Genomic DNA, 72,089 nt, shown 5'->3' on the forward strand with positions numbered 1-72,089 from the left:
TAATTTTGGAATTAGGCCAGGAAATTTAATCAAGGATCAGCCCCTCATCTTCCCTCTAAGCACCTTGCAGACCCAGGACTCAATATTGATTCAAAGATATCAGTAACCAGCCCTACTGTTTCTATCAGAAATGACCAGTTTTGATGAGAGATCATTAATCTGTAATATTGAATATGCATTTTTTTCTCTACTGATGTTACCTATCTTACAAGTATTTCCATTTCAATTTTTCAGCTACTGCAGTGTTTCACATCTTTCCGTTCCAGCATTGGCTTCTTTCTGTCTCCTCTCTTCTTGTTCATCTTCTTTGATGTACATCTCCACCAGCTGTGACTAACAGGCTGTAATGTGAAAGGTCATGGATGTCATGTGACACCACTGAGTACTGGTCGAAAGTGACACCACTGTCAATCAGGGTCTAGACCCACCCAGCCATTTAGCAGCACATTCTAACCATTGGTCTCTGTGCACACCTCTCATACCTGGCCACGACCTACTGGACTTGTGAATTACCTGAGCTAGCTCCATCCAGCTCTCAGCACAGTAAAGGATGCCACATGTGTGTGGGCCCTCTCTTGATTTCTGCTGGGGTCGAAACCACGTCGAGGGACCACTGGTAAGAGTGTTGTGTGTCCACAGGGGTTTAGGGGTATTTTTAAGTAGATTCCCTGTAAGCTAGACCTGTTGCTCCTCCCAGAGGCAAGGAGGGGTTCAGGCACTGCATTGTGTTTTTCCCTGACCATTTGTAACTAGCTTATTGGTGTGTACACTTCACCTCCATTGCGACTCCCCTCTTGTTCGCAATTACCTGAGTGTGTGCGTTTGCATCTGTTCCCGACATTCTGTTCCTGTGTTTGTCTTTGTAATAAATTCTTTTTAAAATGCAAGACTGTGTCCAGATACCTCTGCTTTTGAGACCCGAAAGAACCTTTTCCCACAGCACAGGCCTTTACCATTTTCTCTTAATTGGCATCATATCACTGGTATTATTCCATCTCTCTTGGTCACTAAGAGACATTTCCTTTGTTCCCTCCATCTGCTCAAAACCCCTCAATGTAACTTAAAACATTTTTGACTTCCAGTTTATCCTCTAAGTAGAGTCTATGTCATATGCACAAGTACATGTCTGCACAGGTGCAATGAAAAACTTACTTGCAGCAGCATCACAGCACATAGTTTCAGACAGGCAACATTCCTTGTTCTGATGAAAGGGCAACAACTCAGAACATTAACTCTTTCTGTCCACAGACACTGACTACTGAGTAGTTCAGCATTTTCTAGTTTTCTTTCCTCACACACATTGAGATGTATAGAAAATTGCAAGACTGAATTCACACATATGAACTATAACAGTTAAATGATTGACCTGTTTCTCCTGGGCAGATTGGTCTCCTGGCTCTTGCTAATACTTGTTAAAACCTGGGTAGGCAGGCTGGAGATGTCTTGGTTCCTATTCCACATATTTGCATTGTAATCTCAAGCATGCCTCAACCCACCCATTTTTGGTTATTTGGTTCAAGATTTGCAGTTTGCATCTTTTACCTCCTGCCTCCCTCTCCCATGGTATGACTTTTTTTTGCACGTACATTGTTTTATATATTTTGCATTCTTTATGTAACCAGCCCAATAACTAGTAAGCTCTCAAAGATTTCTTTAGCAAAAAATGAAAATAAGTTGAAGTATAGATAACAACATAGTTAGTTTTAACTAATGGCAATTCAATATCAGTGCAACTTCCATCCCCTTTTATTCTTCCCAGTTATCTTCTGATAACATCAAACATTTTTAAATATTCAAAGGTTAGAGCAGTTATGTGGATATTGCTCCTGTTGCTGAACTGTTGGCCACCATCTTCAGTCTATTCTGTGTTAAATGGAATACATAATTTGCAAAGAAGGTTGCTTGCTGGATGATCAACTGAGACATCTATCATATGCCAGATGTTAAATTCTTCCCACTATGTTTTAAAATTGATGGGGCTTTGATTTTAAATAATTTAATATCAACTAAATTTAGCAGAAGAGCAAAGGTCAGGGATCAGTTTTCTTTTATGTTGTAATGATGAGTTTTTAAAAATCATTTTTGGTGATTACACCCTCTCACATAAATAAAAAATCCATTTATGACATATTACCTAATTCATGCAAATAAAATGCAAATTGAATGCAGTAATGTGCTCATTACTCTATCACCAGTTATTTGTACTTGTTAGAGGTGAAATGACTATTCAATTAATCAAACAATTAGAACATTTATGACACTTTTGTCAAGAACATAGGAATTGGAATTTTCCACTGGTGTTTTAATTTACTTCTCATTTGCTCAAATCATATTGTCAAAACAAAACCAATGGCCAAGAAGAGTTCCTGTAATTATTTATTTGGTTTTGTCATCGATAAAGTAGGAAACAAAACTGATAGTCCTCCAAATTTAGCCACCCTGCGGCTGTCTCTCCATTTGGATAAAATCAATTGCCCATGTACAATGTGCTAAGGACCAAAAGTTGAGAAGTAACAATAATATTTTTGATAGTATGGACATGATGGACTGAATGGCATCTTCCTCTGCCAAAAAGTTCTATGTTTCTAAGATTGAATGTCTGTGTCTTTTCATTTTCTTTTCATACTTTCCTCAAATCATTCCATCAAATAATTACTCCTCCTGCATTCAAAATTGATGCCTACTCTTTCCATTGCTAACTTGTTTTTCAGGCAGTCCTTTGGCATCAGGCTGACTTGCTTCCATTCATTCCAGTGTTGTGGTTCTGAAGAGGCTGCTGAGGCAAAGGATGGAACTGCAAACTCTTCTACAGACAGGATAGAAGGGGTGAGCAAGTGGATGATGAGAGCATCTGAGTGCTTCTACTGCATAACTTCAGTGTTCTTAGTTCTATCCTGAATGCTCCGAGCCCCCCTTTGAGCAATCATGGACCAAGATCCCCCACAGTCATTGAGGATGTTACACTTCTCCAGGGAAACTTTGACAACATTCTTGAACAAATTTCCTCTGTCGACTGATATTTCCTCTGTCATGATAGAGGTTGGAATAGACTGTCAGTTTGGGAGTCTGCTACTAGGCATTAGGGACACAGGCCTGTTTAATGCAGCCAATTGATATCTAAGGCCTCAGTGTTGGGGATGATGGCTTGGGAAAGGATGCTGATGTTATTTACTTCTCCTTCTTGTGAATTTAGATGATTTTGAAGAGACAGCATTGGTGGCATTTTTCCACTGCTTTGAGATACCTGCTGATAGTCTGGGATCTCAGAAGCAGATTGGAATAGCAGAGATCACTTTCATGAGCTTTATTCCAAGTGTGAATTCTTGATGATCAAATGTTCTTTCCCTCATAGAGCAAATGTTTGTGCTGGCATATTGGCACATGGTAATAAATTGAAGTCTGCCTTCACCTAGATAGATTGCTTAAGATATGGGAAGTGGTTCAGTTTCCAGGGTCTTGCTGTGAACCTTTTTTGTTGGAAAACACTGTGGTGTAATGAGGGGAGGTTAGTAGAAGTAATTTTTTTTGCAGATGTTAAGTTTAAGGCCCATCCTCGAACAAGTTAATAATATCCTGGAGCTTGGCTTCTGAGCCTACGTTGCATGTTACAGCTTGACTATTGAGGTTTGGGTAACCTTGGTTATGGAAGTTGAACAGTTTTCCATTAGTTGTGAAGACTTGTTCCACTCCACAATACGTTTGTTGGATGTGAAGTGCAAACATTGCAATGAGAAAGATCAAGAAACTAATGGTGCAATGACACAGCCTTGCTTGACCATGGTCTTCACTGGGAATGGTGTATCATGGCTTGCATGTCATTGTGGAGCAAATGTAAGATGGAGATAAATTCATATGGGCAGCCAAATTTAAGGAAGGTATTCCATGGTCTCACCCAACTGACAGAGTCAAAGGTTTAAGTGAAGTTGAAGATCCCTATTCTTATGGCTGCATGCTGCTCTCTGCATTTTTCCTGGCATGTCACACAGTGAATATCATATTCATCGTCCCTCTAGATGGATGGAATCCACACTGTGATACAGGAGCAGCTCTTGACTAGAAGGAGATGGTGAAGAGGGATCTATTGATGAAATTTCCTTGAAAGCAGTCAGACACTCTTTTCTTGGAGATGGTCATGATTATGGCATCTGAGGTCCCTTGGTATATCCTCATATTCCCAGATGTGGAAGATCAGATTTGTGGATTTGTGACTGAAACTCTTCCCCACCGAATATCAGGATTTCAGCATAGATTGCCATCTGCTCCTGAGGTCTTGCTACTTTTGAGTTGCGAATATGGCTTTCTCAACTTCTCATAAGTCTGGAGTGGCAACATGGCTGATCTGAATAGACTGTGGTGAGGTGGAGACCAGGGTGCTCATATCAAGGACAGAGGCACAGATGAGTGGTTCTTCAAAGTGTTCCTTCCAGTGGCATTGACTGCCTTGCTCTCCCTGATGATTTCACCTCCATTCCAGGCTCGCAGTGTGGTGTAGCCTTGGGTGTCTGCACTGTGGACAGCTTTTACAACACTGTAGAATCTATACATGTCATGGCTGTCAGCAAGCTGCTCATTCTCCTGCACTCCCTCCATCCACCATTTGTTATTTAGATATTGGGTTTTCTTTGGGACCTGTCTTCAGTTGCCTGAAAGCTGTTTCATTTTCCTTGATTACACGTAGAACTTCCAATCCAGAAATGATATGTTAGTGATTGATTAGCTCGTCCTTCTTCTCGTCATTCTCATCAAAACAGACCCCAATTCTTCTTTGTAGAAAAACAAGCTGTATAGGTGATACCTATGTTAGACATTAGGGCAGCCCATAAGCTGTGAACACCCTGTGGCCCCCTGTGATGAGCTATCTGAGAAGAGCTATCTTTTGTGGAGTCCTTGAGAACTTCAATATTGATCTCCTTGTGGCAACACTTCTGCTGATGTTATTGGTTGATGCAGATAATGGAATGGATTAGGTGTTGGTCGGTCTTGACCCTAGTGATGTGACCATCTCTGCTGCCCCTTGCTTGGATGATGATGTAATCTAATAGTTGCAAGTGCATGGACTAGGGATTTTGCCAGGATGTCCTGTTCCTCTGAAGAAACAGGGTATTCATTACAACAAGGCCATACTCCAATCAACTTGTCAAAAGGACCCCATTGGAGATAATCTTCTCTACTTCCTTACTGACCAAGCCTTGCCAGAGCTGCTTCCCTTCCCACCATGGTGGTGTTTGCTCAGGAGGACCCCTCGTGATCTGCATCCCAAAGTGGAACAAATCATTGTTATTACTTTATCTTGGGACATCTTTCTTGAAAAGATTACCCTTGTGTCTAAAATCCCAAGTGTCCTGCTGGCACTTACAGCACTGACCTCACTAGAGCACATGAAGTCAAGAAAAGGATGTTTAATTGGCTTGAGGCCAGCATGTTCTTGCATTATTACAAGAATATTGCAAATGCAAAAATGATCTGAGCCAAGCTCACATTTTGAATGCTATCAGAGTGATAGTGTCCATTATTGGTAAAATATTCAGCTCTCATAGTAAACATATTTTGTATGTATGGAGCAGAATTAATGTAAAAAGATTATCTCAAGACTAAAGCTGGCCTTAAGAAGATCTTGAGCAGCAAACAGAAGTAGAAAGGTAGAGAGTTAAGGAAATGAATTCCAGAACACCATGGTTAGATGGATTAAGCCCTCATTTCCAATGGTGAAGCCAGGAGGGTGATAACAAGAGGGCAGAGATGGAAGGGTTTGTAGCTTCAGGAACATTCTATGTCATAGAGATTTAAATAAGCCAATGATCATTTTAAATTGAAACATTGGGATATTAGGAGCTAATCTGTGTCACAAGGACAAGACTGACAAGTGAATGGGAATTGGCATTAATGCAGTTGGTGAATGCACAGTGAGATTTTGATTGTTGAAACTAGAAGGTTGAAAGCAACAAGAACATTGGAATAACATACTAGAGGTGATTAACACACTAATGGGGGTTTCACCATAAGATAAGAACATAAGAAAATAGGAGCAGGAGTAGGCCATCCTGGCCCGTCGAGCCTGCTCCACTATTCAATAAGATTATGGCTGAATCTGGCTGTGGACTCAACTCCCCAAAATAATTAATTACCCTACTGTGCAAACTCTGTCAAACTGTGTCTTAAATATATTTAATGAGGCAGCCTCTACTGCTTCCCTGGGCAGAGAATTCCACGGATTCAGTAGCCTTTGGGGAAAAACAGATCCTCCTCATCTCGGTCCTAAATCTACTCCCTCGAATCTAGTGGCTATGTTCTCTAGTTCTAGTCTCACCTACTGCTGGAAATAACTTTCCTGCCTCTATCTTATCTGTCCCTTTCATAATTTTATGTTTGGTGAAAAGTTGTAAATAAGATGTTCCGATGTAGGGTGTGTGGTTGCCATTGTATAGCGACGGAATTAGATAAGGTAAGATAAATATCTTCAATAGTCACATGTACATCGAAATGCATCTTTTGTGTAGAGTGTTCTGGGCACAGCCGCAAGTGTCGCCATGTTTCCGGCACCAACATAGCATGCCCACAACTTCCTAACCTGTATGTCTTTAGAATGCGGGAGGAAACCGGAGCACCCGGAGGAAACCCACACAGACACAGGGAGAACGTACAAACTCCTTACAGACAGTGGCCGGAATTGAACCCGGGTCACTGGTGCTGTAAAGCGTTATGCTAACTGTTACACTGCCATAGATGATTAAGTTAGAAAGAATATAGGATCAGTCTCAGTTTATGATTGGCCAGCACACCAAACTGATGAACTGCCTTCTGGGTAATGTTGGAAGAAATAACATTGTTGAGAACAATATGGGTCTGGGAACATCAGCACTGCAGGGAGTGAAAAAGAGAGTCACTGGTAAGGACTTTTAGAATCCAGTTGTAAAGGCAAGTCCAATTGTGGCTTGAGTCATGATGGAGAATGGTGTAGAATACTACGCTGAAGGGTATAGGAGTGTGGAAGAAAATAATCACTATTTCTGGTCATGTTGCACTTCAGTTGTGACTTTGGACACATTTTCATGTGGTGGGAGGACTGCTTAACTGGAGAAAACAGAAAAATTGGAGAAGAAAACATAACTGGTATTGGTTTATTATTGTCACTTGTACTGAGGTACAGTGAAAAACTTGTCTTGCATAATGATCGTACAGGTCAATTCATTACACAGTGCAGTTACATTGAGTCAGTACAGAGTGCATTGAGATAGTACAGGTAAAAACAATAACAGTACAGAGTAAAGTGTCACAGCTACAGAGGAAGTGCAGTGCAGGTAGACAATAAGGTGCAAGGTCACAACAAGGTAGATTGAGGTCAAGAGTCCTTCTCATCATATAAGGGAACCATTCAATAGTCTTATCACAGTGGGGTAGAAGCTGTTCTTGAGATTGGTGGTATGTGCCCTCAGGATCCTGTATCTTTCCCCTGATGAGAGAGGAGAAAAGAGGGGATGACCTGGGTGGGTGGCGTCTTTGATTATGCTGGCTGCTACACCAAGGTAGCGAGAGGTATAGACAGTCCATGGAGGGGAGGATGGTTTCTGTGACATGCTGGGCTGTGTCCACAACTCTCTGCAGTTTCTTGTGGTCCTGGGCAGAGCAGTTGCCATACCAAGCTGTGGATGCATCCAGATAGGATGCTTTCTATGGTGCATCAATAAAAGTTGTGAGAGTCACAGGGGACATACCAAATTTCTTTAGCCTCCTGAGGAAGTAGAGGTGCTGTTGAGCTTCCTTGGTTATTGTTGGTTTATTGGAAACAATAAGAAACGGAGGTCGTTTGAAGAGGTTACAAATTAGAACCTAATTTGTGAAAGAGGGTTGAAAATGGTGTTAAGAGCTAGTGGATGAATGACATTATTGAAGGGTAAATTAACTGGCTAAAGATCTGTTTAGAGTGCCAGCTATCAAGGAACAGAGGATCAGATGCTGAGTGGTTGGTAATTTAATATGAATTAGATTAAGAAAGCAGGAGATGAATTCCATGATAAATTGCCCCCATGAGTCTGCACCACCATTCAAACAGATGATGGCTGGTTTTCTGCTACAGTACCATTATCCTGTCCTATCCCCATATCCCCTAATGCAGAAATGGGGAGAACGTACAAACTCCTTACAGACAGTGGCCAGAATTGAACCCGGGTCGCTGGCACTGCAATAGCCCCGGGTTCAATTCTAGCCACTGTTTGTAAGGAGTTTGTACGTTCTCCCTGTGTCTGCATGGGTTTCCTCAGGGTGCTCTGGATTCCTCCAACATTCCAAAGACGTACACGTTAGGAAGTTGTGGGCATGTTATGTTGGTGCTGGAAGTGTGGTGACACTTGTAGGCTGCCCCAGAACACTCTACGCAAAATATGTATTTCGCTGTGTTTTGATGTACATGTGATTAATAAAGATATCTTATCTTAATATCAGAAAACCTCTTGCTATGGAATAGAGACATAGTCGGAGGGTACATGGTTAATATAGGAACAATAGATAAATCAGAGCCAGATTCAAACTAATTCCATTGGATTTCTACATTGTATCATAGAACCACAGTATTTTATTGACATAAGAGATCACCATTGTAATCACAAGGTGTAGCTGTGTAAACAAAGCACCTCTATTAGAACACCAGTTGAAATGTTTACACAGACTGCAACCACTTGACACAAGTTGTCCTGGAAACTAAACATGTTATTTATATAGACAATGATTGGTTCCTCAATGTGTACATGTATATTGATACATTTGCTCAGTACTGGGACAAAGCAAATGTGAGTTGGCCATAAGCCATTCTAGCAAAGTGTGCAGGGAACATAATGGACCACATGAAGATGGACAAAAAAAATGGCTGTATTGATAAACTCCTTGAAGCCTATCAAAACTCCAAGCCGTGACACACTGATGAAATCAGGCTAAGGGAAGTAACAGATGAATGTATTGTAAGTACATATAAAATGTAGTTGATGACTGAAAATGGCAGAGCGTTGGAAACAGACAAGATATGAATGAACTGAGCATTAGGGCCACTGTACATTTTAAAGTATTTGGCACCATTGAAGCATAAATACAAAGAGAACACCTTTCTCAAATTTATGCATAGTCATCTGAGGTCTTAGTTAACTATCTGGTAATCTAACTTCATCAGAACTGGTCAAGATCACATCTGATGTGCAGGCAATCACTTGTCATGTATCTGAATGGTAGAAAATTTGGTGTCTTTTGATTCTCAAGGAAGCTCTGCCATCTGACCTCCCTGCGTGTTTGCTCCTATTGAGATTGATTGAATAAATGCACATTATATCTACAGCTGCAGACTGCTAGTGGCTCTTCAACCACTACATTATTGATCTCTGTTTTGAATACAATCAATGACAGAGCCTCCACAACCCTCGTGTGCATTGTAAAACAAATACTGAGACAAAGACACTATAAAGTTGTGAAATGAGGATGAAAGATAACATTTTAAAAGATTTATCAAACATGATTTCCCTTCATAAATCCATGTTAACACTGCTTATTAATTCTTTGTGCCTTGATATCATATCTTTTATTGAAGATTCTAGCATTTTCTCACTTGAATAATACCAGGGCACAAAAAATAATATGTTTGAGCAAGGAGTAGGGTATAAATGAGAAAAAAATAATTCAGGGTTTGGTTGGAAAGATTGGGAGATGTTTAGCCTTTTAGACAAGGGTAAAGGAGTACTGCAACTAAATATTTTGTATCCTTATGACCAATAACCCATTGGCTCATTTGCACTCATTGTGGGAGTAAAGTGTATAGAGACCAAATGTGAGGGGATCCTTGGTAGAGAGGTTAAAAAAAAGGCAGAAGAGTGAGGATGCATTCTGCTCCCCGAGTCCAGCCAGAAATTGTGAAGGAATACTAAACCAGTTATGGACCAAGTAAACAATATGGTTCTGATTCTGTTCTATAACTGTGGTTATAGCTGAGGGATACAGAATATTTCAATAAGGCCTACTTACTGAATCAGAGTTAGCTCATATATTGCATAACATTGTAGAATTTCTAGAATATGGCTTCCTGCTGATCTCTTCATCCTTCTGTCACTCCAAGAAGGTTGGCTTCATCTGCAAGTTCTTTCTTATTATCTGTAAGTTTCTGCACTTTGAAATAAATAATAATCAAGTCATCCTTCTATATTGAAGTTTAAATTGAAGACAATATGCTTGAGGTAGTTGGTATGAATGTCAAAGATGCATTTATTGTGCAGTAGGATAGACGGGGGGTGGAAAGAAGGATATGCTTGATGAATTAAAATGGGCAGGTGCACATGTGGATCTTATAACACGGATGTGGATGTCTTAGGATGAATGCTCTTTCTATGCTGTAAATTCTCTTTTAAAAAAAAGAGTTAACATTCAGGGTTTCTATTACCCCAGCTACTTGCATACTTTGCATTGTTGAATATACATTTTACATCAGTATACTGCCTACATGAGAGAGATTGAGAGACAGAGAGCCATGGGAGAATTACTGCTGCCACAATGGTGAAGGTAAGTCATTGCTTGACAGCTTTGAAGCACAACCAGTTTATCTCCACCATGCAGGAATTGCCATGTGTACTCAGAATCTCCTTTCCTAATTGAAATGTTCTCAATGTGTTGTTCAGTACTTTGTTCATTGGATGGATATTGTACATTTCAGTTAATGAAGCAATTGAATGCAAGAGAAAAAACAATAAAGAACATAATTTTGCCAATCAAGAATAAGATTTACAAGTGAATTGTTGGGAAAATAGAAGGCAACACTCATTTGGATGTACGTTTAACAAAAAGAAGTGGTCCTATTAATGAATTATATCATGTTCCATTAATAGCCTCTTGATTTTAAGTATTATAGTGAACATTCTTCTTTAACTGGTATTGATTTCTGTCATTTCTGTAATGTAATGACTAAGAAAGTTAATGAGCTTCACAGTAACATCTAGTTCTTTTTCATTGGAAAAATGGTAGAATTATTCTGACTAATGAGTTGATTTGACAGTAATATGTAGATGCTTGCAATATTAATCAATAGTTTTTTCCTATTAACTGCAACTAAAACTTAGCAAAAACTTCACATACTCTCCTTTTCACTTGACATTTAATGGTGTCTTATGGAAGAATACTTAATTTAGATGCATTGGATTGGCTGATTTCTCCCGAGCAGGTTTTAATTGGCCAATCTTGTGAACACGCAGGTCAAATCCCTGGCAGTGTCTCACTGGGCTGTCTGGTTGCTTTTGAGAGCTATCTCCATCAGCAATCATCCAGCAGGCTGCTTTGCCAATACTCCAGCAGTACTTCACTTTCACAGGCTCCCAGGGCAACCCACCAGCTCCAGTCTTTCACAATGTTGAGTCACCCAGACTGATTCTTAATTGCAAAAAGGGAAATAGGAAGGGTGGAGCCCTATCTCTGGGTGTTGTTATTAGGGTTATTTCATTGTTATGTTATTTTATATTGCCTTGCACTTATAATGTCATAGAAAGAGGCCATTCAGCCAATCAGAATGTGACAGCTCCTGGCAAGCAATCACATTAGTCCCATACTCTCTGTCCTGTGACCTTACAATTTATTCTCACTTGCACATCCTTCTCTCATTGACTCACCTTTTGATTTTTTATGCTATAGCTTAACTACAGTATGGTATAATTTACATTAGCCAATTAACCTACCAAAATGTCTTTGAGATGTGGGAGTAAACCAGAGCAACCAGAGGTGACCCAAGTAAGCATGGAGAGAACACACAGCAAACACCCAAGATCAGGATCAAACCCAGGTCCCTAGCTGTAAAGTAGCAGCACTAAATGCTGCACTGTCATATCCCTCCAATGTTACTACATTTCCTTTTTAAGAAGATTGTGTGTATTTTCTCTCTAAAGCTTCCGCATCCTTCCTGTAATGAGGTGACCATAATGGAACACAATACTCCAAGTGTGGTCTAACCAGAGTTTTACAGAGCTGCAACATTATTTCGTGGCTCTTGAACTCAGTACCCTGACCAATGAAGGCCAACACACCATATGCCTTCTTAACAACCCTATCAACCTGTGCGACAACCTTGAGGGATCTATGGACGTGGACCCCAAGATCCCTCTATTCCTCCACACTGCTAAGAGTCCTTCTTAATTATACCTGAATGCAATACAGTTGCACTGAAAATACTGAGCTTTACTATTGATCTGAATATAAATGTGTGTTCTGAGCATATTTAGTAGCCCAGGTGCAACAATAAAGAAAGCAGCCATTGTGATGCTCCTCAGTGAGCCTGTAATAATTAATCGCAGATCAAAGACAAACAATTGCAAATTACACTGGCAATCTGAAAGACTGAGTAAATCAACTGTGGCTAATTTTGACTTTTGATATTTATGAGTACCATCCAAAGTATCAGGTTTTGATCCAATATGTAGAATTACCTGTGTCTCTTCTAATGAATCTAAATCTGGTCAAGATTAACCCATGCTGAAGATGTATATTCAGGTAAATAGTAAAGCTCAGTATTTTCAGTGCAACTATATTGCACTTAAGTATAATTAAGAAGGACTCTTAGCAGTGTGGAGGAACTAAGGGATCTTGGTGTCCACGTCCATCGATCCCTCAAGGTTGCTGCACAAGTTGATAGGGTTGTTAAGAAGGCATATGGTGTGTTGGCTTTCATGAGTCGGGGTACTGAGTTCAAGAGCTGCAAGATAATGTTGCAGCTCCTTAAGACTCTGGTTAGACCACACTTGGAGTATTGTGTTCAGTTCTGGTCACCTCATTATAGGAAGAGTGTGGGAGCTTTAGAGATGGTGCAGTGGAGATTTGCCAGGATACTGCCTGGATTGGAGAAGACATTTTATGAGGATAGGTTGAGTGAGCTAGGGCTTTTCCCTTTGGAGCAAAGGAGGATGAGATGTGACTTGATAGAGGTGTACAAGATGATAAGAGGCATAGTTTGAGTGGACAGTCAGAGACTTTTTCCCAGGGTGAAAATGGCAAACATGAGGGGGCATAATTTTAAAGTGATTGGAGGAAGGTATACGGAGGGTGTTAGAAGTAAGTTTTCTACAGTGGTGGGCGCATGGAATGTACTGCTGGGAGAGGTTCTGGGGGCAGATACATTCAGGACATTTAAGAGACTCTTAGCCACATGAATGAGAGAAATGGAGGGCTATGTGGGAGGGAAGGGTTTGATAGAACTTAGAGCAGGATAAAATGTCGGCACAACGTTGTGGGCCGAAGGGCCTGTATTGTGCTGTAATGTTCTATGTTCTAAGATGATGGTCAGGTCTAATGTTATTCCATCTGACATGCATTCTGAGGTTTGAATAGGAAAATTGCAGAATTTGAAATTACCAAATACATAAAGCACTCATCTTCTATGATGAAGAGTTAAAAGATATTTAAGACATATCATTGACAAATGATGGTTATTTGGGATCAAAACTGCATTATCTGCATATTTTATTTCTCAATAGAGTTTGAGACAATTGTTCTCCATCACACAAGATAAGAAACAAAAGAAATAAATGATCATCTTTACATATGTCTGAGGTAATGCTGCAAAATGATCTTGACTGAGGTTATTGAATGGTGCTTATCAAAGTAATGTTGATGAGAAGGCAGAGCAGGCTGCTTGACTTTGCAAGGTCATTGTGAACAGAATGAGAGGAAAACATGAACACCAGGGCAAAACTTTTCTTTTTCAATCTTTTTACTAGTTTTCAAATTGATACAGATAACATCAATGCTTGTACATGTAATACAAAGAGATCAGGAGAACAATCAAGGCATAGATAATCATAAAGAACAATAAAATATAAAAAAATCCATAGATCCCACAATCTCTTAGTAAATGTATATAAAAGAAAGGAAAGAAAAAGATTTATTTTATATATTTTTATATATATATATAAGAAAAGAGAAGAAAAAATCCCCAAATCAATAAGAAAAAGTATAAACAATATATCAACCTAAACTAAACAAAAATTTCAAAAAACAAAAGAAAAGAAAAAGACTAGACTGAAATTTCTCAGTAGAAACAGAGCAATATTATGTCGTCAACTCCGTTCCTCTAAATTGGAAAGTTATTGAAAGGGGATCTATATCATGTGAAAATATTGAATAAACGGACTCCAAATATCTTCAAATTTAAGTGAAGGATCAACAGTACCACTCCTAATTTTTTCCAAGTTTAAACATGATATAGTTTGAGAGAACCATTGAAAAGTAGTAGGGTGTGTTGGATCCTTCCATTTAATAAAAATGGATCGTTTGGCCATTAATGTAGCAAAGGCAATCATACAGTTAGTGGAAGCAGATAAATGGCCAGACTCTATCCTTGGTAATCCAAAAATTGCAGTGATAGGGTGAGGTTGTAAATCAATATTCAATACATTTGAAATATAAAAATGTCTTTCCAATATTTTTCCAGAAGAGGACAAGACCAAAACATATGTGTCAGAGAAGCCACATTTGATTTACATCTGTCACCTATAGGATTTATATGGTGATGGGGCAAAACCTTTCATTCACAACCAACAACAGAACTGTTGCCAGTATCAATAAAGTTATCAGAACTCAAAACAGTGCAATTTTTGTTATGGCAGCTATCCTCACAAAGTACAGTGACTTGCCAAGGGAAAATAGTGTAGGTCCAGTGGAAAACTCAACTATTTCACAAGAGTTTATTGTTCAATGTTGAAGTCAAGTTCATTGTCATATCCACAAGTACATATATGTGCAGGTTCAATGAAAACTTACTTGCAGCAGCATCACAGGCACATAGCATCAGATAAGCAGCATTCAGATAAGAGTGAATACGAGGAAAGCACCTGGCCCAGATGGTGTTCATGGCCATGTGCTCATATCTTGTGCTGATCAGCTGGCAAAAGCATTTGCAGACATTTAACCTCTCCTTGCTTCAATCTCAGGTTTCCACCTGTTTTAAGAAGACCACTATCATCCCAGTACTGAAGAAAAGCAAGGTAACATGCCTCAATGACTACTGACTAGTGGCTCTGACATCCACCATCATGAAGTGCTTTGAGAGGTTGGTCATGGCTCGCATCAACTCCAGCGTCTCAGACAACCTGGACCCATTGCAATTCGCCTATCGTCAGAACAGGTCTACAGCAGATGCCATCTCCCTGGCCCTACACTCAGCTCTGGAGCATCTGGACAGTAAAGACACCTACGTTAGACTATTGTTTATTGACTACAGTTCTGCCTTCAATACAATAATCCCAAGCAAGCTTGTCACCAAACTCTGAGACCTAGGACTCAACACCTCCCTCTGTAACTGGATCCTTGACTTTCTAACAAACAGACCGCAATCAGTGAGGATAGGCAGCAATACTTCTGGCACGATTATTCTCAACACTGGTGCCCCACAAGGCTGTGCCCTCAGCCCTCTACTCCAGTCCCTATACACTCATGACTGTGTGGCCAGATTCTGCTCTAACTCCATCTATAAGTTTGCAGATGATACCACCGTTGTAAGCTGTATCTCGAACAGTGATGAGTCAGAGCACCAGAAAAAGATAGAGCTTAGTGGAATGGTGTCATGAAAATAACCTTTCCCTCAATGTCAACAAAACAAAAGAGCTGGTCATTGCCTTCAGGAGAGGGGGCGGTGTACATGCACCTGTCTACATCAATGGTGTTGAAGTTGAGAGGGTTGAGAGCTTCAAGTTCCTGGGAGTGAACATCACCAACAGCCTGTTCTGGTCAAGTCACGTAGATGCCACGGCCAAGAAAGCTCACCAGCACCTCTACTTCCTCAGGAGGCTAAGGAAATTTGGTTTGTCCCCTTTGACTCTCACCAACTTTTACCAATGCACCATAGAAAGCATCCTATCTGGATGTATCACGGCTTGGTACAGCAACTGCTTTGCCCAGGACTGCAAGAAACTGCAGAGTTGTGGACACAGCCCAGCGTATCACAGACACCAGCCTCCCCTCCTTGGACTCTGTCTTTACCTCTCGTCATCTTGGTGAAGCAGCCAGCATAATCAAAGACCCCACCCACCCAGATCATTCTTTCTTCTCTTCTATCGGGTAGAAGATACAGTAGCCTGAGGGCACATGCCACCAGACTTGAGGACAGCTTCTACCCCACTGTGATAAGACTATTGAATGGTTCCCTTATGCAATGAATGGACTGTGACCTCACAATCTACCTTGTTGTGAGCTTTCACCTTAGTGCATTGCACTTTCTCTGTAGCTGTGACACTTTACTCTGTACTGTAATTGTTTTTACCTGTACTACATCTATGCACTCTGCACTAACTCAATGTAACTGCACTGTGTAATGAATTGACCTGTATGATCGGTTTGCAAGACAAGTTTTTCACTGTACCTCAGTACAAGTGACAATAATAAACCAATACCAATTAAACATAAATTACACACAACTTTTACAAGAAAGAACAATTTGAACAAAACAAAAATCCAGTTTAGTGCAAAGTGGTCATAGTGTTGCTAAACTGTAGTGATTAGGGTTTTGCTGGTTGGTTCAAGAACTGAATGGTTGAAGGGAATTAGCTGTTCTTGAACCTTGTGGCATGGGGCTTCAGGCTTCTATACCTCCTGCCTGATGGTAGTTGTGAGAAGATGCCATGGCCTGGATGGTGGGGCTCTTTGATGATAGATGTTAACTTCTTGAGGCTACACCTCATGTAGATACTATTGATGATGGGGAGGGATGAGCCTGTGATGTATTGGGCTGAGTCCACTACTCTATGCAGCTTCTTACATTCTTGCACATTTGAATTACTGTACAAGGCCATGATGCAACCAGTCAGGATCCTTTCAACGGTGCATCTGTGGAAGTTTGTTAGTGTGTTTGGTGACATGCCAAACCTCCTTAACCTTCTAACAAAGTAAAGATGCTGGCACGCCTTCCTTGAGATTGCATCTGTGTGCTGGGCCCAGGACAGGTCATCCAATATACTAACACACAGGAATTTAAAGCTGCTGACTCTCTCCACCACTGATTCCCCCCCCCCCCCCCCCAATGTAGACTGGAACATGTTTGCCCCCCTCCTCCTTTCTGAAATCAACAATCATCTCTTTAGTTTTACTGATGTTGAGGGAAAGGTTGTTGTTACAACACCACTCAATCAGGTGTCCTATCTTGATCCTGTACACTGACTCATCACCTGTGATTCATCCAACCACAGTGGCATCATCAACAAATTTGTATATGGCATTAGAACTGTGCTTAGCCATAAAGTCATGTGTGTATAAGGAGTAAAGCAGGGGGCTAAGCACGCAGCCTTGAGGTGCACCTGGTTATCTGGATTTCAGAAAACCCAGTGCACCTGATATCATGAAAGCATTTATCAAGCGCAACAACAACACTGCTGATGATCCTGAGAAGATACTTCTTATTTGTTGCACTCTAATGAGTACCTAGTCATAGATAGAAATGAATACTGGCTACTCTCAAATCAATATATTGGTGTTGTAAGCACATTTGCCAATATTGTTCTATTCTATGTGAGAAAATGCCAGGATATTTTCCTGCAGTAATACTACACCTTTGATAGATCTAGGATCTAGGTATGTTTTATAACAAATGACATTAATGTCGGTGATATGTCCAGCTATTCTATGGAATCTCATATGATGATGATCCTTTCTGAAGCTTGACACATACGCAGTGTCTCCAACCAACTCCATTAATCACAAAGACAAGGTCACAGACGAGCATAATGGTTATGTGAACATAAACAATGCATTAAAAGACGACACTGAGTGAAATCAAAGCTGAAATGAGGCAGGATGGTTCTCTGTCACTAAGTAAGTCAGCAACTAGTTGTGAAAAATGGAAACATGCCATAGAAATGGCCCCCAAATATATCGTAATATATTCAAGATTTACACAGGTCCCATGAAGAATGCATCCACACCTGATCTTTTGCTCTAAATTAATCACATTATCATCAATGGGACATGTTGTGGGTCTAGCCATCAGGGAAGTATAAAACCTAAGCATTTGCTGAAGAGAATGTATGGCTCTCTAGAATAGATCATTTAATTGAACACAAAATCATTAAATACCCAACTAATCAAGAAGCAAAAATATCAAATGACAAAAGCCAACTCAAATGTCAGAGTTACCAAAAAGACCGTGATTCTGCAGTTGTACACATGTAATTGCAAATGAATAGATTGGATTCCTTACCATAGAGCTGTCAGATCTACATCCTGTAAAAACTGACATTCCAAAGCCTGATCACATGTTTGCCTTGTTTGGTGTTCCATTAACAGTTGGAATGGATAACAGATTGCCATTTAACAATAATTTCAATGAGCTTGCAATTTAGGTTTGATATATTACAAAATTGCACAAGTCACTGGTGAAATGATTTATCCCAATGATAATCATCTGCCCTGTCCTTGTCAAAGAGTGCTCAGAAAATCAAAACTTCTACCTTTTCTTAAGAAACTACAATGAAATGTCAGAAATACTGACAGTCACACTCATTTTTGCACAACCCGTGCATACACATCTTTCAGAAACACCCTTGAGACAGATAGTCAACATTGATAGAGCATGAAAGAGTCAAGGGAAAACACATGAGTAAAAATCAAGTGTTAAAAAATGAAGTTCAGATCAGGGCTATTAAAGTTTACATAAGCAACTCCACATGATTAGTAAATATTTGAAGTGACTGACACAAAAGAATCCATGATCACAGCATTATATGATTTGCAAAGCATTACATGAAATGTTATCTTCAAAGTGTTCAAAGCACTTGTTGAGTCCAAAATGGATAACTTGAAGACTGAAGAATAGATTGAAAGATCCCAGTTGATGCTTTCGTTAAAAACCCTGTTAGTGGAAATCATTGAGTATTATCCAATGTGCTGGCAGAATCCTTCCACATGTCTGAAAGATTTTAATAAAATGAAATAAAGACTAGGAAAACCAAAACTCTTAAGTAAAAAGTGGAGGGTTGTGTTGTATTATGTTATTGTTCCTTTATGATTGTGTTTAGTTCTGAGCTCACCAGTATTCCAGATGCAGCAATAAAGAAAATAATTTGTTTCATATATGCTCAGCAATGAGTCTGCATATTAATCATTGGCTACATGGGTTAACTGTTGCAATTTATAGCTGCCAGTGGAACAGTGTCCGACATTGGTTTGGTGGAGCTGAGATAAATGTACTGCTCTCTCTGTAATGTCACAACGGAAGAGAAATTTCCCTTTGGTCTATCAACTAAGAACAAAAGAAAAATATCAATCAGAGTCCTTTGCAGACAATGGATCTTGGTTGGCAATTTAAATGAGCTTACTGCTCACAGCAGTCACAATCATGCAGGTAGCTTGACAGTAATTTCTTTTACCTCTCCCTACACCCTTACCCAACCCCTTCCCCACTCCCAACCTGCCACCAAAGTGACATATTGATATAACAATCCATGGGACCTTGATTACTTTGTCTTTTTAAATGATCATCCTTTTCTTCTACTACAGTAACTCTGCATGGTTCAGGATGACTCTTCAATACTTTGTCCTTTAGCAAGTCTAGTCTACATAATAAATACATTGCAGCCTTCTTTTAACAGCTTGTTATTAATTGCTGCCCACCGAGTAATTAACTTGTTATTATGAGATATTATTCAACTCAAACATGGAAAGTCATCAATTTATAGATCAAAAGGCATTTCAGGTTATTTTTTATAGCTGATAAAAGAAATTGATTCAATTAACTCTTGAACAAAGCATCCTAAATACCTCTTAAGAATGTTTGTAAATGTATTTGAAATTATGATAAATTATGCTAATTAACTTCAGTACTTCAACAAAAATGTTATAGCGACAGTAGAGAGATGTGTGGGAGAGGAGGGGTTCTATTATTTAAGACTTTTTTGATTGGATGTGGAGTGAATACTGGACCTTTTGATATCTTTGTTTAATCACTGGGCTTTATTAACACATAGGCCTCAATTTACTTCCTGAAATGGGCAGGAGGAGGCAGATGGTTCATTACCATCCAGTCAAGATCAGGTGGCTCAGAGATAAGCACGGATAGTTTGCAGCAGTAAATTCAGCTGGGGAATACATGTAGAAAGGAAACCTGGAACATCACTGACCTAAAACCTTTCTTACATACTTCTATTTTATTGTTCTAAACCCATACAAACCAATCCTCAGATTGGCATCCCATCTTGTATCTTCCATAAAATGCCTGTGCTTGTTTAGAAACCAAGCTGCCCCATCTGCACAGAAAATAAAATGTCCCATTTCCTTGGCGCAATCATTGATAACTCCCAGTCAACAATAGCTTGATTTTAAATAGTACTTCCTATTTTCAAATCCTATCAGCTTGTCACTAAATCTACAAACACAAAAATTCTACAACTTTCCAATATCACGGTGCTCCTCCAATTCTGCATCCCTTAAAAAGGATATTAATGCAAGTTAAGGTGGTTGTGATATGAAGGCTCGTATTTGAATCAGGCAGGTTTCTGGTCCACCTAAAATAAGTGGCCAATCAAGATGGGACCAAATGGAAATAATGCATCTGCAGAGCATGTGGAGGTAATTATTGTAGTACTGGTAGGATCTTTGGTATTGCTCTCACTGAAGCAAATAAAAGAGATAGAGCTACCAACAAAACATCCTGAATTGAAGGTGGCCAACTCAACTAACTAACCAACTCACCAACTAACAGCAGTGACTGGTACAACAGTGTATCAGAAGCAACCTGTACGTTTTATGGCCATTTATAATTCCAATGAGTAGGCTGGATTAAGATATTTTCCAATTAATGTACTCACAATGAAATAAATGTACAAACAAAGCCATAGATGTCGGAAATCTGAAATAAAAGCAGAGAATACCGGAAATGCTCAACAAGTCTCACATCGCCTTCGGCCCAAGTTCAATCCTGAACTCCAGTGATGCTTATGTGGAGTTTTCACGTTCACCCTGTGACTCAATGGGTTTCCTCCTGGTGTTCTGGTTTCCTCCCACATTCAAAAACATGTGGGTTGATAGGTTAATTGACCACTGTAGATTGCTTCTAGTGTGTAGGTGAGTGGTAGAATCTGAGGAGGAGGGACGTTGAATGGGGTATACGGAGGATAAAACAGGTTAGGGAAGAATTAGCGTAAAAATGGGCGCTTGATGGGTGGCATGGAATTGGTGGGCTGAAGGGCCTGTTTCCGTGCTATATTTCCCCATGTCTCAATGCCTCTAACTCAGGCAGTTTCTGTGGGGAAAAGAAATAAAATTACTGTCACAGGTTAATGGCCTTTCATCAGAACTGGCCAGTTCACATGCAAACTGGAAGACTGAATTCAACAATATCAAATAACCAATGTTGAGTTCGGAGGACTGTAATATATTCATTCAGAAGGTGTAATGCTGTTACTCAAGCTTCAATGGAAATATGTAAGAGGCCAAAGTTGGAGAAGTAAGAGTGGGTGCTTGGAAGAGAATTAAATGATAAGGACCATTGAAGACTGAAAGAAGATATTCTACAAAGTAGTTATCCAATCTACTTATGATTTCTTTTTCTCTGTTTGAGTCTCTTACTATCTCTATTTAATTTGTTTCCTTTCTCACTTATCCACCAATCTAGATTCTCCTTAGAAGTAACTACTTCTTTGCATCAACTACTTGAAGTAGCACACTCTTCATTCTAACATTTTCTTGTTGAATTCTCAATTGAATCTAATTTGCAATGATAGTTGTTGGTTTTAGATTGACTTTTAAAAAAAATTAAAAAATTAAACTAACCACAGCATTCATACAAACCCTTATTACTTATGTTGAAGTATATGTATATGGATATGAATATAGATATGCATTTGTTTAGTTTTGGGCAGAAAGCAAATGTGACATGGCCTAGGGCATTTTAGGATTTTTTGCCTAAGGTACACAGAACATAATAGGCCACATCGAGACAGATTAGCCAATGGGATAAAGTATCACAGTTACATGAAAAACACAATGATGCTAAAGGAACTCAGCAGGCCAGGTAGCATGTGAAGAAAAGCAGGCGGTCGACGTTTTGGGTCAGGACCCTTCTTTAGGACCCTTTCTCCACGGATGTTGCCTGGCCTGCCAAGTTCCTCCAGCATCATCGTGTTTTTTCATCTAGATTCCAGCATCTGCAGTCCTTTGTTTCTCATCCATGGTTACACCTTCAGAGGCATATTAAAACTCCAAGCAAGGATACACTCACTAGACAAGGATGAGGGGAACCAATGATGTGTCCTGTAACCAGGTGTGAAACATACTTTTTATCTCTTAAGCAGATCCTATGAATCAAGGATAACTTGCTTCCTCTTTGTTCTTTGAGTTCTGAGGTGGCTAATAAGGGCAGTGAGAGAACTTTTCACTCTTCCGCAGATGGGGTAGGAGTTGGCTGATGGATTGGGCGGTCGGTAGTTTATGAGGTGGTGTGCTTCTTCTATCACTAACTCATGGTCTCTGTATGTTACCAATTCATGTACTTGAAGTCTTCAGCTCCATCCTGAATGTCCTTCTTTCTTCACTTAGAGTGGTCTTGGTCTAAGGATTCCCAGATGTTAATAAGGATGTTACATCTCTTCTGGGCAGGAATAGTGGTGCAACAATTAAAGCTGCTGCTGTTGCATGGTTCTTATGAGCTAGATTCGATCCTATCTTCAGAGGCTGCAGATTGTGCACATTCTCCCAGTGACTGTGTTTCGGCTGGATGATTCAGGTTACTCCAATATCCCAGAGACATGCTGAATTGCCCCAAGTATAAATGATGGCAGGAGAATTAGGGAGCTGTTGCTGGACATGTGTAAGGGAATAGATCACAGGGAAATAAGTGGTGGAATGAATTGATGGGAAAGTCAACATAGATTCGATGGACTGTATGGCTTCTTTCAATATTGTAAAACAAAATGGAAAATCAGAGCTTTTGATCACATTCTTGAATTTTTTTCTTGTCTGCCTGATAATTTCTTCTCATGATAGAGCTCAAGGCCATGAAAACATAAACTACTTCCCATACCATGGGAGACACCTTTTGGTGAAGTCAGACATCAATGACGAAATTCACTATTGTCTTCAATGTGCCAGAATAGCTTTTGATCAATTGAGGAAATGTACTCATTGGTTGAGAATGACCATCGACAGAAAACAGACAAGAATGGACAAAGCATTAGGCACAGAATACATTTGAGAATTAAAATATCTGACATGATCATATCAAAAGGAGCTACCTGATTCAACCATATGCATTGCTGATTGAGTTTTTGGAGGAGGTGATGAAGATGATTGATGAGGATAGGGCAGTGGATGTTGTCTACCTGGACTTTAGTAAAGCATTTGACAAGGACCGTCATGGGAGGCTGATCCAAAATATTAAAGTACATGAGATCCATGGTGGATTGGTAAATTGGATTCAAAACTGGCTCGGCCTTAGAAGACAGTGTAGTAATGAAGGGGTGCTATTCTGTCAGGAGGTCTGTGACTAGTGATGTTCCTCAGGGATCAGTGCCAGAACCTATGTTTGTGAGAGATATAGAATCATTTCGAATAAAATGTAGGTGAACTGATAATAAGTTTGCAGACAATACAAAATGTGTCCAAGTTGTAGGTAGTGAGGAGCGTTGACAAAGGATACAGCAGGACATAGATCATTTGGAAATATGGGCAGAGAAATGGCGGGTGGAGTTTAATCTGGACAAAGTGAGAGATGTTGCACATTGGGAGGTCAAATATAAGTGGAAAGTACGCAGTAAATGGCAGGACCTTTCAGAGCACTGATGTACAGAAGGATCTTGGGGTGTAAGTCCATAGATCCCTGAAAGTGGCAACACAAGTAGGTAGGGTGGTAAACAATGTGAATGGCATTTTTGCCTTCATTGGTTGGGACATTGATTATAGAAGTTGGGAACTTTTGGGAACAGTTGTATAAAACTTTAATTAGGTCATATATGGAGTATTGTGTGCAGTTCTGCTTGCCACATTACAGAGAGGATGTGAAGTATTTGAAGAGGGTGCAGCAGTATGTTGCCTGGTTTAATATTAGCCATAAGGAGAGGTTGGACAAACTTGGAATTTTTTCTCTTGGGCATCGGAAGTTGGGGGTTGACCTTTCAGAAGTCTACAAAGTTATAAGAGGCATAAGTAGGGCAGATAGTCAGTATCTTACTGCCAGGGGGGAAATGCCAAATACTGGAAGGCATATGTTAAGGTAACAGGAGGAAAGTTTAAAGGAGATTTACGAGGTAAGTTTTTCATACAGAGAGTTCCACGTGCCTGGATCATGCTTCCAGGAGAGATAGTGGAAGCAGATACAATGGCAAAATTCAAGAGGCATTTAGACAGGCACATAAACAGGCAGGAAATGAAGGGATATAGACCATGTGCAGGCAGATGGGATTAGTTCAATTTGGCACCATGATCTGCACAAACATCGTGGGTCCTGGGCTCTATTGTTCTATGTTCAATGGGAGGACTCTTGTACCAACCTGAATGCCAACATCACCAAAAATAGTCATGGTCACATCTGATGGACTGTTTGTCATATCCAAAGTGTAGAAAACACATTGTAATTTGATTCTTGGAAAGATTTTCCCACGTGGTCTCTCCTGCATGTCTGCTTATGTTATATTAAGAGTGAGTAGAGACTCTGCACTTACTGCTCCAGTTTCTGAATGGCTCTTTATCCACATCAATGAAAACAGCCATTAAGTGGATACTGTGCTAATAGGGCAGACCTGCTTGAAGGTTTAACTTAGGTTTGTCGCTTTGTTCCTAGTTGCTGATTTTCATACACTGAATTCACTGGGAGGTGTTAAAATGCAGACCATAGCTTTAACACCCAAGCTTTGATTAGGAGTAAGTCTTTGAGAACTGGCAATGGGTTGCATGTTCCTACTTCCAATGAAGATGTGGAGCACACTGGCTGACAAATAATGATGCTTTTCAGAATGGCCCAGGAGGTGCGAGGAGGTGCCGGTTCCCCAACATGGCATGGGAGGTCCTGGTGGAAGAAATCCAGAGCACTGGGGGAGAGGCTCCAAGGGGACTGCAGAATCGGCCTGACCCTTCTGTTTCTCTGGTCTGTCCCTCTCTTTTTCTCCTGGTGGCTCTTATAAGGTGTCCACTCAGGAAAAGTAGTATCTATTTTTGGCTGAATTCCTCAGAAACTTTCAAGAATAAATGTTGAAAGACCATGGATGAGGCCATTGCAAAGTGCCTCAGAGAAAAATCTGGTATGTTTTTACAATTGTCTTTAAACCTTTAGCATTAACCAAACATAAAACCACAAGAAGTAGCAGCAGGATTAGACCAATCAGCCCTTCAAACTTGCTTAACCATTAGATAGGATCATGGCTGATTCCATCTTAGCATCAGCATTACTTTCCTAAAGCCCTTGACTCCATTGAAATTCAAATATCTGTCAATCTCCCATCTTAAATATATTCAATGCTTCTGCCCACAGAGAATTCCAAAGAGTCATGACCTTCTGAGAGAAAAAAATATCCTCTTCATCTTCATCTTGAATGGGCAAAATTGATTTTGAAACTCTGTTCCTTAGTTCTAGATGCCTGCACTGTGGGAAACGTCCTCTCGGCCTCCACCATACCAATCCCCCTCTAAATCTTTTATGTTTCAATAAGATCACTTCTCATTCTTCTGAGCTCCAATAAGGCTGACCTGTTCAATCTCTCATTATACCTCAACTATCCCAGGAATAAACCTGGCAAATCTTTTCTACATAGTGCGAGTACATCCTTCCTTAAATATGACAAACAGATTGAAAGCTGAATATATGTTTAAGGAGATCCCTCTTGAAATTTTCAGCACACAACTACTTCATATCCAGTCACTGGCATCAGAAGTCATTGTTTGAAGTGTCAGAGAAAATTATGTGTGGTTTCTTTAAAGAATGTTGAGAAATGCAAGAAGACATCAGCCCCTCAAGAAGCCTTCAAGTGGTCACTCCTTTTCCTCATTTCATATATTAACCAGAGTTGGACATCACAATCCTATCATGGTTCTCTTGCACTTGATATCTCAATTTAGTTGAAACCTTTATTATTTCAATCAATCTGCACTGACATTGCATTCACTCTGATAACAGGCGTTTGTATGATAAGCATCTCTACAGGAATCCTGGAAAATTCTCAGCAGGTCAAGCACTTTCTATTTCCCTGCATTTCCACAACTCCTTTGCTAAAGATGCAAGGTTATCCCCAATCCTTAAACTCATAAGATTGGGGGTAATCAGGTTAAGTTGCCATTCAAACTTGCAGCTATTTTTTCTAGGAATGAAACAGCCACCCGCCCTACCTCAGCCTACCCCATTGTCCAAGCTCAGCCACTACCTCTCATACTGTTTAGAGGAAAAAGGACACTTCAACCAGATATGTAAATCTTCCTGGGATAAAATAACAAATCCAGTGGTTCAGAGTTTTTCTAATACACCACATCTCAGAAATGGATGTAGGAAAATGACCAAGTGAACCTACCAGAAAAAACCCTTGACTGTCAAACAGTAACTGGGAATTACTCTGCCCCTTCTGAAAACTCTGTTACTTTAATGAATTTCAGTGATAGAGAGGTAGGATGAGCAGGGGAGCCAATCAAATTTCCTGCCTCCCATTTGATGCACTACCAATCTCAGCTACTTGTGATAACCTTGTTGGAGGCAAAATGTTGCCCATTCCTTTCTCTCTTCTGATTACACTCTGTGTGATCCAAAAGAGATTGTCTTTTGGTATTGATTTTTATCACATTAAACAAAAATCAGGTATGCTTTAATGTTCCCATTCAAATGCCACAGCAAATAATTAATCATAGTGTCAGTGCATTCTGCTCCCTGCAGTGGTGGACTGTGCCTGTATACCAGTGATATTGTCATAGAGCCGTCCAGCACTTTTAATCAGTGCAAATGATGTCTGGTGGCAAAACCCATCCTGCATTGAAATCCAGCACAGTACCTCCAGCAACTTGATGTGTAATTGAACCTTTGTGACAGAATTTCTCAAACACTTAATCAAATATATCCTATTTCAGAGAGCTTGTTCACAGTTTAGCTTTTGTACAAAGCAAAAGAAAGGGCATTTGCTAGAAGGACAGACACTTTACAGCAGTCCAATCTTCCTTTCTATTGCTTTCCATGATAGAGAAAATTGGGTGGTGTGTAATCGTGATGGGTGATTTGTTGATGTCTGTTCCTTCATCAGATGATAACATCACATCCACCTCTCTTGTCTTCATGGTGGATTTATTTCCTTCATGACATTTAATTTATTAATCATCTCTTATTATAAATTAGCCCACAATTTCTCAGGTTAAGAACTAAGAATCTTGAATCTTGCCTGAATGTTGTAAGCAATAAAGATTAAAAAAAGTTCAGTAATATCTTATCTTATATTTATAGTGACACAGAAGAAGGCCATTCAACTATAATAGTTCTATTATAGCAGTGTGCAGTGAGAGCAGGACTCTGCTCAAGATAAAGAGGTGGGGACGTGCATTTCTGCATGCAGTCCTCCTCTGTATTGGAGAAGAACTCACGCATGTTCCTTGTAGGACAGCAATCTGTTCATGCAAGAGAGCAATTTGTAGAGTTTGGTGTCTCCCTCTCTATACAGAAGAGCAAATTCCTCACATACAGCATCACTTTTCTCTAGGAGATACCTGTGTCTGGTGAAAGCAGCAATACATTCACAAATGGCATCTTCTGAGATCTACTGAATCATTGAACATACAGCATGGAACCAGGCCCTTTGGACAAATGAATCTGTATTGACCATCAACTGCCCATTTACACTAATCCTATATTAATCCCATTTTTTATCCTCCCTTTAATCTTATCAGCTCCCACTCATATTCTTCCACTTACCAATACACTAGGGGCAATTTACAGTGGACAATTAACCTACCAGACCACACATCTTTGGGATGTGGCAGGAAACCTGAACACCTGGAGGAAACAAAGGAAGTCACAGGGAGAAGGTATAAACTCCACACAGACAGCACCTGAGATCAGGATTGAACCTAAGTGTCTGGGGCTGTGAGGCAGTGGCTCTACTGGCTGCATCACTGTGTCACCCTCAAGTAAGATGTGGCATCACTCTGCTCTACAAGGACATCGAGCTGGGTGGCACATTGGAGCGTGTATTAGAGCCATTGCCTCACAGTGTGAAAGACTCAGATTCAGTCTTGACTTCAGGTGCTGTCTCTGTGGAGTTCGCATGTTCTCCTTCTGAACACGTGGGTTCCTCTGAATGCTCAACTGTCTCAGTATGGCCAATTCTTGATCAAACATAGAACAGTACAGCCCTGCACAGGCCATTCGGCCCATGATGTTGTGATGATCTTGATGCCAATTTATACTAAATGGCCTCTCCTGTGTATCATCCATATCCCTTCATTCCCTTCATATTCATGTGTCTATCTAAAAGCCTCTTAAACTCCACCAAACTGCCTGCTTCCACTACTACCCCGGTAACCCATTCCAGGCACCCACCAATCTCTGCGGAAAATATTTGTCCCCCACATTGCCTTTAACTTCCTCCCTCTAACATTAAATGCATGTCCTCTGGAGTTTGATATTTCTACCCTGGGAAAAGATTCTGACTGTCTACCCTATCTATGCCTCTCATAATTTTAAAAACCTCTATCAGGTCTTCCTTCAGCCTTTGACTCTCCAAAGAGAACAACCCAAGATTGTCCATCCTGTCCTCATACCCTCTAATTCAGGCAGCATCCTGGTAAACCTCTTCTGCACCCTCTCCAAAGTCTCCACATCCTTCCTATAATGGAGCGACCAGAGCTGCACGCAAGATTCCAAGTGTGGTCTGACTGAACAAAACTTGCAGCATGACTTCCTTACTCTTATACTTAACACCCATACCAATGAAGGCAAGCATTCCACGTGCCTTCTTTACCACCTTATCCACTTGTATAGCTACTTCCAATGAACTATGGACCTGGACCCCAAGATCCCTCTGTACCTCAATGCTATTTAGAGAACTGCCATTAACAGTGTGCTTTCTTCTTTCTCTTGACCTCCCAAAGTTCAACACCTCACACTTGCCTGGATTAAACTCCATCTGCCACTTCTCTGCCCATATCTATAACTGATCTATATCCCACTGTATTCTTTGATAGTCCTTTGCACTCTCCACAACTCCACCAATCTTGGTGTCATCTGCAAACTTACTAATCCACCCATCTACATTTTCATCCAAATCATCGACATATATCACAAACAAGGTCGCAGCACAGATCCTTGCGGAACACCACTGTTCACTGATCAGTGAGACATGTTCTCTGAATGGCCCTTTTCCAGTCATGATGCCCTTTGTTTTTCCAAGCAAATGTTACGTATATGGAGACATTTAAGGAAATTAGCAGAGTTGTAATTTGTTTCTGTTACAACATTTGGCCTTTGATAGGGATTGTGAGTAAGGAAATCTTGAAGGAGAGCAAGTGGGCAAGAATGAAAGAGAGAGTATCTTGACAGTACTGCTGAAACTGTGAAAAATCTTGTGCCATTGCTGAGGCCACACATTGCCCTAGCCAAGCTTTCCAAATGGTGATCCTGGCAGGTATCCTGGCCAGCACTCTCCAATGCTCTGCCTGGCCTCCATGACTCATGCCACAGCATAAGATCTGCCCTCCCTCCTCACAGCTGAGGACTTGCAAGTCATACAGGGTGAATTAAGGATCCTACTCCTCTCTCTTACAGCCTCTTTGTTGAGTCTTGCTCTCATTATGTGTGTTGCTGCTGCCTGTACTTGCTTGAGGCTGTGCCTTTTGGGATTGGCCCACAGCAAAGCGTGCAGTGGTCCATTAAACTAGATTGTGTGTCTTGAAAAAAAAGCACAGGTACTATTTTAATACCCTTATGATTTTATAATGGGGTTTATAGCTTTTTAATTTTATTTTTCAAGAAGGAATATCTTGTACATGCTAGCAGTATATGCAGCACATACTTGGCACAGGGAAAATGCCTAACGTTCAATTTCTGGGCAATGTGTTACACTTATTTGATTTAAAACATGCCTCCACCTTTAGCAGTGATCTTTTTGATCCCATTATTTATCTAATAGAAAAACTGCAGCATGGTTGAAAATAATGGCATAGAATTTCCCGATGAGTGACACATTTTCTGTTCCCTTAGTTGTGGTCTTAATTCAACATACAATTATGATCCATCACTGTTCATGAAATCATGAGGTCATAAGTCAACAGATACATGTCTATGCTCTCCATAAAAAGGACAGATGTCATTATATATAAATAACATTTCTTCTTCTGAGTGGAAAGCATAACTTTTGTTTATGTATACCAAATACAAAGCATAATTATCTGAAATTCAATTAAAGTTAGTTCAAATAAGTTAAATTAAAACAAAACTACCACACATTTCAGTAAATATAATTAAAATGCTTTATTTATTGAAAATTGTTTTATTATGTTTCTGTACCTAGACTAACTTATGTCTTTTTAAGAACTGATACTTCATTTACACAAATTGGTTAAGAATGTATATTTTGTATGAACTGATAACTAAAACATTGACTTTTTTTGTAAGATCTATAATAAATGCAGTGTTTATCAAAAGTAACTCAGATCTCCTGGCATAAGAGCATAGCATGTTGTCACTTTGAATGAGCCTCATGGAGACCAGAGCTTTGAATGTAACAGGTTTTTTTCCAGCACTAACAGACACAAGCTGGGAGAATCTGGTGGTAGAGTCTACTCAAACTCAAAGTAAATCAGATTTTTATCCCCTTAAAGCACAAAGATAACAACAGGTGATTAAATACCATTTCAATTATCACAATTGCATAGTTTAATTGAATATTTTGGGTGTCGACAAATAGTTCCATGGAAATCCATTACCCACAAGACCAACTCGTGGGTAATGATGGAATATTCAGAGACATCAGTTGAGACAAAGTCGTTCACCTGCAAAGCTTTTAAGACAAAAACTTCAGACACTCAAAATATGGTTCTTTTACCAGAGTATTGTGACAGTGGCTTTCCATACACAAACACCCCAAGTATCAATTGAATTCCCACTCTACCAGTGGTGGCTGCAGAACAATTGTTGGATACTATTATTCATTGAAGAACTGTACTAAATAACAATTTCAAAGTTAGACGACACATCACCTTATATACATTGACTCTCACCTAGAATTACATAGAATATACAGCACAGTACAGGTCATTTAATTCAACAAGTCCATAAATGTATTCATGCTCCACTTGAGTCTCCCGCCATCATTCTTCATTTCATTCAACTAGTGGAATGGTGAATGTTGTGAATGTGCCTGTGCAAGTACAACATGATTCCATATGGAGATCCAAGGTATCTACAATCACGCTGCAGCAGATGAATGAAAACAAATACTTCATTCCACAACAATTTTGCTACTCAGCTGTCGTAAAGTAAAAAAAGAATCCACTCCACTTCCTTCAGAAACATTGCCGTACACTTAAGAGCCTCTTTTAAATGCTTTTACTGAATGGAAAATGTCTATTGCTCTTTTGATGTGTGTGAAATTGTTATATCAATGAAACAGATCTCTTGCCTTGTTTCACACCTGTGACTTCGACGTTTTTTTGTGACAAATGTCATTGGCCTTTTCATTTCCATAGGCCAGGTGGCTCACTTATACATTACGTTTATAAAAATTCAGTTAATGTTTGACCAGGTAACTATAGTCCCCATTCACAGTGTTAACAACACAAGATTGTAAAATGAATGCTTACCAGTAATGGATTCAATGTTGAAAAATTGTATTAAATGATATCAGCATTCACTGCTCTAAATATAGACCCCATAAAGAGAAGACTTTAACCGATTTTGTCAATGGACTATTGCATTGATATATGTATCAAACACAACATTTCCAACTCCCAATTTTACAATCTATTCATTGATTTGGTATTATAGCTTGCAATTATACTCAGAATTAATTTTAATAGAAGGGAGGATGATATTTATCTTTGTCTCTTCCTTCTATACCAAGATGTATCAATCATGCAAATCAAAATTCAATAAATCATGAATGTCATCAAAGTCCCAAAGGATTAATCTTACAACAAAACAACAAGGATTTTCACCAGAAGGCTCACTACGTTAAACTTAGAGAAAAAAACAAATTACCTGTTTAAAGGGAAGCAAGTTTAGGACTTTTGCACATGCATTGTCAAATACAGAAATGATGAACTAATGGGAAGAATTGGAATGCGGGAGTGTAGCTAAGGATTTCCATCTTGCTGAAGTTTCCCCACATTTATACTGGGAATTGCTGCTTATATCCTGCAAACCCTCATAGATTTCAATGGAGATTATACAGCTATGAATACAAAGAGAAATAAAAGTTGTTTACTTCAAAAAATATTTCAGGTTATGTATTTGAGTTAATTTTGGTTCTTTTGGGCATGTTCAGTTAATTTAGTGTCTTTATTTTTTAAAATTGTTTTGATACATTTTAGATATCTTAATAGTTCCATCTGTTTTAATGTCAGAGTCATTTAAAAAGTAATAAATGATCGTCAGGGCTTTGACAGCCAGCAAAGCTGAGATTGAATCTTTACTGGCTTTTGGTGTGTTTCAAGGGTGGGAGTTTCTAAGTACATCACTGGAGGACCTGTTGACACTTCAACGATGCAGCTAGAGTCTGGTTTACTTTGGGTGGGTAAAATTGGCCCTCCACGTCAGGGTTTAATGAGGGAGTGGGGAAACCATGGATGCTGATTCCAGCTTGGGGCACACGTCATTAAGATTTAATACATTGATTATTGTCTGAGCAAATTTGAATGTATTATCAGAGAGTTGAGTGAATCTCATTGCAATGCAAAATATATTTTGTGTAAAAATAAAGATTCCAGATGGAATTACATGGTATTTTGAGAAAATTATTGAATTGTCATCATAATTAAGCCAAATGGATGTATCTATATGACAGAATCAAACCTTTGTTTTGCTCATGTTAAGATATCATTTGTGATTTAGAAATACATATTGCTATTTGCATGTCCTGATGAATGGGATATTGATTTGTTGTCTCCAGATAACAGTAGGAAAGAATACTTGAGCACGTTTAAGTTCTACAACACCAGTAACAAACACACTGGGCTGGAATGCACTGATGGCTAAGCAGCAGTCCCCTGGAGTAGATCAGCTGGCTGCAATACATGTGTCTTTGCCTGCATGCTGCAGCATTCTGGAACTCAGATTCAGACATATCTGACTTTCTGCTCTCTCCCTGGACTGTCTGCTGCACCAAGGTGCAAGTTCCTAATCTTAATGAGCTGAGAAGCAAGTATACTCCTTCTGAATAAGTTCGGCAACGTTCATTTAAAAAGGTAGATATGAAGATATTTATAGATTCATTTGGCCTGCGCTTGGCCCATATCTTATCCATGTACCTGCCCAAATGTATTTTAAATGTTGTAGTTATACCTGCCTTTACCACCTCCCCTGGCAGCTTATTCCATATACCTACCACCCTCTGTGTGAATGACTTGCTCTTCAAGTTCCGTTTAAATCATTCCCCTCTCACCTTAAACCTATGTTGTTTAGCTTTAGACTCCTCTACCCTGGGAAAAAGACTATCTACACCATCTATATCCCTCACAACTTCATTAAATCTCTCAGCCTACATTGTTCCAGGGAAAACAGTCCCAGCCCATCCAGTCCTTATAACTTGAGCCCTCCAGAGTCGGCAACATCCCTCTGAATCTTTTCGGCACCCTCTCTAGCTTAATCACATCCTCTATCCTCCACAATATTTACTTATTTTAATTAATGTAATGTTTTCAATCAATGTTTAAAATAATGTCAATCTTTTTATAATTCAATTTTTCAACAGTGTTTTTTTTATTACTGGAACGTATCTCCAATTTTTCTAGATGTCTCTGGTCATCATGAGCTGACAGAAAGCCATCATTGTTGTCCATGGATTAGGGCCTCAATTTGTGTTGCCCATGGCCAACTTGCTACTCCTGGTTCGCTCCACCTTCTGAAATGGCCACAACAACAATGGCTTGAGGCTGTTGGGAGCTGTGCAGCCACCGAAGGTAAGTATAACAGCAGGAATAGTTGGAGAGGCCAACATAAAGCATAGGCCAGGTGGAGAACAATCCAACCCATTAACACTCATACATGAGTTCTCTTTATTCAATTTTAATGGAATGGAACAATTGTTTTTTTTAGATGTTAATGCCTTTGTTAAATATTGAAGGGAGTATGGAAAAGTCACATTAAACTATTACTGTACACTACAATTTCAATCCATAACCTTGCACACCAGGGATATTTATAGCAGGAATTGAGCTTGACAACTACACATGTTAAAACTTTTTATTGCCTTTAGGATTTGGGCATCTTTATATGAGTTCCATTTCTAAATGAGTTTTCCACTGTTTGTGATCCAGCTCATTTAACACAAGCACCTCTGAACAGTAAAATGTTCTAAGATTGAGTGTCTGTCATGGGTCTTATAATAGTCTCACCCAATCAAAATCACCCTTCAGGCTTGCCCAAGAACTAATTTAGAGAATATTCCGCTGAGTAGTCTATTCATTAATGGACTTTTTTATTCACATACAGATTATACTTCACAATGTACACCTCAGCAAATAAGTAGATGGTCTAAAATGCAGAATATTGACCAAGAGCTATTGAAAGCTATTCACCACCATATTGTTAATATAATCAGATGCAATTGCATCTTCATGTACACATTTTCATATTAATTAAATAAAAAAGGCAACAATTGTGGACCAAGTATTTCACTTCGCAGCAAATGTCATTCGAAAGCATACATTTTCATCAAAGGCAAAGATTATATGAGTAAATGGGAATTTTGGTACTGGCAGAAACTTATTTGGTTATTAAAAAGGCTATGTCTGGAAATGGAATCCATTGGCACCCATGTTTCACCTGCCAATCACACATAAAAGTGATTTCCTGCAGGTTGGATTACCCTAGTGATTATTTCCAGGTGAAATTGTCTCACAAAATGTGGTGATGCACTTCCATGCACAGTCCTCCTTGGTATATTTGATATTTTCCTGGCATCAAGTACACATCTCATGATGTTACTAGTTTTACACCATGTGTTTCCTCCTTTACTGGCATATATTGGAGCCTTTGTGTGCAACCTGCAAAATTCAATGAATCAGGAACACATTGTAGTACATTGATGCATTTATGTACATTTGAAGTGATATTCAGCTGACATTTAGAATCCTGACACATGGAACTCACTGCAGACAGTTTGAACATATTTCAAAGTTTGCAGGGTGTGCTCAGAATAACAGGAAACTATTCTTCAGCATTTGGCTGTTGAGATACTCATTCATTGGGTGATATTGCTCAGAGCACTCCTTTCTGGGTGAAGTTTGGCAGGGTCTGCTGCAATGTTGCCACAACATTGTCACTTATCTCTGCACTATTAAGCAATAAATGAGAATTTTTTTCGACAGGGCTATTTTCTTATGATCTCTTTATACCAATGGCAAATCAAATAATATATTAAAGGAAATCATAGCCTTTTCCAATGAAATACCCTTGTGCCTTTCCTGTTTAACAAACAGAACCATCAGATCAAAATGGAACAGACTATCTATGTTGGTGGTGGAGGCAAGTACTGATATAACATTTAACTATTGAGGTAAACACTTGAAATGCCATGGCATGGGCCAAGTGCTGGAAAACTGGATTAATGTTGATAGGTACCTGACGGCTGGCACGGATGAATAGACACAGTGCCTGTTTCAGTGCTCTGTGACTCTCTGATCTCTAGCTATATTAAAATAAGATAGCACAGAAGGTTAAGACACATGGGATAGAAGGTGGGATGATTAATTGGATACTAGTGTATCACAGGGTTTGGTGCTAGGACCTTTGCTGTGTGTGATATATTAACAACTTGGATGTGAACCTAGGAGGTATGATTGATAAGTTTTCAGATGATACAAACATTGGTGATGTAGTGGATGGTAAAGAAGGTTGTCCAAGGTTACTGCAGGATATGGACCAGTTGGAAAGTTGGACAAAGCATTGGCAAATGGATTTAATCCCAATAGGTGTGAGGCAATGCATTTGTGAAGTAAAACAGGGGTAGAACATATGCAGTATATGGTGGTGCGCTAAGGAATGTTGACGAACAGAGATACCATGGGATCTAAGCCCATAGTTCCCTGAAAGTGGTAACACAGGTAGATAGGGCGGTGATGAAGGCAAATGGCATGCTTGCCTTCAAAGGTTGGAGTATAGAATATAAGAGTTGAAACATGTTGCAACTTTACAAGACACTTGATTAGGCCACACTTGGAGTATCATGTGCAGTTCTGGTCGTCACACTGTAGGAAGGATTTGGGTGTGCAGGAAAGAGTGCAGAGGAGATTCACCAGGATGTTGCCTGGATTAGAGGACTTTAATTATGGGGAGAGATTGGATAGGCTGGGCTTCTTTTCTTTGGAGTGAAAAAGGCTGAAGGGTGACCTGATAGAACGATGTAAAATTATGAGAAGCATAGTTAGGGTAGATAATCAAGATAATCAAATACAAGAGGTCATTGACTTAAGGTGAGAGGAAGGATTTTTAAAAGCAACCTGTGGAGTAAGTTTTTATCACAGAGAGTGTTTGATTTTTGACCAGTTGTCTAGTGAGGTCTCAAGGAAGGAGCCGGGACAGACAACTACAATGAAGACTTGTTAATGAGCTTACCTTGGAGATTGAGGATAGCATTTGCATTAGATGGGCTTTAGAGGTCAGTGGCCCTTCAACATCAGTTACAATATAGTCTCATTAATATGTATGAGATGCATTACTTGATTGGGTTCCCCTCCCACATGGGTGGCCTCCCTCATATTTCTGGGGGCTAGCAAATGCATTAAAGTGGAGTTGCACAAATCCATTTTGGCAAGTTTCTGTGTTGGAATCATCCAAATTACATCGGTAGAGAAAGGGATGAGGTCCTGCGGAGAGGATATAGCAAGCTAGGGAAGAAAATAAAAACCAGGATCTTGAGGGTAATAATCTCTGAATTACTTCCAGTGTCATGTGCTAGTGACGGTAAGAATTGGCAGATATGGCAAATTAATGTGTGTGGCTGAAAAATTGGTGTAGGGGCAGGGATTCAGATTTTTGGACCACTGGGATCTCTTCTGGGATAGAGGTGACCTGTACAAAAGGGACAGGTTACACCTGAACTGGAGGGGACCAATATCCTGGCTAGCAGGTTTCCTAGTACTACTAGGGTGGGTTTAAACTAGATTGGCATGGGGTGGGATCCCAAGCAGCAGGGAAGCAAATGAGATGCTGGAAAGTGATGCAGAATCAGTGACAGTGAGTTGAATAGGCATGACGGGCAGGAGAATGGCCAGGATTGAGGAAAGCCTATTAGATTAAATTGCATTTAATTCAATGTAAGAGGTCTGACCGTTAAAACAAATGAACTTAGGGCTTGATAGCTACGTGGGACTGGGATATTATAGCCATGACAGAAATATGACTAAGGGAGGGACAGGACTGACAGCTTAATGTTCTGGGGTACAGGTGCTTTAAGTGCGATAGAGCTGGAGGAGAGGAGGGAGAGTTGCATTTTTGATTAAGGGGAACATCACAGCAGTAGTCAGAGATGAAATTACTGAAGGATCATCCAGTGAGGCATTATGGGTCGAGCTGAGAAACAAGAAGGGGATGATCACATTGTTAGGATTGTACTATAGGCCCCAAATAGTCAATGGGAATTAGAAGAGCAAATATGCAGGGAGATTGTGCAGAGTTGTTAGAATAATTATGTTGTTATAGTTGGGGATTTTAACTTTCCTAACATAGACTGGGACTGCCACACTGTTAAGGGCTTAATTGGGGTAGTTTAGGAAAGTTTCCTTGGGCAATATTTTGAGGGCCATTCTTGGGAGGGGGCAAAATTTGACCTACCCTTGGATAATAGGGTGGGACAAGTGACTGAGGTGACAGTGGAGGAGCACTTTGGGACCAGTGACCATAGTCCTCTTAGTTTTAAAATAGTTATGGAAAGGGACAGAACTGGTCCACAGGTTTAAGTTCTATATTGGGACAAAGCAAATTTTGAAGGTATGAGACAGGAGCTTGCAAAGGTTGATTGGAGTAGGTTGTTTGCAGGCAAAGGGACCACAGGCAAGTGGGAGGCTTTTCAAGATGAGATACTGAGAGCTCAAGGTCTGCATGTTCCTGTTAGAGTGAAGGACAAGGTAAGTAGGAGTAGGGAACACTGGATGACAAGGGTTTTGAGGCCCTTGCCTGGAAAAAGGAGGCATGCATCAGATACAGGCAGCTGGGATCAAGGGAATCCTTGGAGGAGTATAAAGAATGCAGAAGTATACTCAAGAAGGAAATCAGGAGGGCAAATGGGGGGCATGAGATAACTTTGGCAGAGAGGATTATAGGTAAGTCCAAAGAGACTTTATGTATATTAAGGGAAAAAGACTAACTAGAGAGAGAATAGGGCCCCTCAAAGAGAAAGAGGACACCTTTGTGTGGAGACACAGGAGATGGGCAAGGTCCTTAATGAATATTTCTCCTCTGTTTTTACCATGGAGAAAGACACAAAAACTTTAGAACTAGGAAAAGTAAGTGGGGTGGTCTTGGAGATAGTCTGCATTACAGTAGAAGAGGTGCTGGATGTCTTAAAAAGTATGAAGGTAGACAAATCTCCAGACCCTGACCGGGTATATCCAAGAACACTGTGGGAGGCTAGAGAAGAAATTGTGGGAGCCCTGGGTGAGATATTTGCATCATCATTAGCCACAGGTGAAGTGCCGGTAGACTGAAGGGTAGCGAATGTTGTGCCTTTATTTAAGAAGGGTGGCAAGAAAAACCTGGGAACTATAGGCCAGTAAGTCCAACATCTGTGGTAGGTAAGTTAATGGAGAGGATTCTGAAGGATAAGATATACATACATCTGGAAAAACGGGTTGATTAGGGGTAGTCAGCATGACTTTGTACATGGGAGATCATGTCTTACAAACTTGATTGAGTGTTTTGATGAGGTGACTCAGAAAGTTGATGAGAGCAGGGCAGTAGACATGGTTTATATGGACTTCAGTAAGGCCTTTGATAAGGTTCCACATGGTAGGCTGCTATGGAAGGTTAGTTCACATGGAATTGAGGAAGAGCTGGTGGATTGGATACACAATTGGCTTTATGGGAAAGCAGAGAGTGATGGTAGAAGGCTGCTTCTAGGACTAGAGGCCCATGACTAGTGATGTGCCTCAGGGGTCGGTGCTGCTCATTGTTGTTTGTCATCTATATCGACAATTTAGACAAGAATGTAAAAGGCGTGGTTAGTAAGTTTGCAGATGACACTAAAATAAGCGGTATAGTAGACAATGAAGAAGGTTATCAAAAATTACAGGGGGATCTTGATCAGCTGAGTAAGTGGGCTGAGGAATGGCAAATGGAGTTAAATTCAGATAAGTGCAAGGTGTTGCATTTTGGAAAGTCAAATCCAGGTAGAACTTTCTCAGTGAACAGTAGGGCCCTGGGAGTGTTGTAGAACAGAGGGACCTTGGAGAACAAGTACATGGTTCACTGAAAGTGAAGTCACAGGTAGACAAGATGGTGAAGAAGGCTTTTGGCACACTGGCCTTCATGAGTATAAAAGTTGGGAGGTCATGGTGCAGTTGTACAGGATGCTGGTGAGGCTGCACTGGGAGTATTGTGTTCAGTTTTGGTCACCCTGCTATAGGAAAGATGTCATTAAACTGGAAAGAGTCCAGAAAAGATTTACAAGGATGCTGCCTGGACTTGAGGGAAAGAGTTATAGGGAGAGGTTGGGCAGGCTGGGACATTATTCTTTGGAGCATAGGAGACTGAAAGTTGTCCTTATAGAGGTGTATAAGATCATGAGGAGTATAGATAGGGTGATATGCACTCAGTCTTTTTCCCAGAGTTGGGGTATCAATAACCAGAGGGCATAGGTCTGTGAGAGGTGAAAGAACTAAGAGGAACTTGAGGGGCAACTTTTTTACGTAACAAGTGATTTCTATGTAGAATCAGCTGCCAGAGGACTTGGTTGAGGCAGGTACAATAACAACTTTTAAAAGACAGATGACAGGTACATGGAATGGAAAGGTTTAGAAGGATATGGGCCAAGTGCTGGGAAATGGGACTAGCTTGAATGGGGCATCTTGGTCAGCATGGATCAGTTGGGCCAAAGGGCCTGTTTCCATGCTGTATGACCCTGTGAGTCTATCTCTGCCTCTAAATGCCATTCTCAATGTCTTTGGCCAATTTAGTGAATTTCTGTGGGGGAAACCATATGGTCTTTTAAGAGACTTTTGGATAGGTACATGGAGCTGAGAAAAATAGAGGGCTTTGGGTAAGCCTAGTAATTTCTAAGGTAGGGACATGTTTGACACAGCTTTGTGGGCTGAAGGGCCTGAATTGTGCTGTAGGTTTTCTATGTTTCTATGACATTGACACTATACACTAAAAGGGTTACCTAGACATCTCTCCTCCTGTTCAACACATCAAAAAAAGGATGAAAATCCAATTTCTAGATACCAATCTCAGCTCTCTAATTGAAATATTTTTTCTTGTCTATATTTCATAATGCAGTAATTCTCTAAAAGCTTTCATCTTTCTTTACATCATCAATATCTTAATGCCCTTATCATTTGAAGAAAGCATCTTATTGTTAAAAATCATGTAAAAAGAGGCAAGTAAATTATATTTTTGAACAATATTTCTTGTATAACAGAATAAGATATTCCAGTAATGCCAGTTTCTTGTATGTATAAAGATTGGAATAAGATAAATTTCCCAGATTTTTCCCAGATGATTCCCTTGGTAATTCCAGAATAACAATGTTTTTGTTCAGAGACATAAGATGGTAATAGTTACATAGTAATGTTTTAGGTAGTCAAAACCATTTCATGGTCCAGTAAACTCTTTTATCCCTCCTTTCATGTTGATTTCCTTGATTTTACAAATTGAATTGGATTCAGGTACTGGCAAAATGATGCAATTGAACTGAGGTTCAGGAGTGCAGCATAAAAAGCAGCTGCAACTACACTGCACATATAGAGCTTCTACTTCCCTGTGAATGCATCAAAATCATTGCTCTCTTTCATGACAAGCAATTGGTAATGTCTGCAAGTTAATCTTAGCAAGACCTTGTCTCATGCAGAGGCCATCATGAGGAGTGGGAAGACCAAATGGTGATTTAAGGTCTACCTCTCACTGATCCTGTGTCTATTGAAGGACGCTCTTTTTGGGCATTGATTTGGATTTGAAGGTAACTTAGGGCTTTCTTGATAGTTCATTCCTCCTTTGCCCCTTTGGAAAGCAGTCGAGTTATCCTGACCCCAGCACCATGTCAGGTCTGTTATAGCTTCTTGCAAGAAATTGCAGCTGTTACTCTTACTGTTGTTGTCTTTAGAAAGCTCCAATGATTTCAGGCATTTGGCTGCCATAAAGTGACTCTGGAGATGGTATCTAGTGCCCTTTGCCTGCTGCTTTATCTCTGTTTGGCCACATCTCTCCGAATAGATGATGCTGCTGTTCTGACAAACGATTGATATTGATTGGTTTAAACAAGACTATGATGATTCTGTGGTTGTTGTTCAGCACTAGGTTTATATTCTTTTCATGGCTGACATGTTCCCATTTCTGGTAAATGTATACAAAGCTGGAGGGTGAACTCAAAGGTCCTGAATGTGCCTAGAACTGTTCCCCATTTTGACATTGCAAGTTTGTTAATGATGTGGTTTACTTACATTATCTCTCTGTAAGTCTTAGGTCTGCTGCATTCATACAATGCTCCCAGTAAATGTCATTCTAGTTGATGTCTAACTCTTTGTTCAGGTTGTGATGGGACAACTGGAAGAGGCTGGACTGTTCTTGGATGGGTTTGGCTGAATTTAATTGGAGGTATATTAGTCAGCCAATCCGATGAATGCACCTATCTGAGTGTGTTTAATCTAGAAGGTCTTCTTTCTGCAGTCACAGGTTCTCTGCTTCAGTGAAGTTCAGTTATTCAAGTGGATTGGTTGATTATTCATAAAATTGTCAACGTACTTTGCTGTGATAGGTGGTTCCATTGTAGCTGAGTTTCCCCCTAGACATGAAGTAGAAGCGGCAATTTTCAGTCAGTACTTGCACTTTATGGACTAACTGGTCATCCATCATATTATGGATCTTCCAAAGTTGCAATCAATCATTGGAACTGAGGACCTCAAAAGTGATGGCAATGATTAGACATCTTCTAAAAACTCTCTTTGATATTTTGGCTAAGATTTAGCTCTTAGCCTGTGCGTGAACTGTCTGTCCAAAAATAGATGTGTTTATGGATGAATTTAAATGGAAATTTGGATACAAAGTGTTTTTCCTCAGAAAATGACACATGAAAATAACTCCCTTGGGATATAACATGATAATAATGGTTTCCCGATCAAATTGTTTCAGTACTAAAATTCAGTGAAATTGAGGCAGATAGTCAGCCATTCTGTTTTGTATTTGGCATGTGGCCTTTTCAACTTTCTGTTAGCCATGGTCACTGGTGAGGCAGGACCTGATATTTTGCTATACAATGGAGTCAAAGGCATTCATCTCAAGAAAAGAGTCACAGTTGCGGAAATCTTCACAGTTTTCCATCCACTGCACGCTGGCTGCCTCTCTGTCCTTGATAAGTTCACTTCTGTTCTTGATTCTCAGTGGGACCTTGGATGACCTCATTAACACTGAGAGTCTCCATAAATCACGGGTATCAGTTGAAAGCTGGACCTCCTGTGCTTTCTCCACCCACCCATCTGTTCTTTAGGCTTTGGGTTTGCTTTTGGACCTCAGCCTTCAGGTACCTGTAGGTCTGATTCTTTTCTCCAGAGTTATGATAGACCTTTACAATTCAGCAATGTCTTGTGCTTGTGGTTAATTAGCACCTGGATCTCCTAGCCACTCTCATTAAAACTGTTCTGTTTCTTTCTGGTAGAAAAAACAAGAGTCTTTCACAGGTGCTAGTTATAGTAGACTTCAGGGCAGTGTGTATACTGCAGACACTTCATAGCTTCTGCAAGTTGGAACCAACAGGTTGCCTGTAAGGTGCAGACTAAGTAGAGCTATGTTTAGTGCTAAGTACAACTAGATTTATGGGGTTCTTGAGAACTTCAGCTTTAATTTTCTTGTGACAACTTTTCCATTGTTGGCGTTGATTTATGGCTAGGTCGATGGAGATAATGGAGTGGATTAGCAGCTGTCTGTCCAACAGTTTTCAGTAAATTGGTAAATTGGTTTATTATTGTCAGATGTACTGACGTACGGTGAAAGTCTTTGTTTTGCATCCCATCCATACTGATCATTTCATCACATCAGTACATTGATGTAGTACAAAGGAAAAGCAATAAAAGAATACAGAATAAAGTGTTATAGTTACAGAGAAAGTGCAGTGTAGGCAGTCAATAAGGTGCAAGGCCATGATGAGGTAGTTTGTTGTCAAGAGCCCATCTTATAGTAAAAAGGGATTGTTGAATAATCTTATCACAATAGGATAGAAGCTGTCCTTGAGGCAAGTGGTACGTGCTTTCAGGATTTTGTATCTTCTGCCTGATGGGAGAGGAGAGAAGAGAGAATATCCGGGGTGAGTGGGGTCTTTGATTATATTGGCTGCTTTATCAAAGCAGTGAGAAGTGTAGACAGAGTCTGTGGAAGGTAGGGTGGTTTTCCTGATATGCTGAGCTGTGTCTCTCTGCTCTCAATTCTCTGCAGTTTCTTGTAGTCTCAGGCAAAGCAATTGCCATACCAAGCCGCGATGCATCTGGATAGGATGCTCTCTATGGTGCATCAATAAAAATCGTTGAAGGTCAATGGGGACACGCCAAATTTGTTTAGACTCCTGAGGAAGTAGAGGTGTTGGTGTGCTTTCCTGGCCATGGCGTCTTTGTGGTTGGACCAGGACAGGCTATTAGCGACGTTCACTCCTAGGAACTTGAAGCTTTCAACCCTCTCAACCTCAACATCATTGATGTAGACAGGATCATGTGCACTGATCCACTTCTTGAAGTCAACAACCAGCTATTTTGTTTTGCTGATGTTGAGGGAAAGGTTGTTGACATGACACCATGTTACCAGGCTCTCTATCTCCTTTCTATGGTCTGACTCATCGTTATTTGAGATTCGGCCCATTACGGTGGTGTCGCCTGCAAACTTGTGGATGGAGTTAGAGCAGAATCTGGCTGCACAGTTGTGAGTGTACAGGAAGTAAAGTAAGGGGCTGAGGATGCAGCCTTGTGGGATACCAGTGTTGAGGATAATCAGAGTGGAGACGTTGCTGCCTATCCTTATTGATTATGGTCTGTTGGTCAGGAAGTCAAAGATCCAGTTGCAAAGGGAGGTGTTGAATCTCAGGTCAAGGTGTTTGGAGATGAATTTGTGTGGAGTTATAGTATTGAAGGCTGAGCTGTAGTCAAAAATAGTAGACTGACATAGGTGTCTTTACCATCCAGATGCTCCAGGGATGGTGTCTACCATGGATTTGTTTCAGTGGTAAGCAAATTGCAGTGGGTCGAGGTTGCCTAGGAGGCTAGAGTTGATGTGTGCCATGACCAGCCTCTTGAAGTACTTCATGACGGTGGATGTCGGAGCCAATGTCCGGTTGTCTTTAAGGCACATTACCTTAATTTCCTTTGATACTAGGATGATAGTGGTCTTCTTAATGCAGGTGGAAACCTCAGATGGAAGTAAGGGGAGGTTAAAAATGTCTGCAAATTCCCCCGCCAGTTGATCTGTGCAGGATCTAAGGACACAGACAGGGACTCTATCAGGGACAGATGCTTTCGGTGGGTTTACTCTCCTGAAGGCTGATCTGACATTAGCAACTGTGACTGTGGTTGCAGGGGCACTGGAGACTGTCGAGGCATTCCAATCCCCTTCTGTTCAAAACATGCACAGAATGCATTAAGCTCATCAGGATGCAATACGCTGTTGTCACCGATGTTGCCCAACATCATTTTGCAGCCCATTCTAGCATGTAAGCCCTGCCACAAGTGACAGCTGATCTGGGACTCGATTTTGGACTGGTATTGTCTCTTAGCATCCCTGATAGCTTTACGGAGGTCATATTTTGATTTCTTGTTTAGGTCAGAGTCCCCTGATTTGAATGACACAATCCTGGACTTCACTAAGGAGTGGATCTCCCGGTTCATCCATGGTTTCCAGTTTGGGAACACCCAGATTGATCACTCTGGTACACAATTCTCTACACACTTGCGGATAAAGCCTGTGATGGTGGTGACATACTCGTCTAGGTTGGCTGCTGAGTCTTTGAATATAAATCTGTCTACCAACTCAAAGCAGTCGCGTAGAAGCTCCTCTATTTCCTCAGACTAGCACCGTATGACTTTCTGTACTGGATCCTCATCTTTTAGTTTTTGCCATGATGTGAATAACAAGGACATCCTTGAGGTCTCTCACTCAATAATGATAGACTTATTTATACAAATGCCCCTGTTGGTTTGGGGTTATCACCAGGAGGTCTTGTGCCTGTTTCTGACCAAATGCGATGTCAGCGAGGACAAGACATTTTGTCCAGAGGAGAAACCTGATGGAATTATCTTTCCTTATTTCCTCCTTGCCCATCACATCTTGCCAAAAGGTTGCCTCTCTCTATACGCAAATGATAAAGGCAGATTCAATGTGAAGAGGAAGATAAGTAAAGGTAGGACCGATTAGAGACAAAGGTGGGAAGATGTGCCTGGAAGCTGTGGAAGTGGGTGAGGTCCTCAATGAATACTTCTCTTCAGTATTCACCAAGGAGAGGGGACTTGATGACTCTGAGGACAGTGTTGGTAAGGTTAATGTTCTAGAGCATATCAAGAGAGAGGATGTGTTGGAGCTGTTAGAAAATATTAGGACAGATAGGTCCCTGGCGCCTGATGGAATATTCCCCAGGCTGCTCTGCAAGGTGAGGGAGGAGATTGCTGAACCATTGGCTAGGATCTTTGAGTCCTCGTTGTCCACGGGAATGGTACTGGAGGATTAGAGGGTGGCAAATGTTGTCCCCTTATTCAAAAAAGGTAGTAGGGATAGTCCAGGTCATAGACCAGTGAGACTTACTGGGCAAGCTGTTGGAAAGGATTCTAAGGGATAGGATCTATGGACATTTGGAGAATCATGGTCTGATCAGAGACAGCCAAGATGGCTTTGTGAAGGACAGATCATGTCTCACAAGCCTGATGGTGTTCTTTGAGGAGGTGACCAGACAGATTGATGAGGGTAGTGCAGTAGATGTGGTCTACATGGATTTTAGTAAGGCATTTGACAAGGTTCCACATGATAGGCTTCTTCAGAAGGTCAGAGGCCATGAGACCCAGGAAAGCTTGGCCGTGTGGATTCAGAATTGGCTTGCCTGTAGAAAGCAGAGGGTTGTGGTGAAGGGAGTGCATTCACATTGGAGGGCTGTGACTAGCAGTGTCTCACAAGGATCGGTTTTGGGACCTCTGCTTTTTGTGATTTTTATTAATGACTTGGATGATGGGGTAGAAGGGTGGGTTGGCAAGTTTGCAGACAACACAAAGGTTGGTGGTGTTGTGGATAGTGTTGAGGATTGTCGAAGGTTGCAGAGGGACATTGATAGGATGCAGAGCTGGGCTGAGAAGTGGCAGATGGAGTTCAATCCGGAGAAGTGTGAGGTGGCACACTTTGGAAGGACAAACTCCAAGGCAGAGTACAAAGTTAATGGCAGGATTCTTGGTAGTGTAGAGGAGCAGAGAGATCTGTGGGTCCATATCCACAGATCCCTGAAAGTTGCCTCACAGGTAGATAGGGTCATTAAGAAAGCTTATGGGATGTTAGCTTTCATAAGTCGTGGGATCGAGTTTAAGAGCTGCGAGGTGATGATGCAGCTCTACAAAACTCTGGTTAGACCACACTTAGAGTACTGTGTCCAGTTCTGGTCACCTCATTATTGGAAGGATGTGGAAGCATTGGAAAGGGTGCAGAGGAGATTTACCAGGATGCTGCCTGGTTTAGAGAGTGCATTATGAGAAGAGACTAAGGGCTTTACTCTTTGGAGAGAAGGAGGATGAGAGAAGACATGATAGAGGTGTATAAATTATTAAGAGGAATAGATAGAGTGGACAGCCAGCGCCTCTTTCCCAGGGCACCAATGCTCAATACAAGAGGGCATAGCTTTAAAGTAATGGGTGGGAAGTTCAAGGGAGATATCAGAGGAAGAATTTTTTTACCCAGAGAGTGGTTGGGGCATGGATTGCACTGCCTGAGGCCGTGGTGGAGGCAGGTACATTGGTCAAATTCAAGGGATTGCTAGATAAACATATAGAGGAATTTAAAATAGAGGGATATGTGGGAGGAAGCGGTTAGATAGTCTTCGGCGAGGTTTAAAGTTCGGCACAACATTGTGGGCTGAAGGGCCTGTATTGTGCTGTACTGTTCTATGATATTATAGTGGAACTAGATATCATGATCTTACCAATACATTCTGTAACACAATACATGGGCTCTGCAAATAGGAAGGAAAACTGCATTGTCGTATCTTACCTCATCAAATTGCTACAAGACAAACTCCAGGGTACGTTGTTCCCTGTACTTATATATGCTATGTCTGCATTGGCTTTACCTGCATCTTTCAATGTCCATGCAATAAATGGCACTCCTGACTTTACCTTCCTTGCAATACTTCAGGACTATGGAAAAGGTCACTCACCATTCATTTACTGGGACTGTATGAAGTAATGTGATTCAAAGGCTATAAGAGGCAATACTTTTCCCTTAATTAATGGGCACTCTGTTTACCTACATTACCATGTAAACCAAAACATTAGCTTCCCCTTGATTAAAAATAATTTAAAAATACATTGGCAGCCACGAATCAATGATTCTGAGGTTTCACTGCATTTTCTCACCTTTATTTGACCTTAAAAAAACTGATGGTGGAGTTCAACTTACAATGAGGGACAACACTGTAAAATGCATTCATCCATCCCTCAGCAGATTACACACTCACTTCATTAGCATCAACCATTGGATTTTTAGTACTTTAATGCTTGTACAATATGGTTTTGATTTGCATGTAACATTAAATTTTGAACTAAAATGAAACATTACTATTTTATCAATTGCCATTGAATACTCGAGACCCAAGAAACTGTAGATGCTGGAATCTGGAGCAACAAACTATCTGATGGAGCAACTCAGCTGGTCGAGCAGCATCTGTGGGAGGAAAGGAATTGTTGACGTTTCGGGTCGAAACACTGCCATTGAACACTCTTGTTTTTCAGATTCTAGTGTGAAAAACTATTGTTCATTACAGCTCCCAACCTTCTCATCTAATTTGGTATTCACATTGAAATTTCCCCTTTCACCTAACAAACTTCAGTTTTGCTATTAGTTCCACTTTACTGAACAAATTTTGAAAGCCCATGTACACTATATTAGTACTCTATTATTTCAGTAAAGGCTCTTAATGATTTGTTAAATAAAGCTTGCCTTTGAAAAGATCAGTGTTATGCTGTCAAATTTCTAGGTGTTACTTTTTTTTGGCTACCAACCTTTAATTCCCATCCACCTGGAGCAGAAATCAATGAAGTTAGTCCTCCTTCAAATAATTACATTCATGTTTGACTGCTCTTTTCCATAACTGTCCATTGATTCCTTTCTAAAATTCTGTGTCCTTTCTCTAATATGAAGACCAAAACCGAATAAAGGACTCCAGATGTAGCCTTGTCAAGGCCAGGTAGAATTTCAGCATCACTTCTAACTTATAGTTTATATTCTTAATTATACATCCTCACATTTCATTTCTTGCCTGAGAACTGATGATCTTACTACACTCTGTATCAAAGCCTCCAGATCTCTTTCCTGCTCTGTTATCAAAAGCATGTTACAATTTAACTTGCACCCTACATGATATCTTGATTTTAGTGACCTTGCATTTATCTATGCTTTCTCTGTTTGTTGACCTACTTTACTGGTTCCAGTTATAGAGGTAAATATGTGACCATAAAGCCACGAGGTTGGTGTAAAAAATAGACGGCTCATAATCTTCTTTGGGGGAAGAATGATCTTGCCTTTATTCAATCTGACCAATTTGAGCCTCCATATCACAACAACCTGGTTGTCTCTTACCAGCTCCCTGAAGAAGAGCAGTGAGCCATTCTGTAACAATTCAGCAATGGACAATGAATATTGGCTTTGTCCATGATGCCCACTCCCAAAAATAAATACATGTCATTGGTTAACACTTGCATGACCCCTTGTACTTACTGACTTCATGTTTGCTCTTTCCCATCAGGATATTAGGCAAAGGAAATAAATCACACAAGGAGGTATAAAATAATGAAACAGATTGCACTTGTTTAGTGGAGGAGGAAGGGCATATTGCCTGCCAAAAATTGGAGGGGTGAAGCAGCAGAGCTCTTTATCCTTCCTGTGTCTAATTTGCCAACTTTAACAGTTATGCATGTTACCCAAGAATAATTGTAGTCACATTCCTGGATTGCCTTATTTACAAATAAACATTCAAATTAATTAGTTTCCATCGCAAGGGAAGCCATTTTATATTAATACTACCTCTTTGCCAACAGTAACAAATGGAGTGAACTTCCATTACTCTCTATGATGGACAAGGATAAATTGTATTTCACAATTTCAATCTATTATTTCAAAAAAAACAAATGCCAGTTTTAATGGTAAATTTTATTTTCATCAAATGCCATTCATTAAAATCCACATCGATAGATTCTGAAAAAAGTATGCGATTTCACAGCATATTTTTCAAATCATTTTGTTTCAAATGGTTTCACAATTCCTGTTAAGGTTAGGTTAATTTGGAAGACTGTAATTCATCCTCATTTCTACACTGAAATGGAAAGGTGGTCAGTGGGGGATGGGGCTGATTAAAAAGGGGTGGTTCAAGTCATAGTTTAATCCTGCACTAAAAAGATAATTTAAACTTATTACTCATTGATGCAACATGTTTACAAGTAGTAAAAGCTGAAATGAATCACAAATTAATCTACAAACAATTCAACTTTATAAACCGGCACAAAGTTATCAAAGCGTGTATGCATATCATTTGTATTCTCGATAACAATTTCCCAATTATTTATGAACAGGATAACTGAGCAATTAAAATTAATGACTGTAATCATCATAACAATTCTGCTTAAAAATGAAGTGGTTGTATGTTTGATCTGTGACTATTATTCCTTGTTGACTGCGTCAATAAGATAGTTCAATTTGAAACATAAATTCCACTGGGTCAGTGATGGGTTTGTGAGCTATTTTGCCAGGAGACATTCTGAAGGTTGATCTGGTCACACCAATGAGTACTCAGGTCAAACTTTGGTTCATATCGATAGTTTAGTGTTTGGTGAGGATTATAGCATTGGTGTCTGGGATATGTTGTGAGTATTCCAGAGACTCTTACAGCTCAAAAGATTTCGGCAGCATGAAGATAGCATAAAGGCATTAGTGACTTCCTGAGCAACACAACCATTGCTTCAACAAATGTTTGAGATTCCAAGTTTGTTTGGGCCTCTATAATAGTTATCATTACTATCCAGCAGCTGCTCTAAACTTGTGCACAGTATTACATAGAACATAGAACAGTACAGCACAGAACAGGCCCTTCGGCCCACAGTGTTGTGCCGACATAGCTAATCCCTCCAACCTACAGAATGCCCATATCCCTCTATTTTCCTCTCGTTCATGTGCCCATCCAAACTCCTCTTAAAAGCCCCCAATGAGTCTGCCTCCACCACCCTACCAGGCAATGCATTCCAGGCATCCACCACTCTCTGAGTAAAAAAATGTACCCCTCACATCTGTTCTGAACCTACTAGCAGCAGTAGCCAGGTCTATGGCACTGGGACCAGTCCTGCTGCTCAGAAGGGAAGAGAGGAGAAGAGGAAGGCAGTAGTGATAGGGGACTCGATAGTCAGGGAAACAGATAGGAGGTTCTGTGACAGTGAGCATGAATCCCGGATGGTATGTTGCCTCCCAGGTGCCAGGGTCCAGGATGTCACTGATCAGGTCCACAGGATTCTAGAGCGGGAGGGAGAACAGCCAGAAGTTGTGTTTCATGTTGGTACCAATGACATAGGTAGGAAGAGGGATGAGGTCCTGAAAAGCGAGTTTAGAGAGCTAGGCAGAAGGCTGAAGAACAGGACCTCAAGGGTAGCAATCTCGGGATTGCAAAGAGGACGGGAAGATATTTAATTGGGGAAAGGTGAATTATTGGGGCTATAAGACGAGAACTTGGGAGGGTAAATTAGGATGACATTTTGAAGGGAAATGTACTATGGAGATGTGGTTGATGTTCAGGAATCTTTTGCAGGATGTTCGGGATAAATTTGTCCCGGTGAGGCAGAGAAGGAATGGCAGGGTGAAGGAACAATGGGTGATGAGAGAGGTGGAATGACTAGTTAGGAAGAAGAAGGCAGCATCCATAAGGTGTAAGCAGCAAGGATCAGACAGGGCTCGTGAGGAATATAGAGTAGCAAGGAAGGAACTTAAGAAAGGGCTGATGAGAGCGAGAAGGGGACATGAAAAGGCTTTGGTGAGTAGGGTTATGGAGAATCCCAAAGCTTTTTTCTTGTATGTGAAGAGCAGAAGGATGGCTAGAGTAAATGTAGGTCCGATTAAAGACAAAGGTGGGAGGATGTGCCTGGAAGCTGTGGAAGTGAGTGAGGTTCTCAATGAATACTTCTCTTCAGTATTCACCAAGTCTTGATGATGCTGAGGAAATTGTTGGTAAAGGTAATGTTCTAGAGTATGCAGATATCAAGAGAGAGGATGTGTTGGAGTTGTTAGTAAATGTTAGGACAGATAAGTCCCCGGGGCCTGACGGAATATTCCCCAGGCTGCTTCATGAGGCGAGGGAGGAGATTGCTGAACCGTTGGTTAGGATCTTTGAGTCCTCATTGTCCATGGGGATGGTACCGGAGGATTGGAGTGTGGCAAATGTTGTCCCCTTATTCAAAAAAGGCAGTAGGGATAGTCCAGGGAATTACAGACCAGTGAGCCTTACGTCTGTGGTGGGTAAGCTGTTAGAAAGGATTCTAAGAGATAGGATCTATGAGAGTTTAGAGAATCATGGACTGATTAGGGACAGCCAACATGGCTTTGTGAAGGGAAGATCTTGCCTCACAAGCCTGATAGGGTTCTTTGAGGAGGTAACCAGGAAGATTTATGAGGTTAGTGCAGTGGATGTGGTCAACATGGATTTTAGTAAGGCGTTTGATAAGGTTCCACACGGTAGGCTTCTTCAGAAGGTCAGAGGCCAAGGGATCCAGGGAGGCCTGGCCGTATGGTTTCAGAATTGGCTTGCCTGTAGAAAGCAGAGGGTTGTGGTGGAGGGAGTGCATTCGGATTGGAGGGCTGTGACTAGTGGTGTCCCACAGGGATCGGTTCTGGGACCTCTACTTTTTGTGATATTTATTAATGACTTAGATGAGGGGGTGGAAGGGTGCATTAGCAAGTTTGCAGATGACACAAAGATCGGTGGTGTTGTGGATAGTGTGGAGGGCTGTCGAAACTTACAGAAGGATATTGATAGGATGCAGAGCTGGGCTGACAAGTGGCAGATGGAGTTCAATCCAGAGAAGTGTGAGGTAGTACACTTTGGAAGGACAAACTCCAAGGCGGAATACAAGGTAAATGGCAGGATTCTGGGCAGTGTAGAGGAGCAGAGGGATCTGAGGGTTCATATCCACAGATCACTGAAAGTCGCCTCACAGGTAGGTCGGGTAGTTAAGAAAGCTTATGGGATGTTAGTTTTCATAAATCGTGGGATTGAGTTTAAGAGCCGCGAAGTAATGATACAGCTTTACAAAACTCTAGTTAGGCCACACTTAGAGTACTGTGTCCAGGTCTGGTCGCCATATTATAGGAAGCATGTGGAGGCGTTGGAGAGGGTGTAGAGGAGATTTACCAGGATGCTGCCTGGATTAGAGAGTATGGATTATGAGGAGAGACTAAAGGAGCTAGGGCTTTACTCATTGGAGAGAAGGAGGATGATGGGACACATGATAGAGGTATACAAGGTATATAGAGGTATATATTAAGAGGAATAGATAGAGTGGACAGCCAGCGCCTCTTTCCCAGGGCACCAATGCTCAAAACAAGAGGACATGGTTTTAAGGTAATGGGTTGGAAGTTCAAGGGAGATGTCAGAGGGAGGTTTTTCACCCAGAGAGTGGTTGGTGCATGGAATGCGATGCCTAGGGTGGTGGTGGAGGCTGATATGTTGGTCAAGTTCAAGAGATTGTTAGATAAGCATATTGAGGAATTTCAGATAGAAGGATATATGGGAGAAAGGGGTTAGATAGTCTTAGGTGCGGTTTGAAGGGTGGCATAATGTGGTGGGCCGAAGGGCCTGTATTGTGCTGTATTGTTCTATGGTTCTATGGTTCTACCCCCTCTCACCTTAACATAAGACCATTAACATAGCCACAGATGCCCCTATTTCTGCATAGAGAAAAACAACGCTTTGCTTAAAACCCATTCCGATTATTATGCCAAAGGGAGTTCAAGAAGGGTCAATGTGGAGAGGATATCTCTTCTGGGAGAGTCTGAAACCAGGCGTCACTGTTTGAACATAAACGGTTAAGAGAGAGATGAAGCATTTTTGTTTCTCTCTTTGGAGCTGTCTTCCTCGAAGTGTGATGGAAGCAGGGTCTGAATATTTTAAAGAGGTAGATAGATTTTCAGTAAGCAAGGGAGTGAAAGTTACCCGTGGAAGATAGGAATTCAGCGTTGAGGTCACAGTCATATCCGTAATAATCATATTGTAGGGAGAAGCTGGCTTGAGGGGCTGAGTGGCCTTTTCCTGGAGCAGAAGTAATGCATCCAGCCCGATGAGCCCATTTCTGTAGTGTTCTGTGTCTGAACCCTACCTATGTGCCTTGATTCCACAATCTAAAAAACTTTATATTCCAAAAAATAAAATCCTTACTTTTCAGGATGTTACTTGACCTAATCATGACAACTTTGTGAGGGAGACACCAGCAAAATTGTGTGAAAAAGTACTTTGTGGTGTAAGCCTTTGGTAACCCACATCTCATTTTATATTTAATCCCCTTGTTCTGGACTTCCCCATTAACGGCAATGATTTTGTTCAATGCAGCACAACAAACATTTAAATCATTTTACATACCTCAGTTGCATCATTCTTTCATCTTCTACTCTGAGGATCTTCTCACAGCCTTAATATGTTGAAATATTGATAATTTCAACAACTCTTTGAACACCTTTGCATTAGCCTCTCAATGGGGACTGGCTCAATGTGCTAACAGACCATCTGGATCCTACATTCTCTCTTACCACCTACTTTTGGATATGATGGAAGCTGGGTCTCCCCCTCTCTATGACTGGCTGCACAGCTCTCCCTAGCCTGTTGATATCTCAATGATAACAAGTTCACTGTGTAGTATTAATGTTCTGGTAATAGATTCCATTTGTGCTAGCCACAAGAAAAATAAGTGAGACTTGCTAACATCAAAAAGATTATTGAATACATGGCGGGGACATATAACTTGAGGACCAGCTCAAGTGGACAACTTGGCCAGCATGGACAAATTAGGCGAAAGGGCTCATTTCGTACTATATAACTCTTTGACTCTATGTGTTTGTGAGGTTATCTGAATATGCAAATTTCCTTAAAGTTCAAAAAATGTCACAAATCAAAGTAAACAAACTGTCAAGTGCAAACTGTTATGCCAAAATGAATCCAGCAGGATCTACAATGTTGGCTGAAGGAAGGCTTGATGCTTTATGTTTTATGTTTGAGTCAAGAACTTAACCTTGGAGGAAACTTCTCTTTAAAAAGTTTGGTCTTCTCACTTCATCTTGGAGGGAAGCAAGCATTCATCAATTACCCCAGAATGTTTATAAAAGGTGGAGCAGATTGGTAGATATAGGAGAGTTTCAGCAACAGACTGCTTCCAAAATGTAATGTACACTCCAGAAAGGTCAATGAATCAAGTGCCTTTCTTAAATTTACACTCAAGTCAGTGTCAATGCTTATAGTGAAACCAATGGTTGGTTTTGGCATTTCAGTGTGTCATAGCGCCAGTTTGTTATTGCAGATGGACATATTTGTGATCAAGTTAATCATCTGAGGGATGAGCTGTTCCAATAATTTGTACTGTTCTCTTCAGCATGGTGTTTCAATTTTTGAGGATTAAGATGGAGGCGTGTGAAAGCTATATTTTTGTTTTGTGTAGCAACTTGACAGAAGTCTTTCATGATGAGCAATCTTGTAGCGATTCAAGGGGAATGATTGTTTTGTGAAAGCATGAGTCTAGCAGTTGTTAGCTCTTTGTTCTGAGTGCTGGCCAATCTATTCCATGCCCTATCCTTCATATATATCATCCTCATGGAATAGGGAAGGAATTACCTCTCCAATCTTTTCATTATTCAGTCAGCAAAAGCATCAAGCCTTCCTGCAGCCAACATTATAGATGCTGCTGGATTCATTTTGGCACAACAATTTGCACTTGACAGTTTGTTTACTTTGATTTGTCACATTTTTTGTGGTGACATGAACCTTAATATCTTCTTTTATTCCTTTTTATTTCGACAAAAATCTGACTAGAATCAACAGGCTACATTGGCAAATGGTTGACTTGATCACATCTGTACCATCAAATATCATATTTCTGAGTCATAGCAACTAGCCTGATTGCTTGTCACATCATAGCAGCTTCCTGGGCATCCAGCACTGGGGTTCAGGATAAGGTAATAGACATTGTAAACCAAATAGGTTTGAACGGTATGTGCAGCTTTCCTTAAAATTTTGGTGTCTTTGAATTCTATTTTGATTTTGTTAACTGCTCTTTGCACTTGTGGATCTCTTTCTTTCTCTCTTGCGTGCTTTATTTGTGCACTTTTATTGAGAAGGATGTAAATTTTGCTACCCTCCTTATCAGGTTCAATAACCCTTATAAACCAATAGTGATCAAGTGCTTTCTTAAGAGGTAAACATTACCTCATGCTCCTTACACGTATATATGCATTTGAACACAATGAAATTCAGGACACTGATCCTCTTGGTTGTACAAACAATGATGTTTTGCAGGAGGAAGTATGCTTTCTACCGGTAATCTTTCTACCAGTATGCTTTCTACCAGGTTTTCTACCAGTAATCATCTCATTTCTTTAGTGAAAGCACAGTGTTCTGAAGCACATACTATCATAAATATGTGATCATTTAGTCCTATAGATAATGACGCATGGATATGAGTGCATAAGGATGAAAATCATCTTCCTTCATTCACATTCTCATCTTCCTTGGTAGCAGTAGAATTGCACATTTCCAATCAGCTGATCCATATCTAAATTCTGCTTTGAACAGAGATGATTAAAATTAGCAGCAAATATCTTAACTGAATACTAAAAGATTAAAATGTAATGGAATTAGCAGAAATTTAATATCATTTCAATGATTTTACTGGAGCAAAACAAATACCCTGCAGTACTCAATATTTAATGAAAATCAGCATGGTTCATTTAGGTCATTGATAAATTGGTAATGTCATTTTATGTGGCTCCAATCAGACTTCTCAGATCTTGGACAGGCTAACCATTAGTTCTTAAATGAATCAGCAAGGAACATTCAAACATACTGCCAAAGTTTTGAGTGATTCATCTTATTTCAGAGTTTGGAAGAGTAATTTCTCCAGCTCCACAAAATGTCTGTAGTTTGCTGACTGCCCATTTTAGAGCAGTGTTAATCACTGACTGCCCCAGAACAAAGATTAATCATCGTAGAACAGTGTCCCAACCAGAGTGCTTTCCATGTCTTTGCTATTTTCTGTGTTTCTTCCAAGATTTATTCAATATGGAAAAGCACTGATTTATCAGCTGGGAGAGCATAATTGGTGCTAATCAGGAGATTATCTAGTCCACATTTGTAATAATACCATGAGACTTCATAGGATCTTGAGTGAATGTTGAAGACTCCCACGGGCCATTCTCTTCCACCGTTATGCTACACCCGCTGGTGGAGCTGTCCTACCAATGAGACAGAATGTTCTGGGATTATGATGGAGTATCAATAAATATTGATGGTTTGAGGATAGCTATGTCAGACTGTTTCTTGATGAGTCATTTCTCCCATTTTAGAAAGTAGTGCCTACACACTTGTAAGATGGACTGTGAAAGCTTCATTGGGCTGGGAGTGACTTCACATCATTTGGATTCAATGACAAAGTCAATGTGAGGTAGTCTATCTAGTTTTAATCTTTTTCTGGTTTAACATGGCACTTTGATAGAACTAAGTGGGTTACTGAGTCATTTCATGTTCAACCACATATAGGACATACTGAGTAAGAAAGGCAGTTTTCCGCACCTGAAGAACATTTGTGAGCCACATGGGCTTTTATTGATAATCTGGCTGATTTGTGGTCAGTATTACTGAGACTAGATATTATTTCCAAAAAAATCCAGATTATTATCTGAAGTTAAATTCTACAGCTGCTATAATAAGAATTGAACTCACATGTCTGAAATATTAGTCCATACCTCTGGGTTACTAGTGTGGTAACTGAAAAGCTGCAATACCATTGTACCTATGGCCTTCTTAATCTTGTATCTGCCTCATGGATAAAAGAGCACTAACTATTTGGAATTGTCTTTGGGCTAAATTTGAGAGAAACAAAATACAAGGATTGACCACAGTTCTGCTGATTTAACTTTTGTGAGGTGAGTCAGGTTTCTGGTAGATCTTAAAAGAAGCAGGTGTTTCTTTTTGAGATGGTAATTTACTTGCAAATATTGTGTTGATGATGATGATTTTTTGCAGTAGCTACAAAGAACCCACTGAAAATTATTTACTGTTCCAAAGCTATCCTAAACTATACAGGAACCTAGACAAAAATCCAGACCATTCTATATTTTTAAAATGTGTTTATCTTGTTTGTCTTCCTTCCAGAATGTCAGCCAGCTATGACTTTCATTAAGTCACATCATGAGGAATTAAGCATTTTTGAATACCACTTTCATGATATGCACATTATCCTATTACAAAGTCAGCATGAAAACATTATTGATTTATTAACATTTCTACTTTTAGAATTATATCCTCAAGCTCTATTTTTATGATTGCATAATAGGCAGAATTAAAACTATAGCCCACATATAACTTTCATAACATTTTTTAGATCCTGAATCTTGTTGGGAAAGCAAAATTAGAAATAAATATAATCAAACGAATGCTGGACAAACCTAGCAGGTCTGTTGAGAGAGACAAGTTGGAAGTTGCCTTTCTCTTTCTCCTCTTCTTTAAAATGAATGGGTTTGTGTATTCCGTGCAGATCTACCCCGTCACATGATTCCAGACCAGATTTCCCAGCATGAATGCTTTGTAATCTCAGCAACCTCCTGAACCATCTCTTGACACCATTTAGGATATCCCATTGTGGAAGGAAGTTGGGATATCACTGGTGGATCTTGGCCAGTAAATTTGAACCTTCCACGTTCAAGTGGAAATCTCAATCTTACCAGCACTTTCACTGAGAAATGCCACAAATGTGTCTGGGCTATTATGTCATTGGAAGGATGAGGGCAATATGGACAAGAATAACATTGATTTACCATCCCTAAATCATCTGTTGGTTACAATTAACAGTTGATTCAGAGGACAGTTAACAGGTGTTCACATTGTTAGGGAACTCGCATCATACATAGATCAGACTGGGAGAGGAGAGTCAACAAACAAAATACCAGAGGAACTCAGCAAGTCAGGACATATCTGTGGAGGGAAATGGGCAGTCAATGTTTCAGGTCAAGAGCTTTCAGACTGGGAAAGAAGAATTCTGTATTCTTGGCAATCTAACAGCTCCAAGGTCACCCTGACTAAAACCAGCTTTTTTAGTATCATATCTATATTTGAATTACATTCTATTTGATTTTTCCAGGTTTCTTGAATTATTAGTTAAATTATATAGTCATGATACTACTACAACTGTGTATTTTCAAAAGTCATACTCAGTCACTGGGGTGAAGCATGCATCAGAATCATTGCTGTGCAATGTGTTCTGCTTCCAAAATTTGTTTTTGTTACCTTGGAGTCCAATGTAAATGACTGAGGTAAAGTCCTATCCTAAACATAGTTTATTTTTGAGGTTGCTGTCATTTCATTGAAGTAAGCTGGAGGCAGAAGTTGAGTAAAAAATATGGAAAATGTGAAACATCAAAATTATTCAACACATTTTTTCTGAAACATACTGAAATGAGTGGATGAATGTGATGTGAACACAGTGGGTCTCAGTTCTACTTGGTCGGTTTGTAGGATTAAATATAATTCTTTTCTTTACATATTTAAATCAGTTTTCATTTCCAACCCAATCAATGTGCTTTGCTTTTAAAGTGATGTGGCAGTGTAGTCAACAGGAATGTAACTAGCATGTATGACAGAACAGATAAACTTTTGCCCCTGTCTTCTGAGCTCCCTGTTGATGAGTTACAGATCTGAATGGCATTAAATAGGGAAGTGCAAAACAGAAGCCAGAGAAAGACATTCCTTTCAGCTTCTGTTTATTAAATGGTGTTGCAAAAGGATTCAGTTTTGATTGCTTGTTGTCTTTGCAAATAGATGCAGGCATTCAATTGAAAGAATAAAGAGAGAACAATGAGTTTAGAAGAACGAGAGGTGATCTGATTAAAAGGTAGAAGATTTTGAGGGTCATTGAGAGGATATATCTCCTCGTGGGGACATCTAGTGCTGGGGGAAATAGGCTCAGAATCAGGGTTCACCCATTTAAGATGACAATGAGGAGTTCCTTCTCTCAGAGAGCCATGATCTTTGGAATTCTTTACTTCAGAAACCAATGGAGGCTGAGTTGCTGAATAAATTCAAGGCTGAAGTGGATTTTTGGACTACAGAGAAGTTAAAATTTCAACAAACAGATAGGGGAACAGAGACAAGCCCAAGATCAGTTTTGTTGTTATTGAATGCCATAGCAAAAAAATTGATAGATCATACTCTTATCTCTTAGATGAATATGCAAACAATCTTAAGAAACCAGTACTCTTCCAAAAATATTTTGCTTCAAATTTAAAGAGTTTTAATCTCCTGTGTCATGGTCATGAATAATTAGCTCACATACACAATTATTTAGTGTCAGTATGGAGAATTCCATTGGCTCATCATCAGCTGAGTGAAGAGTTTTCTCCTCATTTCAGTCTGAAACAGCCTACATATTATTTTCTAATTGGCCCTAGATTCCCCATCCAGAGGAAACATACTCCCTTGCATCCAGCCTGTCAAACACTTCAGGAATTTTGTAAGTTTTGTTGAGATGTTCTCTCATTATTCTAAACTCTACAGAATACTGTGCAGTCCACTCAAGCTCTCCTTACGTAGTAAACCAGCCATCCCAGAACCAGTCTAATTGATCTTTGCTATATTCACTCTATGACAATTATACCCTTTCCCAGATAAGGAGACCAAACTGTACAAAATACTCCAGGTGCAGTTTCACCAAGGCTGCGTACAATTGCAATAAGACTTCCTTATAAGTGTATTCAAATCCTCTCAAAATAAAGACAATTTTAACCCATTTTTGCCCACTTAATCATTTGTTTCACCTGCATGTTGGCCCTCAGCAACTTGTGTACAAGACAGGTAGGCCCTTTTGAACATCTTCACTACCTAATCTCGCACCATTTAACAGGTGCACTGCATGTACACTATGTGCAGCAAAATGGATAATCTCAGTATTTCCCACATTACATCCCATGTGCCATGTTCTCACTCATTCACTCAGTTTGTCCATATCTCCTTGAAGCCTCTGTGTCCTCTTCTGTGCTCACAATCCCACCCAGTTTTGTATCATCAACAGAGTTGGAAATACGATATATTTCCCCTTCACCAAATCATTGATACATTGTGAAAAGCTGGGGCCCAAGCTCTGACCCCTGTGTTACTACACCTGCCACAGCCTACCAACCTGAGGATAATTTGTTTATTCCCACTCTTAATATAACTTTGTTGACTAATCTTCGATGTGAAGCCTTGTGGAATGTGTGACAAAAATCCTAAAACAACACTTCCAGTGGCCACAGAAGAGACTGCAGATGCTAGAATCTGGAGTGAAAGACAAGATGCTGGAGGTTCCTCCCGCAGCTTGTTTTTTGCACTTCCACGGCTACCCGCGTAGTTGTGTCCTCAAAGGATTCCAGCAGATCAGTCAAAACATGATCTGCCAGGTTCCATTATTCTTCTCAAAAAGTCTAAGAACATCCTTCATTATAGATTCCAGCATTTTCCCTGCCTCTGACTTTAGACCAGCAGGTTGACATTTCCCTGTTTTCTTTCTCTCTATTTTCAAGCTTCCAATCCATAGGAACAATTGCAGAAACCTAGAATGTTGGAAGATTATAATTCACTGTCCATCATCTTCAAAGCCACTGCCTTCAAAATTCTGTGATGCAAATCATCAGGTCCTTGGGATTATCAGCCTTCAAGCACACCAATTTCTCAAATAATATTTTTAAGAAATACTTAGTGTCTGCAGTTCCTTATTCTTGCTGGACCCTTGATAACTTTACAGAACAGGTACGTCTTGTGTGTCTTTTTTTAATAAAGTCAGGCACAGAGTTTGTTTTGCCCTTCCACTCTAAGTAATTAGTTTAAATTTTCAGTTTTTTCTTTATTCCCCACAGTAAATTCCCTGTATGGAATGGGACACTCTTGATATTGCAAGTCTTTTCCGTTTTACATACTTATAAAATAATTTGAATTCCATTTTTATCTTTCTTGCCAGTCTGCTCTCATACAGGTAACCCTCACGTTATGGCTGCTCGGGAAACAGAAATGCACCCTTCGAGAATTCACAAATTACTACCCAAACATTTTAGATACAGAATAAGATTCATTCTCACAGAATTTATGTGAAAAAAGTAAATAAATAAACACCGCATTGTAATTGTTCAACTCACGTTTCTTGATGCATATGCAATGGAAAAACACGATAGAACATAGAACATTAACAGCACAGTACAGGCCCTTCAGCCCACAATGTCATGCCAACATTTTATCCTGCTCTAAGAGCTATCTAACCCTTCCCTCCCACATAGCCTCCCATTTCTCTATCATTCATGTGTCTATCTAAGAGTCTCTTAAATGTCCCTAATGCAGACCACTTTCTAGAAACGCAACAGCTCTCCACCCACAACATGGGGGTCGCCTGTATTCTATCTTATTTTTCTTTATCAATTTCTTGTCCCTCCTTTGTATAGTTCTAAAATGCTTCAATCCACAGGCTTGCTAACATGTCTGATGAGCTCAATGGCTTTTATGCACAATTTGAAATGGAGAATAACATTACACTGGTGAAAATCCCCACAGCATCTGGCAACCCTGGGATCTCTGTCTTGGAGGCCAAAATCAGAACATCCTTCAAGAGGGTGAGCCTTCGCAAGGTGTCTGACACCGATGGTGTACCTGGCAGGGTACTGAAATTCTGTGCTGACCAACTGTGCTGCACTCGGAGGTCCTGACCTGATCCAGAAGGGCAGCAATCATACTGGTGCCCAAGAAGAGCACGGTGAGCTGTTTTGAGTGATTGGTCATGGCTAGAATTAACTCCTGCCTGAGCAAGGACCTGTACCCGCTGCAATTCACCTACCACCACAACAGGTTCACAGCGGATACAATCTCATTGGCTCTCCACTCAGCTTCAGAGCACCTTGATAACAGAAAAACATGCGTCAGGTTGCTGTTTATCGATTACAGCTCGGCGTTCAACACCATCATCCCCTCAGTACTAATCAACAAGCTTCAAAACCTGGGTCTCCGTACCTCCCTCTGCAACTGGATCCTTGACTTCTTTATTGGGAGACCACAGTCAGTGCGGGTCGGTAGCAACATCTCCTCCTCACTGACAATCAACACTGGCGCACCTCAAAGATTTGTGCTTAGCACAGTGCTCTACTCTCTCTACACTCATGACTGTGTGGTGAGGAACAGCTCAAACACCATCTATAAATTTGCTGATGACACCACTGTTGTTGGCAGAATCTCAGATGGCGAAGAGGAGGCATACAGGAGTGAGATATATCAGCTGGTTGAGTGGTGCCACAACGACAACCTCGCACTCAACATCAGGAAGACCAAGGAATTGATTGTGGATTTCAGGAAGGGGAAGTCGGGAGAGCACACACCAGTCTTCATTGAAGGGTCAGCAGTGGAAAGGGTGAGCAGCTTTAAGTTCCTGGGCATCAACATCTCAGAGGATCTATCCTGGGCCCAACATGTTATTGCAATCAGGAAGAAGGTACATCTGTGGCTCTACTTCATTAGGAGTTTGATATGTCCTCATTTGGTATGTCACCAAAGACTCTTGCAAATTTCTATAGATGTACAGTGGAGAGCATTCTGACTGGTTGTATCACAGCCTGGTATGGAGGCTCCAATGTGCAGGATCGCAAACGGCTGCAGAAGGTTGTAGACTCAACCAGCTCCACCACGGCACAACCCTCCTCACCATCGATGACATCTTCAAGAGGCAGTTCCTCAAGAAGGCAGCATCCATCATCAAGGACCCTCGCCATCTGGGACATGCTGTCTTCACGTTACTGCCATCCAGGAAGAGGTACAGGAGCCTAAAGACTCACACTCAACTTTTCAGGAACAGCTTCTTCCCCTCCGCCATCAGATTTCTGTATGATCCATGAACCCATGAAAACTACGTCGTTATTCTTCTCTTGCACTATTTATTTTTGTAACTTATAGTAATTTTGATGTCTTTATGTCTGGCACTGTACTGCTGTTGCAAAACAAAAAAAAATTCACGACATATGTCAATGATCATAAACCTGATTCTGATTCTGATATTTTTACAACCTTATTTTTTACTTTCTTTTGTAAACCATGGATGAATCAATATTCCTGTTGGCTAGTTGTTCCTGAAAGGAATAATTATTTATTACGTCTAATTTATTATTTATTTAAATGCTAATCATTGCCTGACCCCAGCATCCTTTTCAATGCATTCTCCCAATGAATCACAGCCAACTCTCCTCTCATACATACATAGTTTCCTTCATTTAAATTTAAGACCCTTTGTTTCAGATTAAACGACATTACTTTCAATTTCAAGGTCAAATTTCATCATGTCATGGTCAGTATTCCCCAAGGGTCCCTTGACAACAAGATTAGGAAATAAACCCTTTCTCATTGTACAAAAACAAGATCCAAAATAACTGTTTCCTGAGTTGGTTCCACAACATCTTGGTCTAGAAAGGCATCTTATATACTTTCCATGCTTCATCCTTCAGCTTCCACCTTATTTGTTCAGTCTGTATATGGGTTAGAATTTCTTGTGGATAATGTATTACCCCTGTTGAATGCAGCTCTAACTTCTTGATTTTTGTCATGCCCCATATTCCAGCTACTACAACTGTTTACAAGTTATTTCAAAACAAAACCTGTAAACAATTAATACATTTAAGTTAGCACAATTATTTTACATAAATTGTATATTACTTGAGAATCAGCTCTCTTCCTTTCATCTATTAAGCCTTTGGAATGAACAGAACCTGAACCAGTTGCAACCTCGTGCAATTTCAGCATGTATAACACACTAAAAAACTTCAGGAAGTTGGTGTTCCATTAGTCAACTCCATGAGGAGTCCATCATCAGAGAGCAGATAGAAAATTGTTGGAGAGTACTTTTTAGAAAGTTTGGGACATCTTCATTTCCATAAGCATTTACGTGAGTTCCAAGCTTGTTGATAGTTATGGAGTTATGTTTCTTGTGGAACAGCCAACATTTTTCAGGAAAGTCCATGCCATAATCTTTGTTTCTTTTTCTGTTTTTCTGCTCTTTATAGACCTGTAGAGAAGTCCTGGCATGCCTTAGGAAAATCTGTGTTTGTGAAAAATCAAAAGACCATATTCCTATGTTATTAATAAATTATCCAACAATCATAAAATTGCTTTAAGATTCAGTGAACCTCTTACAGTACAATGACATCTGAGTGATGTAAAAGCATAGAAGGAGAGATGCTAAATACTTAAGTAGTTAGTGCTGGCTGCTGGAATGTTGTCATCCTTACATAGTCACTGTTATGCCCCCAGGCAACCAATTCAGCAGTTCTGCTGATCTGAAGGATAGTAGACAATTAATATCCAAGGAACATTGTAGGTGCCTTGGAAAAGTAAGAATCTAAAGCTGTGATGGCAGAAGCCCTGAACTTACTAGGCACACTTAATCTTCCATGGGAGATTCTAGCATTCAATGGAAGCTGATTGTGCTAAGTCAGAAGGTGAGATGCTGGCCCTCAGACATTGCATCACAGTGGGTTCCTTTGATGTATCGATGGAACTGATCCCTGTTTCATATGGAAAAGATGGACTCCAAATTCTGCAGATTTGCATCAAGTCGGAACTGGAGTTCTACCCCTTGCCTTTGTGTGCAAACTTTCTGATAGGCTATAAAAGTCAAAAAGATTGCCAATGCTGGAAACCTGAAATAAAAAAAGAAAATGCTGGAAACACTCAGCAGGTCAGGCAGTATCCGTGGAAAAAGAAACAGAGTTAATATTTCAGGTTGAAGTCTGTTTGTCAGGTTACTCACACAGTAAAAGTTGACAAAGGGTCTTCAACCTGAAATCTTAATTCTGTTTCTCATTCCACAGATGATGCCTTACATATGAAATTGAACAAACTCATCTTCACAGGTCATATCTATAACTAAATCTCTTCCTGAGCTTTGTCGGACAGTGATTGAACCTGGCACAATTATAGTACGTTCTACCACTGCCTCCTGAATGTGACTCAATGGACTCGTGTCCCTTTGTAGTTTCAAGATATCGACCCTTTCTGTTCCCAATACTAATATTGAAATCACAGGCAATTTGACCAAACTAACCATTATGCTTTGGGAATAATGACTAGGAGCCTCTACAAACAAATATCACAAAATAACTGTTCATAGTTTAATTTGAGTAAGTTGTCAAGGTCAAGGTTAAAAAACACTGAGACTGTGAAAAACAACACTTGATTTGGGTCAAACTAAACTATGTTACTTGACTGAATTCTGCAAATTATGTGATATTCTCAAATATTTGAGGTTGAAAGGAAAATGAAACTATGAATCTTTACCAAGAACCAGTTCTGGCATTGTTACCTTGAGCTATGCCATACAACTTTGTTCACTATGTAATTGGAAGCCAGGTAGTTTTGGTCACAAAACTAATTGAAATTCATAAACAGTGACTCATGATTGATTTGACCAATCCTCTGGATTTGCTCATGCATAGTAAATTGCAACTGAGAATCACAGTAAAGCTATGTTACTGCTTCTGTCTGCAAGAATTTCAGCAGCAGAACTTTTTACGCATGTTGCACAAGATCCTTTTTATAACATATATGAAGATCACAGATGAATCCCTTCACTTCTTTCAACCACAAAACTCTTTAAACAAACTCCATCCAGTCAGTATTACTCACACTATTGGTTGCATGCAATTGCAATCATGAAATAACAAGCAGCACCAAATTAAGGCACTGCCTCCAATGAAATGAATGGATGCACATTAATCACCTGCCTTGATCCTCATGTCTACTTTCCAAGTTAATCCCCATAATTCTCCAATCCATATATTTTAGCTGGAAAGATTTGTTGTTGCTTGTGTGTTTCCTTCCATTATATAAAAAGAAAGAAACCCAGGGCAGGTAAAAAGCTATTTGGCCCATTAAGAATGTCTCTTAATGCATACAATGCTCTGCAACAATACCATAAATGTGTCTTATCTCCTCAGGTTCAAATTCATGTTTATTGTTGTCATAGGCATACATACACAGGGGATAAATGCCATGAAAATTAGCTTTCTGCAGCAGCAGCAGGATATATTGCCTGATGAGGACAAACTTAAGTTAACATAAACTTAAATTAACATAAATTAGGGCAGGCACTGTAGTGTAGCGGTACAGCGCCAGCGACCCGGGTTCAATTCCGGCTGCTGTCTGGAAGGAGTTTGTACATTCTCCCCATGTATCTGCGTGTGTTTCTTCCGGGTACTCCGGTTTCCTCCCACATTCCAAAGACGTACGGGTTAGGAAGTTGTGGGCATGCTATGTTGGCACTGGAAGCGCGGCGACACTTGTGGGCTGCCCCCAGAACAGACTATACAAAAAGATGCATTTCACTGTGTGTTTCAATGTACATTTTGTCACGAACCAGCAACAAAAGAACCACACTGAGCATGATTCAGTGTTAAAAACTATTTTATTAATCACTACTTATGATAATACATAAAATAAGAGTAAAAATGTTAGTATGTTAGAATTCAAAAATGTTAAACCTTGAACGTTAACCCCAAAAACTAAACTCTTCGTGTGTGTGTGTGTGTGTGTGGCAAAGTCCAGAACTCCCAGTTCAGGAATGGTTCTTAAAGTTCAGTTCCGCAAGCCATAAGGTGAAACATAAGCAGGGGCTTCTTCAACAAGCACCGTTGTCTGAAGATGAGACGTAGACGTAGAGAAACATAGAGAGAGTAAATACGAAATCCAAATGGTCCACGATGGAACCCAAGAGACACTTCAGTGTTTACTCGGTAGTGACTTCCTCACCCCGAAAAGCATCCGAATCGTGGTCGTCCACACACAAATACCTGTTTCCTTCTACAGGTCAGCAACAAAGTGAACTCCACCGGATTACTTCCAACTTCCATACATGGATTTCAGTGGCAGACACAGTTATTGTTTCTCATCCATCGATAGAGAAAACTAGCAGGCTGGTGTCTCTCTCCCTTCTCTCCCTCTCCTTCTTCTAACTTCTTCAACAACGTCATTACGTCCTTTATCTTCTATCGACGTAAGCACGCCCCACACACACAAACACACACACTCTCTACCTTAAAGGGACTTTCACTGAGTCCGTAACACCTCCCACCTAAAAAAAAATTTTTTCCCAAGAAAAATTTACCCGCGCTTACAGTTAGTAATGTTAATAATTATCATGCTACACAACTACAGACTATCAGATTAGTACAGATACATGTTTCCCATTTAACATCGGGAAAGACAATCAGCAATCACATTATCTTTGCCTTTAATGTGAGTTATCATGAGATCAATCTCTTGCAAAATTAAACTCCAGTTTAACAGCCTTCTGTTCTTGTTTTTGACTCGGCTCAGAAACACCAATGGGTTATGATCTGTATATACAGTCAATGGTTTCTGAGCGGTGCAAACATATACACGGAAATGTTGCAAGGCTAAAACAAGCGACAGTAATTCTTTCTCTATGGTGGAATAATTCTTTTGATGCTCATTAAATTTCTTTGAAAAGTAAGCTACAGGATGGTCAATATCATCAAGGTCACCCTTTTGCAATAACACAGCTCCTGCAGCTTCATCACTGGCATCTACTGCTAATGAAAATGGCTTTTCAAAGTCAGGTGTTTTGAGCACAGGATGGTAGCATAAAATGGCTTTCAGCTTCTCAAATGCTTCTTGACAAGAATCTGTCCAAACAAACTTTACTCCCTTCTTCAGAAGATTAGTTAGGGGAAGAGCAATATCAGCAAAATTTTTACAAAATTTTCAATAATATCCAACCATTCCCAAAAATCTTCTAACAGTCCTCGTACCTGTGGGAATAGGGAACTCAGATATTGCTTGAACTTTTGCCTGAACAGGAGCTTGCTTGCCTTGACCTACAACATAACCAAGATACGTCAAAGTGGCATGGCCAAATTCACTTTTAGCCAAGTTAACTGTAAGGTTAGCCTTGGAAAGTCTTTCAAACAACCTTTCTAATGCAGAGATGTGATCCTCCCATGTATCATTCCCAGTCACTAAGTCGTCAATGTAGGCATCTGTATGTTTTAACCCATGAATCACTGAATTAATCATTCTTTGAAATGTTGCCGGAGCATTTTTCATTCCAAATGGCAAAACATTGTATTCATACAATCCAGAAGGGGTTACAAAGGCTGAAATCTCCCTTCCACTATCTGTTAATGGAACACACCAGTACCCTTTTAATAGGTCAATCTTTGTAAGAAATTTTACCTTTCCCACTCTATCTATGCAATCATCCACCCTAGGAATAGGGTAAGCATCTGACTTTGTTACAGCATTCACTTTCCTGTAATCTGTGCAAAATCTAACAGTTCCATCAGGTTTAGGTACAATAACACAGGACGAACTCCAATTTGAAGTAGAATGTCTAATAATATCATTTTCCAACATGTATTTTATTTCCTGATCAACAAGTTTACTTTTTTCCACATTCATTCGATATGGGTGTTGTTTGATTGGTTTTGCATCCCCAACATCAACATCATGGGTAATTATCGATGTTCTCTTTGGAACATCTGGGAACAGATTTTTAAATTTTAAAATTAATTCTCTCATCTGTTGTTTTTGTGAAACTTGTAAATGGTCCAACTTCGTTTCAAGGTTCTCCAGGATATTTTGGTTTTTTAGTTTCGATGGAACAATATTTGGTCTAAATTGGCCTTCCTCAACATCAACATCAGGCATTCTAGAAACAACTTTTACATCAGCCACCAAGGCCACAACTGAATCCCTCTCATAATAAGGTTTTATCATGTTTGCATGACAGAGTTGTGTTTTCTTGCGTCTCTCTGGTGTTTTGATTATATATGTTAGATCAGTCACTCGAGATTTAATAACATAGGGTGCAGAAAAACGAGATTGCAAGGGATTATTTTGGCTAGGGAAAAATACCAACACCTTTTGCCCCACTGCAAATGTCCTAGGCCGAGCATGTCTATCAAAATATGTCTTCATTCTTATCTGGCTGGTTTTCAAATTCTCTCTCGCTAGCTGGCAGACTCTCTCCAACAGAGTTTTAAATTTTTGGACATAGTCCAACAGACTCAAGTGCACTTCTTCATTAACCCATTGCTCTCTTAACAACTCCAAAGGTCCTCTCACCCTAAGTCCAAATACAAGCTCAAACGGACTAAATCCTATTGACTCCTGGATTGATTCTCTAACGGCAAACAAAAGTAAATGAATACCTTCATCCCAATCCTTTGTGTTTTCAAAGCAATACGCCTTCAGCATATTTTTGAGAGTAGAATGAAATCTCTCCAGAGCTCCTTGAGATTCTGGGTGATATGCAGATGATACAATCTGCTTTGCTCCCAGCTCATAGACTAGTTGTTGAAAAAAATTTGACATAAAATTACTACCTTGATCAGATTGGATTTCTTTTGGCAAACCAAACAAGGTAAAAAATTTTACAAGAGCCTTTGACACCGTCTTGGCCTTAATATTTGTAAGGGGTATTGCCTCTGGAAATCTAGAAGTGGCACACATGATGGTTAACAAATACTGATTTCCAGTCTTAGACTTTGGTAATGGGCCAACACAGTCCACAATCACCTTCGAAAAGGGTTCACCAAAAGCAGGAATTGGTTTCAATGGAGCCACAGGGGGTTTTTGATTTGGTTTACCTACCATCTGACATGTGTGACAGGTTCGACAAAACATCACCACATCTTTTCTCAAACCAGGCCAATAGAATTGTTTCAAGATCTTCCCTACCGTTTTATTCACCCCAAAATGACCACCCAAAGGCATACTATGGGCCAGGTTTAAAATTTCATCCCTATAAACTTTTGGAACAACAACCTGATGAATAACTTCCCATTCCTCATTAACAGGAACATGAGGAGGTCTCCATTTCCTCATTAACACTCCATTTTTGACATAATATCCAATTGGCACTTTTTCAATCTCCTCACATGAGAGTGCTTTTTCTTTCAATTCTGTCAACTCAGGGTCCTTTGTCTGTTCCACCATAAAATCCTTCTTCGACAAAGACAAATCTTTAAATTCAGGCTCACTATAAGGATGTTGATCCTCCAGTGAAGACAGGAAAGTCTCAGATAAGGCATCATAATTTTCTTCCTGTTTAGGACTGTCACAAGGAACCACATCAGACTGCACCGGACTGTCTGTCTTGGCTAATTCCTTAGCTCTAGCTCGAGTCACCGCACATGATGGGTAAACATCTGGATCATTCTCAGACTCATCAATCCTTGGTTTGGTCGTTAACCGTACCACAGGAACAATTTCTCCATCTGCAAGGTCATTTCCCAATAACAAAGAAACTCCTTCCACTGGCAACCTAGGTCTCATCCCTATCTCGACTGGTCATTCTACGAACTTTGACTTTAGAATCACCCTCTGTAAAGGGACAGATATGGTGTCATCTGTAATGCCTCGTATTAGATTTACCTCACCAGTGTCACTTTCTTCACCAAAATTTAAAACACTGTCCAGCAAGAGAGATTGACTAGCCCCAGTATCTCTAAGAATTTTCACTGGCACCTGGGGTGACTCATCATTCAGTGAAACAAAACCCTCTGATACATAAGAACGGAATTCCTTTCTCACCTCCTCCAACTTTTCCGCTTTTCCCTCTTGCAAGGACTGATCTTTAACAGCATCTCCTAAATCTTTTCGATTTTTAATTGCCTGAAAGCAAGCATTGGGCACAGCTTTCTTCCTTTTCTTCAAAAGGGCACAATTAGATATCACATGGCCAGGTTTCCTACAGTAATAACAAGTACGCTCAACAGGTTTCTCCAGCCCTGGCTTCTTTTCATCCTTTCCTTTTTGATTACCTCCCAATTTAATCTCCGGTTTACCTAGATTGTCCTTGTAACTCTTTTGAAAGGTTTTAGGTTGTCCCCATTTAGATTTATGGGTTAAAGCATAATCATCTGCCAACCTAGCAGTTTCTTGTAAAGTTTCCACTGCCTTTTCATTTAAATATGTTGTTAATTCAGCTGGAACACATCTTTTAAAGTCCTCCACTAATATCAATTCTTTCAATTTATCAAAATCCCCATCTACATTTTTAGCCATGTACCATCGTTCAAAACATATTCTCTTTCCATTGTCAAATTCCATATAAGTCTGATCTGCAGATTTCCTCAAGTCTCTAAATTTTTGTCTATAAGCTTCAGGTACCAATTCATAGGCCTTCAATATAGCTTGTTTTACCTTGGTATAATCAGCTGCATCCTCAGCAGACAAAGCAGAATAAGCTTTTTGAGCTTTACCTTTAATCACACTCTGTACCATAAGAGCCCATCC

Source organism: Pristis pectinata, chromosome 11 (assembly GCF_009764475.1).
Source record: "Pristis pectinata isolate sPriPec2 chromosome 11, sPriPec2.1.pri, whole genome shotgun sequence".
NCBI classification, from domain to species: domain Eukaryota; kingdom Metazoa; phylum Chordata; class Chondrichthyes; order Rhinopristiformes; family Pristidae; genus Pristis; species Pristis pectinata.